General features: G+C 47.6%; 1 protein-coding gene and 6 long non-coding RNA genes across 8 annotated transcripts in view; 4 read left to right on the top strand and 3 right to left on the bottom strand.

Moving 5' to 3' along the window:
* The window catches only part of LOC127920072 (uncharacterized), a 6,730-nt gene extending 1,097 nt beyond the window's left edge, over nucleotides 1-5,633 (bottom strand). Inside the window, exons 1-5 of the long non-coding RNA XR_008105045.1 lie at nucleotides 4,830-5,633; nucleotides 3,234-3,562; nucleotides 2,028-2,284; nucleotides 1,257-1,844; nucleotides 671-818 (exon numbers count right to left, since the gene is read on the bottom strand). This is a non-coding gene — a long non-coding RNA (uncharacterized LOC127920072). The remainder of the gene's footprint in view (nucleotides 1-670; nucleotides 819-1,256; nucleotides 1,845-2,027; nucleotides 2,285-3,233; nucleotides 3,563-4,829) is intronic.
* A 2,018-nt stretch (nucleotides 5,634-7,651) lies between these two features.
* Nucleotides 7,652-8,379, bottom strand: LOC127920062 (uncharacterized). Its single transcript, XR_008104952.1, has 3 exons — nucleotides 8,310-8,379; nucleotides 7,828-8,261; nucleotides 7,652-7,777 (listed from the first exon to the last, which is right to left on the bottom strand). It is a non-coding gene; the product is annotated as an uncharacterized LOC127920062 (long non-coding RNA).
* A 17,543-nt stretch (nucleotides 8,380-25,922) lies between these two features.
* LOC127920075 (histone PARylation factor 1) lies at nucleotides 25,923-56,138 on the top strand. The gene is made up of 8 exons (XM_052503895.1): nucleotides 25,923-26,084; nucleotides 26,770-26,959; nucleotides 34,111-34,297; nucleotides 44,915-45,013; nucleotides 51,520-51,673; nucleotides 52,969-53,056; nucleotides 54,699-54,871; nucleotides 55,839-56,138. The coding sequence occupies exons 1-8, from the start codon at nucleotides 26,049-26,051 to the stop codon at nucleotides 55,971-55,973; spliced, it is 1,062 nt and encodes a 353-aa protein (XP_052359855.1). The 5' UTR covers nucleotides 25,923-26,048; the 3' UTR covers nucleotides 55,974-56,138.
* LOC127920076 (uncharacterized) lies at nucleotides 37,087-42,800 on the top strand. 2 transcript variants are annotated; one of them, XR_008105055.1, is made up of 4 exons: nucleotides 37,087-37,370; nucleotides 39,964-40,085; nucleotides 42,184-42,241; nucleotides 42,528-42,800. It is a non-coding gene; the product is annotated as an uncharacterized LOC127920076 (long non-coding RNA). The 2 variants fall into 2 exon arrangements; XR_008105054.1 differs by lacking the exon at nucleotides 37,087-37,370 and adding an exon at nucleotides 37,396-37,652.
* A 4,634-nt stretch (nucleotides 56,139-60,772) lies between the features above and the next one.
* Nucleotides 60,773-63,662, top strand: LOC127920077 (uncharacterized). The gene is made up of 13 exons (XR_008105056.1): nucleotides 60,773-60,853; nucleotides 60,934-61,010; nucleotides 61,048-61,198; nucleotides 61,236-61,466; nucleotides 61,702-61,933; nucleotides 61,971-62,007; nucleotides 62,045-62,207; nucleotides 62,319-62,395; nucleotides 62,436-62,555; nucleotides 62,596-62,712; nucleotides 62,790-63,054; nucleotides 63,132-63,399; nucleotides 63,514-63,662. It is a non-coding gene; the product is annotated as an uncharacterized LOC127920077 (long non-coding RNA).
* A 341-nt stretch (nucleotides 63,663-64,003) lies between these two features.
* On the top strand, nucleotides 64,004-64,335 carry LOC127920079 (uncharacterized). Its single transcript, XR_008105058.1, has 2 exons — nucleotides 64,004-64,155; nucleotides 64,296-64,335. It is a non-coding gene; the product is annotated as an uncharacterized LOC127920079 (long non-coding RNA).
* Nucleotides 64,171-64,844, bottom strand: LOC127920078 (uncharacterized). The gene is made up of 2 exons (XR_008105057.1): nucleotides 64,449-64,844; nucleotides 64,171-64,335 (listed from the first exon to the last, which is right to left on the bottom strand). It is a non-coding gene; the product is annotated as an uncharacterized LOC127920078 (long non-coding RNA).
* Between the last annotated feature and the right edge of the window lie 5,283 nt (nucleotides 64,845-70,127).

Below are 70,127 nucleotides of genomic sequence, written 5' to 3' on the forward strand. Positions count from 1 at the left end.
CACTCTCCACTATACCTGGTTTAACCTGGAACTCTGTCACTCCACTATACCTGGTTTAACCTGGAACTCTGTCACTCCACTATACCTGGTTTAACCTGGAACTCTGTCACTCTCCACTATACCTGGTTTAACCTGGAACTCTGTTACTCTCTACTATACCTGGTTTACCCTGGAACTCTGTCACTCTACTATACCTGGTTTAACCTGGAACTCTGTCACTCTCCACTATACCTGGTTTAACCTGGAACTCTGTCACTCTCTACTATACCTGGTTTACCCTGGAACTCTGTCACTCTCTACTATACCTGGTTTAACCTGGAACTCTGTCACTCTACTATACCTGGTTTAACCTGGAACTCTGTCACTCTCCACTATACCTGGTTTACCTGGAACTCTGTCACTCTCTACTATACCTGGTTTAACCTGGAACTCTGTCACTCTACTATACCTGGTTTAACCTGGAACTCTGTCACTCTCCACTATACCTGGTTTAACCTGGAACTCTGTCACTCTCCACTATACCTGGTTTACCCTGGAACTCTGTCACTCTCCACTATACCTGGTTTAACCTGGAACTCTGTCACTCTCCACTATACCTGGTTTAACCTGGAACTCTGTCACTCTCTACTATACCTGGTTTACCCTGGAACTCTGTCACTCTCCACTATACCTGGTTTAACCTGGAACTCTGTCACTCTCTACTATACCTGGTTTAACCTGGAACTCTGTCACTCTCCACTATACCTGGTTTAACCTGGAACTCTGTCACTCTCAACTATACCTGGTTTACCCTGGAACTCTGTCACTCTCTACTATACCTGGTTTAACCTGGAACTCTGTCACTCTCTACTATACCTGGTTTAACCTGGAACTCTGTCACTCTCACTATACCTGGTTTACCTGGAACTCTGTCACTCTCTACTATACCTGGTTTAACCTGGAACTCTGTCACTCTACTATACCTGGTTTAACCTGGAACTCTGTCACTCTCCACTATACCTGGTTTACCCTGGAACTCTGTCACTCTACTATACCTGGTTTAACCTGGAACACTGTCACTCTCCACTATACCTGGTTTAACCTGGAACTCTGTCACTCTCCACTATACCTGGTTTACCCTGGAACTCTGTCACTCTCCACTATACCTGGTTTAACCTGGAACTCTGTCACTCTCCACTATACCTGGTTTAACCTGGAACTCTGTCACTCTCTACTATACCTGGTTTACCCTGGAACTCTGTCACTCTCCACTATACCTGGTTTAACCTGGAACTCTGTCACTCTCTACTATACCTGGTTTAACCTGGAACTCTGTCACTCTCCACTATACCTGGTTTAACCTGGAACTCTGTCACTCTCAACTATACCTGGTTTACCCTGGAACTCTGTCACTCTCTACTATACCTGGTTTAACCTGGAACTCTGTCACTCTCTACTATACCTGGTTTAACCTGGAACTCTGTCACTCTCCACTATACCTGGTTTAACCTGGAACTCTGTCACTCTCTACTATACCTGGTTTAACCTGGAACTCTGTCACTCTCTACTATACCTGGTTTAACCTGGAACTCTGTCACTCTCCACTATACCTGGTTTAACCTGGAACTCTGTCACTCTCTACTATACCTGGTTTACCCTGGAACTCTGTCACTCTACTATACCTGGTTTAACCTGGAACTCTGTCACTCTCCACTATACCTGGTTTAACCTGGAACTCTGTCACTCTCTACTATACCTGGTTTACCCTGGAACTCTGTCACTCTACTATACCTGGTTTAACCTGGAACTCTGTCACTCTCCACTATACCTGGTTTAACCTGGAACTCTGTCACTCTCTACTATACCTGGTTTAACCTGGAACTCTGTCACTCTCTACTATACCTGGTTTAACCTGGAACTCTGTCACTCTCCACTATACCTGGTTTACCCTGGAACTCTGTCACTCTCTACTATACCTGGTTTAACCTGGAACTCTGTCACTCTACTATACCTGGTTTACCCTGGAACTCTGTCACTCTCTACTATACCTGGTTTACCCTGGAACTCTGTCACTCTACTATACCTGGTTTAACCTGGAACTCTGTCACTCTCCACTATACCTGGTTTAACCTGGAACTCTGTCACTCTCCACTATACCTGGTTTACCCTGGAACTCTGTCACTCTCCACTATACCTGGTTTAACCTGGAACTCTGTCACTCTCCACTATACCTGGTTTAACCTGGAACTCTGTCACTATCCACTATACCTGGTTTACCCTGGAACTCTGTCACTCTCTACTATACCTGGTTTAACCTGGAACTCTGTCACTCTACTATACCTGGTTTAACCTGGAACTCTGTCACTCTCCACTATACCTGGTTTACCCTGGAACTCTGTCACTCTACTATACCTGGTTTAACCTGGAACTCTGTCACTCTCCACTATACCTGGTTTAACCTGGAACTCTGTCACTCTCCACTATACCTGGTTTACCCTGGAACTCTGTCACTCTCCACTATACCTGGTTTAACCTGGAACTCTGTCACTCTCCACTATACCTGGTTATTATTATTATTATTATTAACCTGGAACTCTGTCACTCTCTACTATACCTGGTTTACCCTGGAACTCTGTCACTCTCCACTATACCTGGTTTACCCTGGAACTCTGTCACTCTCCACTATACCTGGTTTAACCTGGAACTCTGTCACTCTCCACTATACCTGGTTATTATTATTATTATTATTAACCTGGAACTCTGTCACTCTCTACTATACCTGGTTTACCCTGGAACTCTGTCACTCTCCACTATACCTGGTTTAACCTGGAACTCTGTCACTCTCTACTATACCTGGTTTAACCTGGAACTCTGTCACTCTCCACTATACCTGGTTTAACCTGGAACTCTGTCACTCTCCACTATACCTGGTTTAACCTGGAACTCTGTCACTCTCTACTATACCTGGTTTACCCTGGAACTCTGTCACTCTACTATACCTGGTTTAACCTGGAACTCTGTCACTCTCCACTATACCTGGTTTAACCTGGAACTCTGTCACTCTCTACTATACCTGGTTTACCCTGGAACTCTGTCACTCTACTATACCTGGTTTAACCTGGAACTCTGTCACTCTCTACTATACCTGGTTTAACCTGGAACTCTGTCACTCTCCACTATATCTGGTTTACCCTGGAACTCTGTCACTCTCTACTATACCTGGTTTAACCTGGAACTCTGTCACTCTACTATACCTGGTTTAACCTGGAACTCTGTCACTCTACTATACCTGGTTTAACCTGGAACTCTGTCACTCTCCACTATACCTGGTTTAACCTGGAACTCTGTCACTCTCCACTATACCTGGTTTACCCTGGAACTCTGTCACTCTCCACTATACCTGGTTTAACCTGGAACTCTGTCACTCTCCACTATACCTGGTTTAACCTGGAACTCTGTCACTATCCACTATACCTGGTTTACCCTGGAACTCTGTCACTCTCTACTATACCTGGTTTAACCTGGAACTCTGTCACTCTACTATACCTGGTTTAACCTGGAACTCTGTCACTCTCCACTATACCTGGTTTACCCTGGAACTCTGTAACTCTACTATACCTGGTTTAACCTGGAACTCTGTCACTCTCCACTATACCTGGTTTAACCTGGAACTCTGTCACTCTCCACTATACCTGGTTTACCCTGGAACTCTGTCACTCTCCACTATACCTGGTTTAACCTGGAACTCTGTCACTCTCCACTATACCTGGTTATTATTATTATTATTATTAACCTGGAACTCTGTCACTCTCTACTATACCTGGTTTACCCTGGAACTCTGTCACTCTCCACTATACCTGGTTTAACCTGGAACTCTGTCACTCTCTACTATACCTGGTTTAACCTGGAACTCTGTCACTCTCCACTATACCTGGTTTAACCTGGAACTCTGTCACTCTCAACTATACCTGGTTTACCCTGGAACTCTGTCACTCTCTACTATACCTGGTTTAACCTGGAACTCTGTCACTCTCTACTATACCTGGTTTAACCTGGAACTCTGTCACTCTCCACTATACCTGGTTTAACCTGGAACTCTGTCACTCTCTACTATACCTGGTTTAACCTGGAACTCTGTCACTCTCTACTATACCTGGTTTAACCTGGAACTTTGTCACTCTCCACTATACCTGGTTTAACCTGGAACTCTGTCACTCTCTACTATACCTGGTTTACCCTGGAACTCTGTCACTCTACTATACCTGGTTTAACCTGGAACTCTGTCACTCTCCACTATACCTGGTTTAACCTGGAACTCTGTCACTCTCTACTATACCTGGTTTACCCTGGAACTCTGTCACTCTACTATACCTGGTTTAACCTGGAACTCTGTCACTCTCTACGATACCTAATAATATAATAATAATAATAATAATAATAATATAATAATAATAATAATAATAATATAATATAATATAATATAATATATGGCATTTAGCAGACGCTTTTATCCAAAGCGACTTACAGTCATGTGTACATACATTCTACGTATGGGTGGTCCCGGGAATCGAACCCACTACCCTGGCGTTACAAGCGCCATGCTCTACCAACTGAGCTACAGAAGGACCACCTGGTTTAACCTGGAACTCTGTCACTCTCCACTATACCTGGTTTACCCTGGAACTCTGTCACTCTCCACTATACCTGGTTTAACCTGGAACTCTGTCACTCTCTACTATACCTGGTTTACCCTGGAACTCTGTCACTCCACTATACCTGGTTTAACCTGGAACTCTGTCACTCTCCACTATACCTGGTTTAACCTGGAACTCTGTTACTCTCTACTATACCTGGTTTACCCTGGAACTCTGTCACTCTACTATACCTGGTTTAACCTGGAACTCTGTCACTCTCCACTATACCTGGTTTAACCTGGAACTCTGTCACTCTCTACTATACCTGGTTTACCCTGGAACTCTGTCACTCTACTATACCTGGTTTAACCTGGAACTCTGTCACTCTCTACTATACCTGGTTTAACCTGGAACTCTGTCACTCTCCACTATACCTGGTTTACCCTGGAACTCTGTCACTCTCTACTATACCTGGTTTAACCTGGAACTCTGTCACTCTACTATACCTGGTTTAACCTGGAACTCTGTCACTCTCCACTATACCTGGTTTACCCTGGAACTCTGTCACTCTACTATACCTGGTTTAACCTGGAACTCTGTCACTCTCCACTATACCTGGTTTACCCTGGAACTCTGTCACTCTCCACTATACCTGGTTTAACCTGGAACTCTGTCACTCTCCACTATACCTGGTTTAACCTGGAACTCTGTCACTATCCACTATACCTGGTTTACCCTGGAACTCTGTCACTCTCTACTATACCTGGTTTACCCTGGAACTCTGTCACTCTCCACTATACCTGGTTTACCCTGGAACTCTGTCACTCTCTACTATACCTGGTTTACCCTGGAACTCTGTCACTCTCTACTATACCTGCTTTACCCTGGAACTCTGTCACTCTCCACTATACCTGGTTTACCCTGGAACTCTGTCACTCTCTACTATACCTGGTTTACCCTGGAACTCTGTCACTCTCTACTATACCTGGTTTACCCTGGAACTCTGTCACTCTCTACTATTCCTGGTTTAACCTGGAACTCTGTCACTCTCTACTATACCTGGTTTACCCTGGAACTCTGTCACTCTCTACTATACCTGGTTTACCCTGGAACTCTGTCACTCTCCACTATACCTGGTTTAACCTGGAACTCTGTCACTCTCTACTATACCTGGTTTAACCTGGAACTCTGTCACTCTCCACTATACCTGGTTTAACCTGGAACTCTGTCACTCTCCACTATACCTGGTTTACCCTGGAACTCTGTCACTCTCCACTATACCTGGTTTAACCTGGAACTCTGTCGCTGTGATATATTACAGATTGGACAATACATTGTAATGTAATATATTACAGAGTGGACAATACAGTATAATGTAATATATTGCAGATTGGACAATACAGTATAATGTAATATATTACAGAGTGGACAATACAGTATAATGTAATATATTACAGAGTGGACAATACAGTATAATGTAATATATTACAGAGTGGTCAATACAGTATAATGTAATATATTACAGAGTGGTCAATACAGTATAATGTAATATATTACAGATTAGACAATACATTGTAATGTAATATATTACAGAGTGGACAATACAGTATAATGTAATATATTACAGATTGGTCAATACAGTATAATGTAATATATTACAGATTGGCCAATACAGTATAATGTAATATATTACAGATTGGACAATACAGTATAATGTAATATATTACAGATTGGACAATACAGTATAATATCTATATTCACAATGTGATATATTACAGATTGGACAATACAGTATAATGTAATATATTACAGAGTGGACAATACAGTATAATGTAATATATTACAGAGTGGACAATACAGTATAATGTAATATATTACAGATTGGTCAATACAGTATAATGTAATATATTACAGATTAGACAATACATTGTAATGTAATATAATACAGAGTGGACAATACAGTATAATGTAATATATTACAGATTGGACAATACATTGTAATGTAATATATTACAGATTGGTCAATACAGTATAATGTAATATATTACAGATTGGACAATACAGTATAATGTAATATAATATCTATATTCACAATGTGATATATTACAGATTGGACAATACAGTATAATGTAATATATTACAGAGTGGACAATACAGTATAATGTAATATATTACAGAGTGGACAATACAGTATAATGTAATATATTACAGATTGGTCAATACAGTATAATGTAATATATTACAGAGTGGTCAATACAGTATAATGTAATATATTACAGATTGGACAATATAGTATAATGTAATATAGTACAGATTGGTCAATGCAGTATAATGTAATATATTACAGATTGGACAATACAGTATAATGTAATATAATATCTATATTCACAATGTATTAATATAATACAGATTGGACAATACAGTATAATGTAATATATTACAGATTGGACAATACAGTATAATGTAATATATTACAGATTAGACAATACAGTATAATGTAATATATTACAGAGTGGACAATACAGTATAATGTAATATATTACAGAGTGGACAATACAGTATAATGTAATATATTACAGATTAGACAATACAGTATAATGTAATATATTACAGATTAGACAATACAGTATAATGTAATATATTACAGATTGGACAATACAGTATAATGTAATATATTACAGATTAGACAATACAGTATAATGTAATATATTACAGATTGGACAATACAGTATAATGTAATATATTACAGATTGGACAATACAGTATAATGTAATATATTACAGATTAGACAATACATTGTAATGTAATATAATAAAGATTGAACAATACATTGTAATGTAATATATTACAGATTGGACAATATTACAGAGGGCCAAGATGGAAATACAGCAGATGAGCAAATGAAACAGAAATAGAATTGCAGGAAAGCGTCTTTTTAAAACAGCAAAATGGTTCTTTCCGCTGCGACATATTGGGGCCTCAGATGTGAATCGCCCAGTATAATGGTTCTGCTAGCAGGTGAAATAGATTGTCTAGAGTACTGCTCTGTGTGTTGTATTTCTACCTGCTCCTAGAGAGAGATGTAGAGTACTGCTCTGTGTGTTGTATTTCTACCTGCTCCTAGAGAGAGATGTAGAGTACTGCTCTGTGTGTTGTATTTCTACCTGCTCCTAAAGAGAGATGTAGAGTACTGCTCTGTGTGTTGTATTTCTACCTGCTCCTAGAGAGAGATGTAGAGTACTGCTCTGTGTGTTGTATTTCTACCTGCTCCTAGAGAGATGTAAAGTACTGCTCTGTGTGTTGTATTTCTACCTGCTCCTAGAGAGATGTAGAGTACTGCTCTGGGTGTTGTATTTCTACCTGCTCCTAGAGAGATGTAAAGTACTGCTCTGGGTGTTGTATTTCTACCTGCTCCTAGAGAGATGTAGAGTACTGCTCTGGGTGTTGTATTTCTACATGCTCCTAGAGAGATGTAGAGTACTGCTCTGGGTGTTGTATTTCTACCTGCTCCTACAGCGATGTAGAGTACTGCTCTGTGTGTTGTATTTCTACCTGCTCCTAGAGAGATGTAGAGTACTGCTCTGGGTGTTGTATTTCTACCTGCTCCTAGAGAGATGTAGAGTACTGCTCTGGGTGTTGTATTTCTACCTGCTCCTGGAGAGATGTAGAGTACTGCTCTGGGTGTTGTATTTCTACCTGCTCCTAGAGAGATGTAGAGTACTGCTCTGGGTGTTGTATTTCTACCTGCTCCTGGAGAGATGTAGAGTACTGCTCTGGGTGTTGTATTTCTACCTGCTCCTGATACCTGTCTGAGGACCTCTCTGGAACCCACAGGACCAGGACTGGTTTCACTGAGGCCTTAAAACAAATAAGTGCCCCTGTTCTGAGATAGAACACGCTGATTGACTGAACAGAATAAGACTCTATACTGCTGAATCAATATAATTAGACTCTGTACTGCTTGAATCAACAGGATAAGACTCTATACTGAGGCCTTGAATCAACAGAATAAGACTCTATACTGCTTGAATCAACAGGATAAGACTCTATACGCTGAATCAATAGAATAAGACTCTATACTGCTGAATCAATATAATTAGACTCTATACTGCTGAATCAACAGAATAAGACTCTATACTGCTGAATCAATATAATAAGACTCTATACTGCTGAATCAATATAATTAGACTCTATACTGCTGAATCAATAGAATAAGACTCTATACTGCTTGAATCAACAGAATAAGACTCTATACTGCTGAATCAACAGAATAAGACTCTATACTGCTGAATCAATATAATTACACTCTATACTGCTGAATCAATAGAATAAGACTCTATGCTGCTTGAATCAATATAATGTGTGAATTATAAGTGTTTCTATATATTACTGTAATAAACGTTTCTATATATTATACTGTAATAAACGTTTCTTGAATCAACAGAATATTACTGTAATAAACATTTATATTACTGTAATAAACACTCTTACTGCTGAATCAACGTTTATATTACTCTGTTTCTATATATTATAAACGTTTCTATATATTACTGTAATAAACGTTTCTTTATATTACTGTAATAAACGTTTATATTACTGTAATAAACGTTTCTATATATTACTGTAATAACGTTGTTTATATTACTGTAATAAACGTTTATTTTTATATTACTGTAATAAACGTTTCTTTATTTACTGTAATAAACATTTATATTACTGTAATAAGTGTTTTATATTACTGTAATAAACGTTTCTTTATATTACTGTAATAAACGTTTTTATATTACTGTAATAAACGTTTTTATATTACTGTAATAAAGCGTTTCTATATATTACGTTTGTTTATATTACTGTAATAAACGTTTATATTACTGTAATAAACGTTTCTTTATATTACTGTAATAAACGTTTCTTTATATTACTGTAATAAACGTTTCTTTATATTACTGTAATAAATGTTTCTTTATATTACTGTAATAAACGTTTATATTACTGTAATAAAAGTTTCTTTATATTACTGTAATAAACGTTTCTTTATATTACTGTAATAAACGTTTCTTTATATTACTGTAATACATGTTTATATTACTGTAATAAACGTTTCTTTATATTACTGTAATAAACGTTTCTTTATATTACTGTAATAAATGTTTATATTACTGTAATAAACGTTTCTTTATATTACTGTAATAAACGTTTATATTACTGTAATACATGTTTATATTACTGTAATAAACGTTTATATTACTGTAATACATGTTTATATTACTGTAATAAACGTTTTTATATATTACTGTAATAAACTCTTATATTTGTAATACTGTTTATATTACTGTGTGTTTATATACTAATAAACGTTTTTATATTTACTGTGGCTCAGGTTACAACAGGGTGAGTTTCTAAGCTCCTTGCCAACTTTGCAGTATTATGTTATTTAAGTGTTATTTCTTACCTGGAAGATTGAGTTAGAAGGATGCTTCTGGATGTCTTAGTGGATGTTCCTATTCTTGAATCTGCAAACCAGCCAACGCGAGGGAACGTCATAACTCCGGAGGAAATCGAAAGCAACAGGCTTTGGCAATATGGGCCCTCCTTGGTGATGGGAAGCCCGGATCGGCAATAAGGGCCTCCTTGGTGATGGGAAGCCCGGATCGGCAATAGGGCCCTCCTTGGGGCCCTCCTTGGTGATGGGAAGCCCGGATCGGCAATAAGGGCCCTCCTTGGTGATGGGAAGCCCCGGATCGGCAATAAGGGCCTCCTTGGTGATGGGAAGCCCGGATCGGCAATAAGGGCCCTCCTTGGTGATGGGAAGCCCGGATCGGCAATAAGGGCCCTCCTTGGTGATGGGAAGCCCCGGATCGGCAATAAGGGCCCTCCTTGGTGATGGGAAGCCCCGGATCGGCAATAAGGGCCCTCCTTGGTGATGGGAAGCCCTGGATCGGCAATAAGGGCCTCCTTGGTAATGGGGAGCCCCGGATCGGCTGAAACAGGACGACATTAGGAATGGTAGCTAGGATCGACTGAAACAGGACGACATTAGGAATGGTAGCTAGGATCGACTGAAACAGGACGACATTAGCAATGGTAGCTAGGATCGACTGAAACAGGACGACATTAGGAATGGTAGCTAGGATCGACTGAAACAGGACGACATTAGGAATGGTAGCTAGGATCGACTGAAACAGGTGGACATTAGCAATGGTAGCTAGGATCAACTGAAACAGGACATTAGGAATGGTAGCTCGGATCGACTGAAACAGGACGACATTAGGAATGGTAGCTAGGATCGACTGAAACAGGACGACATTAGGAATGGTAGCTAGGATGGACTGAAACAGGACGACATTAGGAATGGTAGCTAGGATCAACTGAAACAGACTGAAACAGGACGACATTAGGAATGGTAGCAGGATCGACTGAAACAGGACGACATTAGGAATGGTAGCTAGGATCGACTGAAACAGGACGACATTAGGAATGGTAGCTAGGATCGACTGAAACAGGATGACATTAGGAATGGTAGCTAGGATCGACTGAAACAGGACGACATTAGGAATGGTAGCTAGACTGAAACAGGACGATCAGGACTGAAACAGGACGACATTAGGAATGGTAGCTAGGATCGACTGAAACAGGACGACATTAGGAATGGTAGCTAGGATCGACTGAAACAGGACGACATTAGGAATGGTAGCTAGGAGGATCGACTGAAACAGGACGACATTAGGAATGGTAGCTAGGATCAGACTGAAACAGGACGACATTAGGAATGGTAGCTAGGATCGACTGAAACAGGACGACATTAGGAATGGTAGCTAGGATCGACTGAAACAGGACGACATTAGGAATGACTGAAACAGGAGACTAGGAATGGTAGCTAGGATCGACTGAAACAGGACGACATTAGGAATGGTAGCTAGGATCGACTGAAACAGGACGACATTAGGAATGGTAGCTAGGATCGACTGAAACAGGACGACATTAGGAATGGTAGCTAGGGATCGACTGAAACAGACTGAAACAGGACGACATTAGGAATGGTAGCTAGGATCGACTGAAACAGACTGAAACAGGACGACTGAACTGACATTAGGAATGGTAGCTAGGATCGACTGAAACAGGACGACATTAGGAATGGTAGCTAGGATCGACTGAAACAGGACGACATTAGGAATGGTAGCTAGGATCGACTGAAACAGGACGACATTAGGAATGGTAGCTGGATCGACTGAAACAGGACGACATTAGGAATGGTAGCTAGGATCGACTGAAACAGGACGACATTAGGAATGGTAGCTAGGATCGACTGAAACAGGACGACATTAGGAATGGTAGCTAGGATCGACTGAAACAGGACGACATTAGGAATGGTAGCTAGGATCGACTGAAACAGGACGACATTAGGAATGGTAGCTAGGATCGACTGAAACAGGACGACATTAGGAATGGTAGCTAGGATCGACTGAAACAGGACGACATTAGGAATGGTAGCTAGGATCGACTGAAACAGGACGACATTAGGAATGGTAGCTAGAATCGACTGGACTGAAACAGGACGACATTAGGAATGGTAGCTAGGATCGACTGAAACAGGACGACATTAGGAATGGTAGCTAGGATCGACTGAAACAGGACGACATTAGGAATGGTAGCTAGGATCGACTGAAACAGGTGACATTAGGAATGGTAGCTAGGATCGACTGAAACAGGTGGACATTAGGAATGGTAGCTAGGATCGACTGAAACAGGACGACATTAGGAATGGTAGCTAGGATCGACTGAAACAGGACGACATTAGGAATGGTAGCTAGGATCGACTGAAACAGGACGACATTAGGAATGGTAGCTGGGATCGACTGAAACAGGACGACATTAGGAATGGTAGCTTGGATCGACTGAAACAGGGCGACATTAGGAATGGTAGCTAGGATCGACTGAAACAGGACGACATTAGGAATGGTAGCTAGGATCGACTGAAACAGGACGACATTAGGAATGGTAGCTAGGATCGACTGAAACAGGACGACATTAGGAATGGTAGCTAGGATCGACTGAAACAGGACGACATTAGGAATGGTAGCTAGGATCGACTGAAACAGGACGACATTAGGAATGGAATGGTAGCTAGGAGGACTGAAACAGGTGGACATTAGGAATGGTAGCTAGGATCGACTGAAACAGGGCGACATTAGGAATGGTAGCTAGGATCGACTGAAACAGGACGACATTAGGAATGGTAGCTAGGATCGACTGAAACAGGACGACATTAGGAATGGTAGCTAGGATCGACTGAAACAGGACGACATTAGGAATGGTAGCTAGGATCGACTGAAACAGGACGACATTAGGAATGGTAGCTAGGATCGACTGAAACAGGACGACATTAGGAATGGTAGCTTGGATCGACTGAAACAGGACGACATTAGGAATGGTAGCTAGGATCGACTGAAACAGGTGGACATTAGGAATGGTAGCTGGATCGACTGAAATTAGGAAGGGACGACATTAGGAATGGTAGCTAGGATCGACTGAAACAGGACGACATTAGGAATGGTAGCTAGGATCGACTGAAACAGGACGACATTAGGAATGGTAGCTAGGATCGACTGAAACAGGACGACATTAGGAATGGTAGCTAGGATCGACTGAAACAGGACGACATTAGGAATGGTAGCTAGGATCGACTGAAACAGGACGACATTAGGAATGGTAGCTTGGATCGACTGAAACAGGACGACATTAGGAATGGTAGCTAGGATCGACTGAAACAGGACGACATTAGGAATGGTAGCTAGGATCGACTGAAACAGGTGGACATTAGGAATGGTAGCTAGGATCGACTGAAACAGGACGACATTAGGAATGGTAGCTAGGATCGACTGAAACAGGACGACATTAGGAATGGTAGCTAGGATCGACTGAAACAGGACGACATTAGGAATGGTAGCTAGGATCGACTGAAACAGGACGACATTAGGAATGGTAGCTAGGATCGACTGAAACAGGACGACATTAGGAATGGTAGCTAGGATCGACTGAAACAGGACGACATTAGGAATGGTAGCTAGGATCGACTGAAACAGGACGACATTAGGAATGGTAGCTAGGATCGACTGAAACAGGACGACATTAGGAATGGTAGCTAGGATCGACTGAAACAGGACGACATTAGGAATGGTAGCTAGGATCGACTGAAACAGGACGACATTAGGAATGGTAGCTAGGATCGACTGAAACAGGACGACATTAGGAATGGTAGCTAGGATCGACTGAAACAGGACGACATTAGGAATGGTAGCTAGGATCGACTGAAACAGGACGACATTAGGAATGGTAGCTAGGATAGGAACTGAAACAGGACGACATTAGGAATGGTAGCTAGGATCGACTGAAACAGGACGACATTAGGAATGGTAGCTAGGATCGACTGAAACAGGATGACATTAGGAATGGTAGCTAGGATCGACTGAAACAGGACGACATTAGGAATGGTAGCTAGGATCGACTGAAACAGGACGACATTAGGAATGGTAGCTAGGATCGACTGAAACAGACTGAAACAGGACGACATTAGGAATGGTAGCTAGGATCGACTGAAACAGACTGAAACAGGACGACATTAGGAATGGTAGCTAGGATCGACTGAAACAGGACGACATTAGGAATGGTAGCTAGGATCGACTGAAACAGGACGACATTAGGAATGGTAGCTAGGATCGACTGAAACAGGACGACATTAGGAATGGTAGCTAGGATCGACTGAAACAGGACGACATTAGGAATGGTAGCTAGGATCGACTGAAACAGGACGACATTAGGAATGGTAGCTAGGATCGACTGAAACAGACTGGACGACATTAGGAATGGTAGCTAGGATCGACTGAAACAGGACGACATTAGGAATGGTAGCTAGGATCGACTGAAACAGGACGACATTAGGAATGGTAGCTAGGATCGACTGAAACAGGTGGACATTAGGAATGGTAGCTAGGATCGACTGAAACAGGACGACATTAGGAATGGTAGCTAGGATCGACTGAAACAGGACGACATTAGGAATGGTAGCTAGGATCGACTGAAACAGGACGACATTAGGAATGGTAGCTAGGATCGACTGAAACAGGACGACATTAGGAATGGTAGCTAGGATCGACTGAAACAGGACAGGGACATTAGGAATGGTAGCTAGGATCGACTGAAACAGGACGACATTAGGAATGGTAGCTAGGATCGACTGAAACAGGACGACATTAGGAATGGTAGCTAGGATCGACTGAAACAGGACGACATTAGGAATGGTAGCTAGGATCGACTGAAACAGGACGACATTAGGAATGGTAGCTAGGATCGACTGAAACAGGACGACATTAGGAATGGTAGCTAGGATCAGGGCGACTGAAACAGGACGACATTAGGAATGGTAGCTAGGATCGACTGAAACAGGACGACATTAGGAATGGTAGCTAGGATCGACTGAAACAGGACGACATTAGGAATGGTAGCTAGGATCGACTGAAACAGGACGACATTAGGAATGGTAGCTAGGATCGACTGAAACAGGACGACATTAGGAATGGTAGCTAGGATCGACTGAAACAGGACGACATTAGGAATGGTAGCTAGGATCGACTGAAACAGGTGGACATTAGGAATGGTAGCTAGGATCGACTGAAACAGGACGACATTAGGAATGGTAGCTAGGATCGACTGAAACAGGATGACATTAGGAATGGTAGCTAGGATCGACTGAAACAGGACGACATTAGGAATGGTAGCTAGGATCGACTGAAACAGGACGACATTAGGAATGGTAGCTAGGATCGACTGAAACAGGACGACATTAGGAATGGTAGCTAGGATCGACTGAAACAGGGCGACATTAGGAATGGTAGCTAGGATCGACTGAAACAGGACGACATTAGGAATGGTAGCTAGGATCGACTGAAACAGGACGACATTAGGAATGGTAGCTAGGATCGACTGAAACAGGTGGACATTAGGAATGGTAGCTAGGATCGACTGAAACAGGACGACATTAGGAATGGTAGCTAGGATCGACTGAAACAGGACGACATTAGGAATGGTAGCTAGGATCGACTGAAACAGGTGGACATTAGGAATGGTAGCTAGGATCGACTGAAACAGGAATGGTAGCTAGGAATGGACTAGGAAACAGACTGAAACAGGTGGACATTAGGAATGGTAGCTAGGATCGACTGAAACAGGACGACATTAGGAATGGTAGCTAGGATTGACTGAAACAGGGACGACATTAGGAATGGTAGCTAGGATCGACTGAAACAGGTGGACATTAGGAATGGTAGCTAGGATCGACTGAAACAGGTGGACATTAGGAATGGTAGCTAGGATCGACTGAAACAGGACGACATTAGGAATGGTAGCTAGGATCGACTGAAACAAGACAACATTAGGAATGGTAGCTAGGATCGACTGAAACAAGACGACATTAGGAATGGTAGCTAGGATCGACTGAAACAGGGCGACATTAGGAATGGTAGCTAGGATCGACTGAAACAGGACGACATTAGGAATGGTAGCTAGGATCGACTGAAACAAGACGACATTAGGAATGGTAGCTAGGATCGACTGAAACAGGACGACATTAGGAATGGTAGCTAGGATCGACTGAAACAGGGCGACATTAGGAATGGTAGCTTGGATCGACTGAAACAGACTGAAAACAGGACGACATTAGGAATGGTAGCTAGGATCGACTGAAACAGGACGACATTAGGAATGGTAGCTTGGATCGACTGAAACAGGATGACATTAGGAATGGTAGCTAGGATGGACTGAAACAGGACGACATTAGGAATGGTAGCTAGGATCGACTGAAACAGGACGACATTAGGAATGGTAGCTAGGATCGACTGAAACAGGACGACATTAGGAATGGTAGCTAGGATCGACTGAAACAGGACGACATTAGGAATGGTAGCTAGGATCGACTGAAACAGGACGACATTAGGAATGGTAGCTAGGATCGACTGAAACAGGTGGACATTAGGAATGGTAGCTAGGATCGACTGAAACAGGACGACATTAGGAATGGTAGCTAGGATCGACTGAAACAGGACGACATTAGGAATGGTAGCTAGGATCGACTGAAACAGGTGGACATTAGGAATGGTAGCTAGGATCGACTGAAACAGGACGACATTAGGAATGGTAGCTAGGATCGACTGAAACAGGACGACATTAGGAATGGTAGCTAGGATCGACTGAAACAAGACGACATTAGGAATGGTAGCTGGATCGACTGAAACAGGACGACATTAGGAATGGTAGCTAGGATCGACTGAAACAGGTGGACATTAGGAATGGTAGCTAGGATCGACTGAAACAAGACGACATTAGGAATGGTAGCTTAGGATGGACTGAAACAGGACGACATTAGGAATGGTAGCTAGGATCCCCTCCTGAAACAGGGACAGATTTATGCTGCAGAGTTTATATGTCAGGGGATGGTCAGTTTGTTATAACAGGAGTACTTCTCCTGATTAGGAATGGACTGAATACGACATTAGGATCGCTAATTGGCTCTCCTTCTAGGAATGGTCTTTCTTAGGAATGGTAACTAGGATCTGAAACAGGGCGACATTAGGAATGGAGCTCGGATCGACCAACAGGACTACCTGGACATTAGGAATGGTAGCTAGGATCGACTGAAACTAGGTGCCCCAGGACTATTAGGAATGGTAGCCAGTCCACCTGGATCGCTGCTCCAGTTTCAACTGTTCTGCGACTTATTAGCTATTCGACATGACATTAGGAATGGTAGCAGGATACTGAGGGCGACATTAGGAATGGTAATCTTGGATCATGTTCTGTTATAAAACATTAGGAAGGCTAGGACAGCCATTAGGAATGGTAGCTAGGATCTTCCTAGGTTTTGGAGGGAGTTTTTCCTAGCCACCGACATTAGGAATGGTAGCTAGGACTGAAACAGGTGGACATTGTTTGGAATGGTAGCTGGGATCTGCTGAAACAGCACTGAGATACAGCTGATGCGACTGAGTAATTAGGAATGGTAGCTAGGATAGCTTGGATCGACTGAAACAGACTGAAACAGGATGACATTAGGAATGGTAGCTAGGATCGACTGAAACAGGGCGACATTAGGAATGGTAGCTAGGATCGACTGAAACAGGACGACATTAGGAATGGTAGCTAGGATCGACTGAAACAGGTGGACATTAGGAATGGTAGCTAGGATCGACTGAAACAGGACGACATTAGGAATGGTAGCTAGGATCGACTGAAACAGGACGACATTAGGAATGGTAGCTAGGATCGACTGAAACAGGTGGACATTAGGAATGGTAGCTAGGATCGACTGAAACAGGACGACATTAGGAATGGTAGCTAGGATCGACTGAAACAGGACGACATTAGGAATGGTAGCTAGGATCGACTGAAACAGGACGACATTAGGAATGGTAGCTAGGATCGACTGAAACAACATGGTAGCTAGGATCACTGAAACAGGATGACATTAGGAATGGTAGCTAGGATCGACTGAAACAGGACGACATTAGGAATGGTAGCTAGGATCGACTGAAACAGGACGACATTAGGAATGGTAGCTAGGATCGACTGAAACAGGTGGACATTAGGAATGGTAGCTAGGATCGACTGAAACAGGACGACATTAGGAATGGTAGCTAGGATCGACTGAAACAGGGCGACATTAGGAATGGTAGCTAGGATCGACTGAAACAGGACGACATTAGGAATGGTAGCTAGGATCGACTGAAACAGGACGACATTAGGAATGGTAGCTTGGATCGACTGAAACAGGACGACATTAGGAATGGTAGCTAGGATCGACTGAAACAGGACGACATTAGGAATGGTAGCTAGGATCGACTGAAACAGGACGACATTAGGAATGGTAGCGACTGGAACAGACTGAAACAGGACGACATTAGGAATGGTAGCTAGGATCGACTGAAACAGGACGACATTAGGAATGGTAGCTAGGATCGACTGAAACAGGGCGACATTAGGAATGGTAGCTAGGATCGACTGAAACAGGTGGACATTAGGAATGGTAGCTAGGATCGACTGAAACAGGACGACATTAGGAATGGTAGCTAGGATCGACTGAAACAGGACGACATTAGGAATGGTAGCTAGGATCGACTGAAACAGGACGACATTAGGAATGGTAGCTAGGATCGACTGAAACAGGACGACATTAGGAATGGTAGCTAGGATCGACTGAAACAGGACGACATTAGGAATGGTAGCTAGGATCGACTGAAACAGGACGACATTAGGAATGGTAGCTAGGATCGACTGAAACAGGTGGACGTAGGAATGGTAGCTAGGATCGACTGAAACAGGGCGACATTAGGAATGGTAGCTAGGATCGACTGAAACAGGACGACATTAGGAATGGTAGCTAGGATCGACTGAAACAGGTGGACATTAGGAATGGTAGCTAGGATCGACTGAAACAGGACGACATTAGGAATGGTAGCTAGGATCGACTGAAACAGGACGACATTAGGAATGGTAGCTAGGATCGACTGAAACAAGACGACATTAGGAATGGTAGCTAGGATCGACTGAAACAGGCGACATTAGGAATGGTAGCTAGGATCGACTGAAACAGGACGACATTAGGAATGGTAGCTAGGATCGACTGAAACAGGACGACATTAGGAATGGTAGCTAGGATCGACTGAAACAGGGCGACATTAGGAATGGTAGCTTGGATCGACTGAAACAGACTGAAACAGGACGACATTAGGAATGGTAGCTAGGATCGACTGAAACAGGACGACATTAGGAATGGTAGCTGGGATCGACTGAAACAGGACGACATTAGGAATGGTAGCTAGGATCGACTGAAACAGGACGACATTAGGAATGGTAGCTAGGATCGACTGAAACAGGACGACATTAGGAATGGTAGCTAGGATCGACTGAAACAGGACGACATTAGGAATGGTAGCTAGGATCGACTGAAACAGGACGACATTAGGAATGGTAGCTAGGATCGACTGAAACAGGACGACATTAGGAATGGTAGCTAGGATCGACTGAAACAGGGACGACATTAGGAATGGTAGCTAGGATCGACTGAAACAGGGCGACATTAGGAATGGTAGCTAGGATCGACTGAAACAGGACGACATTAGGAATGGTAGCTAGGATCGACTGAAACAGGTGGACATTAGGAATGGTAGCTAGGATCGACTGAAACAGGACGACATTAGGAATGGTAACTAGGATCGACTGAAACAGGACGACATTAGGAATGGTAGCTAGGATCGACTGAAACAGGTGGACATTAGGAATGGTAGCTAGGATCGACTGAAACAGGACGACATTAGGAATGGTAGCTAGGATCGACTGAAACAGGACGACATTAGGAATGGTAGCTAGGATCGACTGAAACAAGGCGACATTAGGAATGGTAGCTAGGATCGACTGAAACAGGACGACATTAGGAATGGTAGCTAGGATCGACTGAAACAGGACGACATTAGGAATGGTAGCTAGGATCGACTGAAACAAGACGACATTAGGAATGGTAGCTAGGATCGACTGAAACAGGACGACATTAGGAATGGTAGCTAGGATCGACTGAAACAGGAAACGACATTAGGAATGGTAGCTAGGATCAAGTGACTGAAACAGGACGACATTAGGAATGGTAGCTAGGATCGACTGAAACAGGACGCGACATTAGGAATGGTAGCTAGGATCGACAGGGACATTAGGACGACATTAGGAATGGTAGCTAGGATCGACTGAAACAGGGCGACATTAGGAATGGTAGCTAGGATCGACTGAAACAGGCGACATTAGGAATGGTAGCTAGGATCGACTGAAACAGGACGACATTAGGAATGGTAGCTAGGATCGACTGAAACAGGTGGACATTAGGAATGGTAGCTAGGATCGACTGAAACAGGACGACATTAGGAATGGTAGCTAGGATCGACTGAAACAGGACGACATTAGGAATGGTAGCTAGGATCGACTGAAACAGGTGGACATTAGGAATGGTAGCTAGGATCGACTGAAACAGGACGACATTAGGAATGGTAGCTAGGATCGACTGAAACAGGACGACATTAGGAATGGTAGCTAGGATCGACTGAAACAGGACGACATTAGGAATGGTAGCTAGGATCGACTGAAACAGGACGACATTAGGAATGGTAGCTAGGATCGACTGAAACAGGACGACATTAGGAATGGTAACTAGGATCGACTGAAACAGGACGACATTAGGAATGGTAGCTAGGATCGACTGAAACAGGTGGACATTAGGAATGGTAGCTAGGATCGACTGAAACAGGGCGACATTAGGAATGGTAGCTAGGATCGACTGAAACAGGGACATTAGGAATGGTAGCTAGGATCGACTGAAACAGGACGACATTAGGAATGGTAGCTAGGATTGACTGAAACAGGTGGACATTAGGAATGGTAGCTAGGATCGACTGAAACAGGACGACATTAGGAATGGTAGCTAGGATCGACTGAAACAGGACGACATTAGGAATGGTAGCTAGGATCGACTGAAACAGGTGGACATTAGGAATGGTAGCTAGGATCGACTGAAACAGGGCGACATTAGGAATGGTAGCTAGGATCGACTGAAACAGGACGACATTAGGAATGGTAGCTAGGATCAGACTGAAACAAGACGACATTAGGAATGGTAGCTAGGATCGACTGAAACAGGACGACATTAGGAATGGTAGCTAGGATCGACTGAAACAAGACGAAATTAGGAATGGTAGCTAGGATCGACTGAAACAAGACGACATTAGGAATGGTAGCTTGGATGAGGATGACTGAAACAGGACGACATTAGGAATGGTAGCTTGGATCGACTGAAACAGACTGAAACAGGGCGACATTAGGAATGGTAGCTAGGATCGACTGAAACAGGACGACATTAGGAATGGTAGCTAGGATCGACTGAAACAGGACGACATTAGGAATGGTAGCTAGGATCGACTGAAACAGGTGGACATTAGGAATGGTAGCTAGGATCGACTGAAACAGGACGACATTAGGAATGGTAACTAGGATCGACTGAAACAGGACGACATTAGGAATGGTAGCTAGGATCGACTGAAACAGGTGGACATTAGGAATGGTAGCTAGGATCGACTGAAACAGGTGGACATTAGGAATGGTAGCTAGGATCGACTGAAACAGGACGACATTAGGAATGGTAGCTAGGATCGACTGAAACAGGTGCGACATTAGGAATGGTAGCTAGGATTGACTGTAACAGGTGGACATTAGGTATGGTAGCTGGGATCGACTGAAACAGGACGACATTAGGAATGGTAGCTAGGATCGACTGAAACAGGACGACATTAGGAATGGTAGCTAGGATCGACTGAAACAGGTGGACATTAGGAATGGTAGCTAGGATCGACTGAAACAGGACGACATTAGGAATGGTAGCTAGGATCGACTGAAACAGGACGACATTAGGAATGGTAGCTAGGATCGACTGAAACAAAGACGACATTAGGAATGGTAGCTAGGATCGACTGAAACAGGACGACATTAGGAATGGTAGCTAGGATCGACTGAAACAGGGCGACATTAGGAATGGTAGCTAGGATCGACTGAAACAAGGACGACATTAGGAATGGTAGCTTGGATCGACTGAAACAGGCGACATTAGGAATGGTAGCTAGGATCGATTTATGCTGAAACAGACTGAAACAGGGCGACTGACATTAGGAATGGTAGCTTGGATCGACTGAAACAGGACGACATTAGGAATGGTAGCTGGGATCGACTGAAACAGGACGACATTAGGAATGGTAGCTAGGATCGACTGAAACAGGACGACATTAGGAATGGTAGCTAGGATCGACTGAAACAGGACGACATTAGGAATGGTAGCTAGGATCAGACTGAAACAGGACGACATTAGGAATGGTAGCTAGGATCGACTGAAACAGGTGGACATTAGGAATGGTAGCTAGGATCGACTGAAACAGGACGACATTAGGAATGGTAGCTAGGATCGACTGAAACAGGACGACATTAGGAATGGTAGCTAGGATCGACTGAAACAGGTGGACATTAGGAATGGTAGCTAGGATCGACTGAAACAGGACGACATTAGGAATGGTAGCTAGGATCGACTGAAACAGGTGGACATTAGGAATGGTAGCTAGGATCGACTGAAACAGGACGACATTAGGAATGGTAACTAGGATCGACTAAAACAGGACGACATTAGGAATGGTAGCTAGGATCGACTGAAACAGGTGGACATTAGGAATGGTAGCTAGGATCGACTGAAACAGGACGACATTAGGAATGGTAGCTAGGATCGACTGAAACAGGACGACATTAGGAATGGTAGCTAGGATCGACTGAAACAAGAATGACATTAGGAATGGTAGCTAGGATCGACTGAAACAGGGCGACATTAGGAATGGTAGCTAGGATCGACTGAAACAGGACGACATTAGGAATGGTAGCTAGGATCGACTGAAACAAGGCGACATTAGGAATGGTAGCTAGGATCGACTGAAACAGGACGACATTAGGAATGGTAGCTCGGATCGACTGAAACAGGACGACATTAGGAATGGTAGCTAGGATCGAGTGAAACAGACTGAAACAGGACGACATTAGGAATGGTAGCTTGGATCGACTAGGAAATAGGACGACATTAGGAATGGTAGCTAGGATCGACTGAAACAGGACGACATTAGGAATGGTAGCTAGGATCGACTGAAACAGGGCGACATTAGGAATGGTAGCTAGGATCGACTGAAACAGGACGACATTAGGAATGGTAGCTAGGATCGACTGAAACAGGGCGACGTGGAATGGTAGGAATGGCGAGCTAGAATGATCGATCGACTGAAACAGGTGGACATTAGGAATGGTAGCTAGGATCGACTGAAACAGGGCGACATTAGGAATGGTAACTAGGATCGACTGAAACAGGACGACATTAGGAATGGTAGCTAGGATCGACTGAAACAGGTGGACATTAGGAATGGTAGCTAGGATCGACTGAAACAGGGCGACATTAGGAATGGTAGCTAGGATCGACTGAAACAGGACGACATTAGGAATGGTAGCTAGGATCGACTGAAATGGTAGGACGACATTAGGAATGGTAGCTAGGATCGACTGAAACAGGACGACATTAGGAATGGTAGCTAGGATCGACTGAAACAGGTGGACATTAGGAATGGTAGCTTGGATTGACTGAAACAGGGCGACATTAGGAATGGTAGCTAGGATCGACTGAAACAGGGCGACATTAGGAATGGTAGCTAGGATCGACTGAAACAGGACGACATTAGGAATGGTAGCTAGGATCGACTGAAACAGGTGGACATTAGGAATGGTAGCTAGGATCGACTGAAACAGGACAGAGTAGCTAGGACAGCCCGGTTTAGGAATGGTAGCTAGGATCGTTTTTACTGAAACAGGACGACATTAGGAATGGTAGCTAGGATCGACTGAAACAGGACGACATTAGGAATGGTAGCTAGGATCGACTGAAACAGGACGACATTAGGAATGGTAGCTAGGATCGACTGAAACAGGACGACATTAGGAATGGTAGCTAGGATCGACTGAAACAGGTGGACATTAGGAATGGTAGCCAGGATCGACTGAAACAGGACGACATTAGGAAATGGTAGCTAGGATCGACTGAAACAGGACATTAGGAATGGTAGCAGGACTGAAACAGGGCGACATTAGGAATGGTAGCTAGGATCGACTGAAACAGGTGGACATTAGGAATGGTAGCTAGGATCGACTGAAACAGGACGACATTAGGAATGGTAGCTGGATCGACTGAAACAGGACGACATTAGGAATGGTAGCTAGGATCGACTGAAACAGGTGGACATTAGGAATGGTAGCTAGGATCGACTGAAACAGGACGACATTAGGAATGGTAGCTAGGATCGACTGAAACAGGACGACATTAGGAATGGTAGCTAGGATCAGTGGATCGACTGAAACAGGACGACATTAGGAATGGTAGCTGGATCGACTGAAACAGGACGACATTAGGAATGGTAGCTAGGATCGACTGAAACAGGTGGACATTAGGAATGGTAGCTAGGATCGACTGAAACAGGACGACATTAGGAATGGTAGCTAGGATCGACTGAAACAGGACGACATTAGGAATGGTAGCTAGGATCGACTGAAACAGGTGGACATTAGGAATGGTAGCTAGGATCGACTGAAACAGGACGACATTAGGAATGGTAGCTAGGATCGACTGAAACAGGACGACATTAGGAATGGTAGCTGGAGGATGGACTGAAACAGGATGACATTAGGAATGGTAGCTAGGATCGACTGAAACAGGACGACATTAGGAATGGTAGCTAGGATCGACTGAAACAGGACGACATTAGGAATGGTAGCTAGGATCGACTGAAACAGGACGACATTAGGAATGGTAGCTAGGATCAGGATGAAAAAGGAGACTGAAACAGGACGACATTAGGAATGGTAGCTAGGATCGACTGAAACAGGACGACATTAGGAATGGTAGCTAGGATCGACTGAAACAGGACGACATTAGGAATGGTAGCTAGGATCGACTGAAACAGGACGACATTAGGAATGGTAGCTAGGATCGACTGAAACAGGACGACATTAGGAATGGAATGGTAGCTTAGGGACTGGAAACAGACTGAAACAGGACGACATTAGGAATGGTAGCTAGGATCGACTGAAACAGGACGACATTAGGAATGGTAGCTAGGATCGACTGAAACAGGACGACATTAGGAATGGTAGCTAGGATCGACTGAAACAGGAAACGACATTAGGAATGGTAGCTAGGATCGACTGAAACAGACTGAAACAGGACGACATTAGGAATGGTAGCTAGGATCGACTGAAACAGACTGAAACAGGACGACATTAGGAATGGTAGCTAGGGATCGACTAGGAAACAGGACGACATTAGGAATGGTAGCTCGGATCGACTGAAACAGACTGAAACAGGACGACATTAGGAATGGTAGCTCGGATCGACTGAAACAGACTGAAACCCTGTCTATCCGTGCATTAAAACAAAACAAGAAAATTGTGCAATCTGGTTTGCTTAATATAAGACATTTTACATTATTCATATTTTTTTACTTTTGATACTTAAGTATATTTAAAACCAAATACTTTTAGACTTACTCAAGTAGTTGACTTGAGTCATTTTCTATTAAGGTATCTTTACTTTTACTCAAGTATGACTATTGGGTATTTTTCTCACCACTTGGCTCTGCTATGTATCTCTGGGACGCAATGCGCACTCCTCTCCCCTAGATGGCGCTGTACATTACTTCCCAATGGCAGAAGTCCTAAGGTGTTGTCGTTTGCTCCACCGCTGTGTGCTTGTTTGCTGTCGAACGGAGAGGAGGAAAAAATATGACAGGGAAACGAAAAACTAAATCTACTCCTCAGGTATTGTCAGACCCTTAAAGATGTTTTTATTGGAGCAATGATATGATGGTTTTAGCCAGCGAGTTATGTAGCAAGGGGGAATTTTTGTCTTGCGTTACAAAACACGGATGGGCCACTATGGCATCCACATGAATGTCTTAACGAGCTAACAAACTAAACGTGTCTCCAAATAGTTTCATTTATTTTTTAAATTTTTTTTAGCAGTTAGCTTCGGTTATATTACTGTTTTCCCAAGATAGTGTAGCCAGATCATTATATTAGTATAAACTAGCTAACAAGCTGATAACCAAGTTACCGTCCATTGACAGTATTACCATGAGCTTTTGCAGAGCGAGCTGCTCAGGGTAACGTTCATTAGCGCACACCGTAAGCAGAACGATTTGCAACGGGAAACCAGCGTTGCTTTTTTGTAATCCAGTGAAACAGGCGCGTTCAGCAGGACTCAACGTTTTGGAACAGTCAGATAGAAATAGGCAACGTAGAACAAACATGCCTCTGACATGAAGGAATAAGTAATCACATCTTCTTTATTCAAGGTCGTTTTATATCTGCACCTAAACATCCCCCCTCCCCCTTTCTCAGTCTGTTTATTCAGTTTGGTTTCTAATGAATACACCCAGTTATCAAACCACACATCTGTTTACACGAGCTAGTGAATTAAATTTCACCAACAGTTCTTCTTTAGGAGTCAGATTCTGCCGACGGGCAGTTGAAGAAGAAATGCCGCCCGGAGGAGCCGACAGCGAGACCGATTACTGCTGAGGTGCCGACCAGACTGAGGGAGGAGGTGGAGAGACTCTATAAACTGAGGATGCCTGAAGACTTCTACCTCTTCTGGGACTTCTGCTCCCTGCTCAGCCCTGACAACCCCCGGGGTAGGTTACCCACTCACCCAGCCCTGACAACCCCCGGGGTAGGTTACCCACTCACCCAGCCCCCGGGGTAGGTTACACACTCACCCAGCCCTGATAACCCCGGGGTAGGTTAGCCACTCAGGCCCTTAGGTTACACTCACCCAGCCCTGATAACCCCTGGGGTAGGTTACCCACTCACCCAGCCCTGATAACCCTAGGAATGGTAGCTAGGTTACCCACTCACCCAGCCCTGATAACCCCTGGGGTAGGTTACCCACTCACCCAGCTGACATTAGGAATGGGGTAGGTTACCCACTCACCCAGCCCTGATAACCCCAGGGGTAGGAATTACCCACTCACCCAGCTGGGATCCTGATAACCCCTGGGGTAGGTTACCCACTCACCCAGCCCTGATAACCCCTGGGTAGGTTACCCACTCACCCAGCCCTGATAACCCCTGGGGTAGGTTACCCACTCACCCAGCCCCCTGGGAATAGCCCCTGATAACCCCTGGGGTAGGTTACACACTCACCCAGCCCTGATAACCCCGGGGTAGGTTACCCACTCACCCAGTCCTGATAGCCCCTGGGGTAGGTTGCCCACTCACCCAGCCCTGATAACCCCTGGGGTGGGTTACCCACTCACCCAGCCCTGACAACCCCTGGGGTAGGTTACCCACTCACCCAGCCCTGATAACCCCTGGGGTAGGTTACCCACTCACCCAGCCCTGATAACCCCTGGGGTAGGCTACCCACTCACCCAGCCCTGATAACCCCTGGGGTAGGTTACCCACTCACCCAGCCCTGAGTAGCCCTGGGGTAGGTTACCCACTCACCCAGCTGATAACCCCGGGGTAGGTTACCCACTCACCCAGCCCTGATAACCCCTGGGGTATCTCTGGTTACCCACTCACCCAGCCCTGATAACCCCTGGGGTAGGTTACCCACTCACCCAGCCCTGATAGCCCCGGGGTAGGTTACCCACTCACCCAGCCCTGATAACCCCTGGGGTAGGTTACCCACTCACCCAGCCCTGATAACCCCATGGGTAGGTTACCCACTCACCCAGCCCTGATAACCCCTGGGGCCAGGTTACCCACTCACCCAGCCCTGATAACCCCTAGGGTAGGTTACCCACTCACCCAGCCCTGATAGCCCCCGGGTAGGTTACCCACTCACCCAGCCCTGATAACCCTGGGGTAGGTTACCCACTCACCCAGCCCTGATAACCCCTGGGGTAGGTTACCCACTCACCCAGCCCTGATAACCCCTGGGGTAGGTTACCCACTCACCCAGCCCTGATAACCCCTGGGGACAGGTTACCCACTCACCCAGCCCTGATAACCCCTGGGGTAGGTTACCCACTCACCCAGCCCTGATAACCCCTGGGGTAGGTTACCCACTCACCCAGCCCTGATAACCCCTGGGGTAGGTTACCCACTCACCCAGCCCTGATAACCCTGGGGTAGGTTACCCACTCACCCAGCCCTGATAACCCTGGGGTAGGTTACCCACTCACCCAGCCCTGATAACCCCTGGGGTAGGTTACCCACTCACCCAGCCCTGATAACCCTGGGGGTAGGTTACCCACTCACCCAGCCCTGATAACCCCTGGGGTAGGTTACCCACTCACCCAGCCCTGATAACCCCTGGGGTAGGTTACCCACTCACCCAGCCCTGATAACCCCTGGGGTAGGTTACCCACTCACCCAGCCCCCCCGGGGTAGGTTACCCACTCACCCAGCCCTGATAACCCCTGGGGTAGGTTACCCACTCACCCAGCCCTGATAACCCCTGGGGTAGGTTACCCACTCACCCAGCCCTGATAACCCCTGGGGTAGGTTACACACTCACCCAGCCCTGATAACCCCTGGGGGGTAGGTTACCCACTCACCCAGCCCTGATAACCCCTGGGGTAGGTTACCCACTCACCCAGCCCTGATAACCCCTGGGGTAGGTTACCCACTCACCCAGCCCTGATAACCCCTGGGGTAGGTTACCCACTCACCCAGCCCTGATAACCCCTGGGGTAGGTTACCCACTCACCCAGCCCTGATAACCCCTGGGGTAGGTTACCCACTCACCCAGCCCCCGGGGTAGGTTACCCACTCACCCAGCCCTGATAACCCCCGGGGTAGGTTACCCACTCACCCAGCCCTGATAACCCCTGGGGTAGGTTACCCACTCACCCAGCCCTGATAACCCCTGGGGTAGGTTACCCACTCACCCAGCCCTGATAACCCCTGGGGTAGGTTACCCACTCACCCAGCCCCCGGGGTAGGTTACCCACTCACCCAGCCCCCGGGGTAGGTTACCCACTCACCCAGCCCCCGGGGTAGGTTACCCACTCACCCAGCCCCCGGGGTAGGTTACCCACTCACCCAGCCCCCGGGGTAGGTTACCCACTCACCCAGCCCTGATAACCCCTGGGGTAGGTTACCCACTCACCCAGCCCTGATAACCCCTGGGGTAGGTTACCCACTCACCCAGCCCGGGGTAGGTTACCCCTCACCCAGGGGGCAGGTTACCCACTCACCCAGCCCTGATAACCCTGGGGTAGGTTACCCACTCACCCAGCCCTGATAAGCCCTGGGGTAGGTTACCCACTCACCCAGCCCTGATAACCCCTGGGGTAGGTTACCCACTCACCCAGCCCTGATAACCCCTGGGGTAGGTTACCCACTCACCCAGCCCTGATAACCCCTGGGGTAGGTTACCCACTCACCCAGCCCTGATAACCCCTGGGGTAGGTTACCCACTCACCCAGCCCTGATAACCCCTGCATTCAACAGGGTAGGTTACCCACTCACCCAGCCCTGATAACCCCTGAAACAGGTTACCCACTCACCCAGCCCTGATAACCCCTGGGGTAGGTTACCCACTCACCCAGCCCTGATAACCCCTGGGGTAGGTTACCCACTCACCCAGCCCTGATAACCCCTGGGGTAGGTTACCCACTCACCCAGCCCTGATAACCCCTGGGGTAGGTTACCCACTCACCCAGCCCTGATAACCCCTGGGGTAGGTTCACCCCTGATCTTGGTGCCTGAACACGCTATCCTATTAGCTCACCCAGCCTGATAACGCCCTAGGGTAGGTTACCCACTCACCCAGCCTGATAACCCCTGGGGTAGGTTGAAACACTATCCACTCACCCAGCCTGATAACCCCTGGGGTAGGTTACCCACTCACCCAGCCCTAGCATCAACCCTGAAACAGGTTACCCACTAGCCCAGCCCACGATAACCCCAGGGTAGGTTACCCACTCACCCAGCCCTGATAACCCGGGGTGGGTTACCTTACTCACCCAGCCTGATAACCCCGCTATCCTATTAGCATTACCCACTCACCCAGCCTATTAGCATTCAACAGCCTGAAACAGGTTATCCTACTCACCCAGCCCTGATAACCCCCGGGGTAGGTTCAACAGCCCACTCAGCATTCCAGCCCTGATAACCCCTGGGGTAGGTTACCCACTCACCCAGCCCTGATAACCTCCTATTAGGCCGGAAACCCATCCTATTCACCCAGCCCTGATAACCCCTATTAGGTTACCCACTCACCCACCCTGATAATTCAACCCTGAAACAGGTTACCCATTATCACCCAGCCTGATAACCCTATTAGGTTACCCAATCACCCAGCCCTGATAATTCAACCCTGGGGTAGGTTACCCAATCACCCAGCCCTGATAACCCCTGGGGTAGGTTACCCACTCACCCAGCCTGATAACCCCTGGGGTAGGTTACCCACTCACCCAGCCCTGATAACCCCTGGGTAGGTTCAACAGCCACTCACCCAGCCCTGATAACCCCTGGGCTATCCTATTAGGTTACCCACTCACCCAGCCCTGATAACCCTAGGGAAACAGGTTATCCTAATCACCCAGCCTGATAACCCCTATTAGCATTACCCAATCACCCAGCCCTGATAACCCCTGGGGTAGCATTACCCACTTTATTAGCCCAGCCTGGCTATAGGTTAGCATTACCCAGCCTGAAACACCCTATTAGCCCAACGGGGTGAAACACTATCCTCACCCAGCCTGAAACCGGGGTTAGGTTCAACAGCCTGAAACACTCTTATTAGCCCCGGGGTAGGTTACCCACTCACCCAGCCCCGGGGTAGGTTACAGCCTGAAACACTATCTTATTAGCATTCACCCAGCCTGAAACCCCTTAGCATTACAGCCCACTATCCAGCATTCCAGCCTGATAACACCCTATTAGTGGGTTAGCCCACTCACCCAGCCCTGATAACCCCTGGGGTATTAGGTTACCCACTCACCCAGCCCTGATAACCCCTGGGCATTCAACAGGTTACCCACTACCCAGCCCTGATAACCCCTATCTTATTAGCAGGTTACCCACTTATTCACAGCCAGCCCTGATAACCCCACGGCATTCAACAGGTTACCCACTCACCCAGCCCTGATAACCCTGAAACACGCTATCTTAGGTTACCCACTCACCCAGCCCTGATAACCCCACGCTATCCTATTAGCATTAGCCCCACTATCACCCAGCCCTGATAGCATTCCCCTGGCTATCTTATTAGCATTCAACAGCCCACTCACCCAGGCCTGATAACCCCTGGGGTAGGTTACCTGGAAACACTCAGCCCAGCCCTGATAAGCATTCAACCCTGGGGACAAGGTTCAACAGCCTGAAACACGCTATCCTATTAGCCCAGCCCTGATAACCCCTGGGGTAGGTTGCCCACTCACCCAGCCCTGATAACCTATCTATTAGCATTAGCCCACTCACCCAGCCTGATAACCCCTGGGGTAGGTTACCCACTCACCCAGCCCTGATAACCACTGGGGTAGGTTACCCACTCACCCAGCCCCACTATCCTATTACTCACCCAGCCCACTATCTTATTAGGTTACCCACTCAGCCCAGCCCCGCTATCCTATTAGGTTAGCCCCCATCCTATCAGCATTCAACAGCCCTGATAACCCCTGGGGTATTAGCATTCAACCCCTCACCCAGCATTCCCTGAAACACCCCTATTAGCATTCAACAGCCTGAAACACTATCCTATTAGCATTCAACAGCCTGAAACACTATCCTATTAGCATTCAACAGCCTGAAACACTATCCTATTAGCATTCAACAGCCTGAAAACACTATCCTATTAGCATTCAACAGCCTGAAACACGCTATCCTATTAGCATTCAACAGCCTGAAACACGCTATCCTATTAGCATTCAACAGCCTGAAACACGCTATCCTATTAGCATTCAACAGCCTGAAGCATTCACGCTATCCTATTAGCATTCAACAGCCTGAAACACTATCCTATTAGCATTCAACAGCCTGAAACACTATCGCATTCAACAGCCTGAAACACCTATTAGCATTCAACAGCCTGAAACACTATCCTATTAGCATTCAACAGCCTGAAACACGCTATCCTATTAGCATTCAACAGCCTGAAACACGCTATCCTATTAGCATTCAACAGCCTGAAACACTATCCTATTAGCATTCAACAGCCTGAAACACGCTATCCTATTAGCATTCAACAGCCTGAAACACGCTATCCTATTAGCATTCAACAGCCTGAAACACTATCCTATTAGCATTCAACAGCCTGAAACACTATCCTATTAGCATTCAACAGCCTGAAACACTATCCTATTAGCATTCAACAGCCTGAAACACTATCTTATTAGCATTCAACAGCCTGAAACACTATCTTATTAGCATTCAACAGCCTGAAACACTATCCTATTAGCATTCAACAGCCTGAAACACGCTATCCTATTAGCATTCAACAGCCTGAAACACTATCTTATTAGCATTCAACAGCCTGAAACACTATCTTATTAGCATTCAACAGCCTGAAACAAGCTATCTTATTAGCATTCAACAGCCTGAAACACTCTATCTTATTAGCATTCAACATCCTGAAACACGCTATCTTATTAGCATTCAACAGCCTGAAACACGCTATCTTATTAGCATTCAACAGCCTGAAACACGCTATCTTATTAGCATTCAACAGCCTGAAACACGCTATCCTATTAGCATTCAACAGCCTGAAACACGCTATCTTATTAGCATTCAACAGCCTGAAACACGCTATCTTATTAGCATTCAACAGCCTGAAACACGCTATCTATTAGCATTCAACAGCCTGAAACACGCTATCTTATTAGCATTCAACAGCCTGAAACACGCTATCCTATTAGCATTCAACAGCCTGAAACACGCTATCCTATTAGCATTCAACAGCCTGAAACACGCTATCCTATTAGCATTCAACAGCCTGAAACACGCTATCCTATTAGCATTCAACAGCCTGAAACACGCTATCCTATTAGCATTCAACAGCCTGAAACACGCTATCCTATTAGCATTCAACAGCCTGAAACACTATCCTATTAGCATTCAACAGCCTGAAACACTATCCTATTAGCATTCAACAGCCTGAAACACTATACTATTAGCATTCAACAGCCTGAAACACTATCCTATTAGCATTCAACAGCCTGAAACACTATCCTATTAGCATTCAACAGCCTGAAACACTATCTTATTAGCATTCAACAGCCTGAAACACTATCTTATTAGCATTCAACAGCCTGAAACACTATCCTATTAGCATTCAACAGCCTGAAACACTATCCTATTAGCATTCAACAGCCTGAAACACTATCCTATTACCATTCAACAGCCTGAAACACTATCCTATTAGCATTCAACAGCTTGAAACACTATCCTATTAGCATTCAACAGCCTGAAACACTATCCTATTAGCATTCAACAGCCTGAAACACTATCTTATTAGCATTCAACAGCCTGAAACACTATCCTATTAACATTCAACAGCCTGAAACACTATCCTATTAGCATTCAACAGCCTGAAACACTATCCTATTAACATTCAACAGCCTGAAACACTATCTTATTAGCATTCAACAGCCTGAAACACTATCCTATTAGCATTCAACAGCCTGAAACACTGTCTTATTAGCATTCAACAGCCTGAAACACTGTCTTATTAGCATTCAACAGCCTGAAACACTATCCTATTAGCATTCAACAGCCTGAAACACTATCCTATTAGCATTCAACAGCCTGAAACACTATCCTATTAGCATTCAACAGCCTGAAACACGCTATTTTTAGGATCATATTGACCACATATCATTCCCCTCTCTAGACGCGCTGAAGGAAACCCTGGGTTTGAGGTTGGTTGGCCCGTTTGACATTCTGGCGGAGGCCCACCGTAGCTCAGCCAACCCCCAGCCCAACTACCACCTACACTGGAGGCACTTCTACGACCCTCCGGAGTACCAGACCGTACTGCAAGGGAATGGAGACAACCTGCTACACCTGGGTTACTACAGGTAGGGGTTACTACAGGTAATGACCCTCCTACACCTGGGTTACTACAGGTAGGGGTTACTACAGGTAGGGGTTACTACAGGTAGGGGTTACTACAGGTAGGGGTTACTACAGGTTACTACAGGTAGGGGTTACTACAGGTAATGACCCTCCTAGACATGGGTTACTACAGGTAGGGGTTACTACAGGTAGGGGTTACTACAGGTAATGACCCTCCTAGACCTGGGTTACTACAGGTAGGGGTTACTACAGGTAATGACCCTCCTACACATGGGGTACTACAGGTAATGACCCTCCTACACCTGGGTTACTACAGGTAGGGGTTACTACAGGTTACTACAGGTAGGGGTTACTACAGGTTACTACAGGTAATGACCCTCCTACACATGGGTTACTACAGGTAGGGGTTACTACAGGTAATGACCCTCCTACACATGGGTTACTACAGGTAATGACCCTCCTACACATGGGTTACTACAGGTAGGGGTTACTACAGGTTACTACAGGTAATGACCCTCCTACACCTGGGTTACTATAGGTAATGACCCTCCTACACATGGGTTACTACAGGTAGGGGTTACTACAGGTAATGACCCTCCTACACATGGGTTACTACAGGTTACTACAGGTAATGACCCTCCTACACATGGGTTACTACAGGTAGGGGTTACTACAGGTTACTACAGGTAGGGGTTACTGCAGGTAATGACCCTCCTACACCTGGGTTACTACAGGTTACTACAGGCAATGACCCTCCTGCACATGGGTTACTACAGGTAATGACCCTCCTACACATGGGTTACTACAGGTAGGGGTTACTACAGGTAATGACCCTCCTACACATGGGGTACTACAGGTAATGACCCTCCTACACATGGGTTACTACAGGTAGGGGTTACTACAGGTAGGGGGGTAATACTACAGGTAATGGGTTACACATGGGTTACTACAGGTAATGACCCTCCTACACATGGGTTACTACAGGTAGGGGGTTACTACAGGTTACTACAGGTAGGGGGGTTACTACAGGTAATGACCCTCCTGCACATGGGTTACTACAGGTAATGACCCTCCTACACATGGGTTACTACAGGTAGGGGTTACTACAGGTTACTACAGGTAGGGGTTACTACAGGTTACTACAGGTAGGGGTTACTACAGGTAGGGGTTTCTACAGGTTACTACAGGTAATGACCCTCCTGCACATGGGTTACTACAGGTAGGGGTTACTACAGCAAATGACCCTCCTACACTTGGGTTACTACAGGTAGGGGTTACTACAGGTTACTACAGGTAGGGGTTACTACAGGTAATGACCCTCCTACACCTGGGTTACTACAGGTAGGGGTTACTACAGGTAATGACCCTCCTACACATGGGTTACTACAGGTAGGGGTTACTACAGGTAGGGGTTACTACAGGTAGGGGTTACTACAGGTAGGGGTTACTACAGGTAATGACCCTCCTACACATGGGTTACTACAGGTAGGGGTTACTACAGGTAATGACCCTCCTACACATGGGGTACTACAGGTAGGGGTTACTACAGGTTACTACAGGTAGGGGTTACTACAGGTAATGACCCTCCTACACCTGGGTTACTACAGGTAATGACCCTCCTACACATGGGTTACTACAGGTAGGGGTTACTACAGGTTACTACAGGTAGGGGTTACTACAGGTTACTACAGGTAGGGGTTACTACAGGTAGGGGTTTCTACAGGTTACTACAGGTAGGGATTACTACAGGTTATTACAGGTAGGGGTTACTACAGGTTACTACAGGTAATGACCCTCCTACACATGGGTTACTACAGGTAGGGGTTACTACAGGTAATGACCCTCCTACACATGGGGTACTACAGGTAGGGGTTACTACAGGTTACTACAGGTAGGGGTTACTACAGGTAATGACCCTCCTACACCTGGGTTACTACAGGTAGGGGTTACTACAGGTTACTACAGGTAGAGGTTACTACAGGTAGGGGTTACTACAGGTTACTACAGGTAGGGGTTACTACAGGTAGGGGTTTCTACAGGTTACTACAGGTAGGGGTTACTACAGGTAGGGGTTTCTACAGGTTACTACAGGTAGGGGTTACTACAGGTTATTACAGGTAGGGGTTACTACAGGTTACTACAGGTAATGACCCTCCTACACATGGGTTACTACAGGTAGGGGTTACTACAGGTAATGACCCTCCTACACATGGGTTACTACAGGTAGGGGTTTCTACAGGTTACTACAGGTAGGGGTTACTACAGGTAATGACCCTCCTACACATGGGTTACTACAAGTAGGGGTTTCTACAGGTTACTACAGGTAGGGGTTACTACAGGTTACTACAGGTAGGGGTTACTACAGGTTACTACAGGTAGGGGTAACTACATGTAGGGGTTACTACAGGTTACTACAGGTAGGGGTTACTACAGGTAGGGGTTACTACAGGTTACTACAGGTAGGGGTTACTACAGGTAGGGGTTACTACAGGTTACTACAGGTAGGGGTTACTACAGGCAGGGGTTACTACAGGTTACTACAGGTAGGGGTTACTACAGGTTATTACAGGTAGGGGTTACTACAGGGGTTACTACAGGTAGGGGTTACTACAGGTTACTTACAGGTAGGGGTTACTACAGGTAGGGGTTACTACAGTAAGGGGTTACTCCTACATGGGAACAGGAAGGCGTTGCTACATGACCCTCCTACACATGGGTTACTACAGCTACAGGTTACTATAGGAAGGCGTTACTACAGCTACAGGTTACTACAGGAAAGGGTTACAGGAAGGGGTTACTGAAGGAAGGGGTTACTACAGCTACAGGTTACTACAGGAAAGGGTTACTACAGCTACAGGTTACTACAGGAAGGCGTTACTACAGGAAGGCGTTGCTACAGCTACAGGTTACTACAGGAAGGCGTTGCTACAGCTACAGGTTACTACAGGAAGGGGTTACTACAGCTTCAGGTTACTACAGGAAAGGGTTACTACAGGAAGGGGTTACTACAGGTTACCACAGGAAGGCGTTACTACAGGAAGGCGTTACTACAGGAAGGCGTTACTACAGGAAGGCGTTACTACAGGAAGGCGTTACTACAGCTACAGGTTACTACAGGAAGGGGTTACTACAGGAAGGGGTTACTACAGCTACAGGTTACTACAGGAAGGCGTTACTACAGGAAGGGGTTACTACAGCTTCAGGTTACTACAGGAAAGGGTTACTACAGGAAGGGGTTACTACAGGTTACCACAGGAAGGCGTTACTACAGGAAGGCGTTACTACAGGAAGGCGTTACTACAGGAAGGGGTTACTACAGCTACAGGTTACTACAGGAAGGCGTTACTACAGCTACAGGTTACTACAGGAAGGGGTTACTACAGGAGGGCGTTACTACAGGAAGGGGTTACTACAGGAAGGGGTTACTACAGCTACAGGTTACTACAGGAAGGCGTTACTACAGGAAGGCGTTACTACAGGAAGGCGTTACTACAGGAAGGCGTTACTACAGGAAGGCGTTACTACAGCTACAGGTTACTACAGGAAGGGGTTACTACAGGAAGGGTTACTACAGGAAGGGGTTACTACAGCTTACTACAGGTTACTACAGGAAGGGTTACTACAGGACAGGTTACTACAGGAAGGCGTTACTACAGGAAGGGTTACTACAGGAAACAGGGTTACTACAGGAAGGGGTTACTACAGGTTACCACAGGAAGGGGTTACTACAGGAAGGGTTACTACAGGAAGGGGTTACTACAGGAAGCTACAGGTTACTACAGGAAGGCGTTACTACAGGAAGGGGTTACTACAGGAAGGGGTTACTACAGGAAGGGGTTACTACAGCTACAGGTTACTACAGGAAGGCGTTACTACAGGAAGGGGTTACTACAGGTTACCACAGGAAGGCGTTACTACAGGAAGGCGTTACTACAGGTTACTACAGGAAGGGGTTACTACAGGAAGGCGTTACTACAGGAAGGCGTTACTACAGGAAGGCGTTACTACAGGAAGCGTTACTACAGCTACAGGTTACTACAGGAAGGCGTTACTACAGGTTACTACAGGAAGGGGTTACTACAGGTTACCACAGGTTACTACAGGAAGGCGTTACTACAGGTTACTACAGGAAGGGGTTACTACAGGAAGGCGTTACTACAGGAAGTTACTACAGGTTACTACAGGAAGGCGTTACTACAGGAAGGCGTTACTACAGGAAGGGTTACTACAGGAAGGCGTTACTACAGGAAGGGGTTACTACAGGAAGGGGTTACTACAGGCGTTACTACAGGTTACTACAGGAAGGGTTACTACAGGAAGGTGTTACTACAGGAAGGGTTACTACAGGAAGGCGTTACTACAGGAAGGGGTTACTACAGGAAGGTGTTACTACAGGAAGGCGTTACTACAGGAAGGCGTTACTACAGGAAGGCGTTACTACAGCTACAGGTTACTACAGGAAGGCGTTACTACAGGTTACTACAGGAAGGCGTTACTACAGGAAGGGGTTACTACAGGAAGGGGTTACTACAGGTTACTACAGGAAGGCGTTACTACAGGAAGGTTACTACAGGAAGGGGTTACTACAGGAAGGGTTTACTACAGGTTACTACAGGAAGGCGTTACTACAGGAAGGCGTTACTACAGGAAGGCGTTACTACAGGAAGGCGTTACTACAGCTACAGGTTACTACAGGAAGGGGTTACTACAGGAAGGGGTTACTACAGGAAGGGGTTACTACAGCTACAGGTTACTACAGGAAGGGGTTACTACAGGAAGGGGTAACTACAGCTACAGGTTACTACAGGAAGGGGTTACTACAGGAAGGCGTTACTACAGGAAGGGGTTACTACAGGAAGGGGTTACTACAGGAAGGGGTTACTACAGGAAGGGGTTACTACAGGAAGGGGTTACTACAGGAAGGCGTTACTACAGCTACAGGTTACTACAGGAAGGCGTTACTACAGGAAGGCGTTACTACAGGAAGGCGTTACTACAGCTACAGGTTACTACACTAGGTTACTACAGGAAGGTTACTACAGCTACAGGTTACTACAGGAAGGCGTTACTACAGGAAGGCGTTACTACAGGAAGGCGTTACTACAGGAAGGCGTTACTACAGGAAGGGGTTACTACAGGAAGGCGTTACTACAGGAAGGCGTTACTACAGGAAGGGGTTACTACAGGAAGGGGTTACTACAGCTACAGGTTACTACAGGAAGGCGTTACTACAGCTACAGGTTACTACAGGAAGGGGTTACTACAGGAAGGGGTTACTACAGCTACAGGGTACTGCAGGAAGGGGTTACTACAGGAAGTGGTTACTAAAGGAAGTGGTTACTAAAGGAAGTGGTTACTAAAGGAAGTGGAAGGAAGTGGTTACTACAGGAAGGGGTTACTACAGGAAGGGGTTACTACAGCTACAGGGTACTGCAGGAAGGGGTTACTACAGGAAGGGGTTACTACAGGAAGGGTTACTACAGGAAGGGGTTACTACAGGAAGGCATTACTACAGGTTGCTACAGGAAGGGGTTACTACAGGAAGGGGTTACTACAGGTAGGGTTACTACAGGTTACTACAGGAAGGGGTTACTACAGGAAGGCGTTACTACAGCTACAGGTTACTACAGCTACAGGTTACTACAGGAAGGTGTTACTACAGCTACAGGTTACTACAGGAAGGCGTTACTACAGGAAGGCGTTACTACAGCTACAGGTTACTACAGGAAGGGGTTACTACAGGAAGGCGTTACTACAGCTACAGGTTACTACAGGAAGGGGTTACTACAGGTTGCTACAGGAAGGGGTTACTACAGGTAGGGGTTACTACAGGTTACTACAGGAAGGGGTTACTACAGGAAGGCGTTACTACAGCTACAGGTTACTACAGCTACAGGTTACTACAGGAAGGCGTTACTACAGCTACAGGTTACTACAGGAAGGCGTTACTACAGGAAGGCGTTACTACAGCTACAGGTTACTACAGGAAGGGGTTACTACAGGAAGGCGTTACTACAGCTACAGGTTACTACAGGAAGGGGTTACTACAGGAAGGGGTTACTACAGCTACAGGTTACTACAGGAAGGGGTTACTACAGGAAGGGGTTACTACAGGTAGGGGTTACTACAGGAAGGGGTTACTACAGGAAGGGGTTACTACAGGAAGGGGTTACTACAGGAAGGCGTTACTACAGGAAGGCGTTACTACAGCTACAGGTTATTACAGCTACAGGTTACTACAGGAAGGCGTTACTACAGCTACAGGTTACTACAGCTACAGGTTACTACAGGAAGGCGTTACTACAGCTACAGGTTACTACAGGAAGGCGTTACTACAGGAAGGCGTTACTACAGCTACAGATTACTACAGGAAGGGGTTACTACAGGAAGGGGTTACTACAGCTACAGGTTACTACAGGAAGGGGTTACTACAGGTTGCTACAGGTTACTACAGGAAGGTGTTACTACAGGAAGGTGTTACTAAAGGAAGGGGTTACTACAGGAAGGGGTTACTACAGGAAGGGGTTACTACAGGAAGGGGTTACTACAGGAAGGGGTTACTACAGGAAGGTTACTACAGGAAGGGTTACTACAGGTAGGGGTTACTACAGGTTACTACAGGAAGGGTTACTACAGGAAGTGGTTACTAAAGGAAGGGGTTACTACAGGAAGGGGTTACTACAGGAAGGGGTTACTACAGGTAGGGGTTACTACAGGAAGGTTTACAGGTAGGGGTTACAGGAAGGGGTTACTACAGGTAGGGGTTACTACAGGTTACTACAGGAAGGGGTTACTACAGGTAGGGGTTACTACAGGTTACTACAGGAAGGGGTTACTACAGGTAGGGGTTACTACAGGTTACTACAGGAAGGCATTACTACAGGTTACTACAGGTAGGGGTTACTACAGGAAGGGGTTACTACAGGAAGGGGTTACTACAGGTAGGGGTTACTACAGGTTGCTACAGGAAGGTGTTACTACAGGTAGGGATTACTACAGGAAGGGGTTACTACAGGAAGGGGTTACTACAGGAAGGGGTTACTACAGGAAGGGGTTACTACAGGAAGGGGTTACTACAGGAAGGGGTTACTACAGGAAGGGGTTACTACAGGAAGGGGTTACTACAGGAAGGTGTTACTACAGGAAGGTGTTACGACAGGAAGGTGTTACTACAGGAAGGGGTTACTACAGGAAGGGGTTACTACAGGAAGGGGTTACTACAGCTACAGGTTACTACAGGAAGGGGTTACTACAGGAAGGGGTTACTACAGGTAGGGGTTACTACAGGTTGCTACAGGAAGGGGTTACTACAGGAAGGGGTTACTACAGGAAGGGATTACTACAGGAAGGGGTTACTACAGGAAGGGGTTACTACAGGAAGGGGTTACTACAGGAAGGTGTTACTACAGGAAGGTGTTACTACAGGAAGGTGTTACGACAGGAAGGTGTTACTACAGGAAGGGGTTACTACAGGAAGGTGTTACTACAGGAAGGGTTACTACAGGAAGGCGTTACTACAGGAAGGGGTTACTACAGGAAGGCGTTACTACAGGAAAGGCGTTACTACAGGAAGGGTTACTACAGGAAGGGGTTACTACAGCTACAGGTTACTACAGGAAGGGGTTACTACAGCTACAGGTTACTACAGGAAGGGGTTACTACAGGAAGGGGTTACTACAGCTACAGGGTACTACAGGAAGGGGTTACTACAGGAAGGGGTTACTACAGGAAGTGGTTACTAAAGGAAGTGGTTACTAAAGGAAGTGGTTACTACAGGAAGGGGTTACTACAGCTACAGGGTACTGCAGGAAGGGGTTACTACAGGAAGTGGTTACTACAGGAAGGGGTTACTACAGGAAGGGGTTACTACAGGAAGGCATTACTACAGGTTGCTACAGGAAGGGGTTACTACAGGAAGGGGTTACTACAGGTAGGGGTTACTACAGGTTACTACAGGAAGGGGTTACTACAGGAAGGCGTTACTACAGCTACAGGTTACTACAGCTACAGGTTACTACAGGAAGGTGTTACTACAGCTACAGGTTACTACAGGAAGGCGTTACTACAGGAAGGCGTTACTACAGCTACAGGTTACTACAGGAAGGGGTTACTACAGGAAGGCGTTACTACAGCTACAGGTTACTACAGGAAGGGGTTACTACAGGTTGCTACAGGAAGGGGTTACTACAGGTAGGGGTTACTACAGGTTACTACAGGAAGGGGTTACTACAGGTTACTACAGGAAGGGGTTACTACAGGAAGGCGTTACTACAGCTACAGGTTACTACAGCTACAGGTTACTACAGGAAGGCGTTACTACAGCTACAGGTTACTACAGGAAGGCGTTACTACAGGAAGGCGTTACTACAGCTACAGGTTACTACAGGAAGGGGTTACTACAGGAAGGCGTTACTACAGCTACAGGTTACTACAGGAAGGGGTTACTACAGGAAGGCGTTACTACAGCTACAGGTTACTACAGGAAGGGGTTACTACAGGAAGGCGTTACTACAGCTACAGGTTACTACAGGAAGGGGTTACTACAGGAAGGGGTTACTACAGGAAGGGGTTACTACAGGAAGGGGTTACTACAGGAAGGGTTACTACAGGAAGGCGTTACTACAGCTACAGGTTATTACAGGACAGGTTACTACAGGAAGGCGTTACTACAGCTACAGGTTACTACAGCTACAGGTTACTACAGGAAGGCGTTACTACAGCTACAGGTTACTACAGGAAGGCGTTACTACAGCTACAGTTACTACAGGAAGGGTTACTACAGGAAGGGGTTACTACAGCTACAGGTTACTACAGGAAGGGGTTACTACAGGTTTGCTACAGGTTACTACAGGAAGGTGTTACTACAGGAAGGTGTTACTACAGGAAGGTGTTACTACAGGAAGGGGTTACTACAGGAAGGGGTTACTACAGGAAGGGGTTACTACAGGAAGGGGTTACTACAGGAAGGGGTTACTACAGGAAGGGTTACTACAGGAAGTGGTTACTACAGGAAGGGGTTACTACAGGAAGGGGTTACTACAGGAAGGGGTTACTACAGGAAGGGGTTACTACAGGAAGGGGTTACTACAGGTTAGGAAGGGGTTACTACAGGGTTACTACAGGTTACTACAGGAAGGGGTTACTACAGGAGGGGTTACTACAGGTTACTACAGGAAGGGGTTACTACAGGTAGGGGTTACTACAGGTTACTACAGGAAGGGGTTACTACAGGTAGGGGTTACTACAGGTTACTACAGGAAGGGGTTACTACAGGTAGGGGTTACTACAGGAAGGTTACTACAGGAAGGGGTTACTACAGGTAGGGGTTACTACAGGTTGCTACAGGAAGGTGTTACTACAGGAAGGGTTACTACAGGAAGGTTACTACAGGAAGGGGTTACTACAGGAAGGGGTTACTACAGGAAGGGGTTACTACAGGAAGGGGTTACTACAGGAAGGGTTACTACAGGAAGGGGTTACTACAGGAAGGGTTACTACAGGAAGGGGTTACTACAGGAAGGGGTTACTACAGGAAGGGTTACTACAGGAAGGGGTTACTACAGGAAGGGGTTACTACAGGAAGGGTTACTACAGGAAGGGGTTACTACAGGAAGGGGTTACTACAGGAAGGGGTTACTACAGGTTGTTACTACAGGAAGGGTTACTACAGGAAGGGGTTACTACAGGAAGGGGTTACTACAGGAAGGGGTTACTACAGGAAGGTGTTACTACAGGAAGGTGTTACTACAGGGAAGGGTTACTACAGGAAGGTGTTACTACAGGAAGGTGTTACTACAGGAAGGGGTTACTACAGGAAGGTTACTACAGGAAGGGGTTACTACAGGAAGGTTACTACAGGAAGGTGTTACGACAGGAAGGTGTTACGACAGGAATGGGTGTTACAGGGATGGGACAGGAAGGTGTGGTTACGACAGGAAGGTGTTACTACAGGAAGGTGTTACTACAGGAAGTGTTACGACAGGAAGGTGTTACTACAGGAAGGGGTTACGACAGGAAGGGGTTACGACAGGAAGGTGTTACATGGGACAGGAAGGGTACTTCAGGAAGGGGTTACTACAGAGAGAGAACAGCATCCCTTTAGAGAGAGGAACAGCATCCCTTTAGAGAGAGGAACAGCATCCTGTTACAGAGAGGACCAGCATCCCTTTAGAGAGAGGACCAGCATCCCTTTAGAGAGAGGAACAGCATCCCTTTAGAGAGAGGAACAGCATCCCTTTAGAGAGAGGACCAGCATCCCTTTAGAGAGAGGACCAGCATCCCTTTAGAGAGAGGACCAGCATCCCTTTAGAGAGAGGACCAGCATCCCTTTAGAGAGAGGACCAGCATCCCTTTAGAGAGAGGACCAGCATCCCTTTAGAGAGAGGACCAGCATCCCTTTAGAGAGAGGACCCGCATCCCTTTAGAGAGAGGACCAGCATCCCTTTAGAGAGAGGACCAGCATCCCTTTAGAGAGAGGACCAGCATCCCTTTAGAGAGAGGACCAGCATCCCTTTAGAGAGAGGACCAGCATCCCTTTAGAGAGAGGACCCGCATCCCTTTAGAGAGAGGACCAGCATCCCGTTACAACATGGTCATATTAATCTCCACCTGTTTTTCAGAGATAGTCCGGACTCCCTGCCTGTGTTCCTTGGGGAGAATGAAGCCAAGAAGGGCTGTACCATTACGCAGATGGGGGACAACATGTTTGCTGCTGTCCAGTGAGTGTCCTCCACTAACTAACACAGAGAGATGGTGTGGTCATGGGACAGGATGGTGGGTGGTCATGGGATGTGACAGAGATGGTGTGGTCATGGGATGGGACAGAGATGGTGTGGTCATGGGATGTGACAGAGATGGTGTGGTCATGGGATGTGGACAGAGATGGTGTGGTCATGGGATGGGACAGAGATGGTGTGGTCATGGGATGGTGTGGTCATGGGATGTGGTAGAGATGGTGTGGTCATGGGATGGGACAGAGATGGTGTGGTCATGGGATGGGAGAGATGGTGTGGTCATGGGACAGAGATGGTGTGGTCATGGGATGGGTGGTCAGGATGTGACAGAGATGGTGTGGTCATGGGATGTGACAGAGATGGTGTGGTCATGGGATGTGGAGAGATGGTGTGGTCATGGGATGGGACAGAGATGGTGTGGTCATGGGATGTGGTAGAGATGGTGTGGTCATGGGATGGGACAGGATGGTGTGGTCATGGGATGTGACAGAGATGGTGTGGTCATGGGATGATGGACAGAGATGGGTGTCATGGGTCATGGGATGGTGTGGTCATGGGATGGGACAGAGATGGTGTGGTCATGGGATGTGACAGAGATGGTGTGGTCATGGGATGGGACAGAGATGGTGTGGTCATGGGATGTGGTAGAGATGTGGTCATGGGATGTGGTCATAGAGATGGTGTGGTCATGGGATGGACAGAGATGGTGTGGTCATGGGATGGTGTGGTCATGGGATGGGACAGAGATGGTGTGGTCATGGGATGGTCAGATGGTGTGGTCATGGGATGTGGTAGAGATGGTGTGGTCATGGGATGGGATGTGGTAGAGATGGTGTGGTCATGGGATGTGACAGAGATGGGTGGTCATGGGATCATGGGATGGACAGAGATGGTGTGGTCATGGGATGGTGTGGTCATGGGATGGACAGAGATGGTGTGGTCATGGGATGGTGTGGTCATGGGATGGTGTGGTCATGGGATGTGACAGAGATGGTGTGGTCATGGGATGTGACAGAGATGGTGTGGTCATGGGATGGTGTGGTCATGGGATGGGACAGAGATGGTGTGGTCATGGGATGGTGTGGTCATGGGATGGTGTGGTCATGGGATGTGACAGAGATGGTGTGGTCATGGGATGTGACAGAGATGGTGTGGTCATGATGGATGTGGTCAGGATGGTGTGGTCATGGGATGTGACAGAGATGGTGTGGTCATGGGATGTGGACAGAGATGGTGTGGTCATGGGATGGTGACAGAGATGGTGTGGTCATGGGATGTGGTAGAGATGGTGTGGTCATGGGATGTGACAGAGATGGTGTGGTCATGGGATGTGGACAGAGATGGTGTGGTCATGGGATGGTGTGGTCAGAGATGGTGTGGTCATGGGATGTGGTCAGGGATGGTGTGGTCATGGGATGGGACAGAGATGGTGTGGTCATGGGATGTGGACAGAGATGGTGTGGTCATGGGATGGGACAGATGGATGGTCATGGTCATGGGTGGACAGAGATGGTGTGGTCATGGGATGTGACAGATGGTGTGGTCATGGTGGTGGTCATGGGATGGGACAGAGATGGTGTGGTCATGGGATGTGGGTCAGAGATGGTGTGGTCATGGGATGTGACAGAGATGGTGTGGTCATGGGATGTGACAGAGATGGTGTGGTCATGGGATGGTGGTGGATGGGATGTGGTCAGAGATGGTGTGGTCATGGGATGGTGTGGATGTGGTAGAGATGGTGTGGTCATGGGATGGGACAGAGATGGTGTGGTCATGGGATGGGACAGAGATGGTGTGGTCATGGGATGTGGTCATGGGATGTGACAGAGATGGTGTGGTCATGGGATGACAGAGATGTGGTCATGGGATGGTGTGGTCATGGGTCATGGGGACAGAGATGGTGTGGTCATGGGATGTGACAGAGATGGTGTGGTCATGGGATGTGACAGAGATGGTGTGGTCATGGGATGGTGTGGTCATGGGATGGTCATGGTGGTCATGGATGGTGTGGTCATGGGATGGGACAGAGATGGTGTGGTCATGGGATGTGGACAGAGATGGTGTGGTCATGGGATGGGACAGAGATGGTGTGGTCATGGGATGTGACAGAGATGGTGTGGTCATGGGATGTGACAGAGATGGTGTGGTCATGGGATGTGACAGAGATGGTGTGGTCATGGGATGTGGACAGAGATGGTGTGGTCATGGGATGGTGTGGTCATGGGATGTGACAGAGATGGTGTGGTCATGGGATGTGGTAGAGATGGTGTGGTCATGGGATGGGACAGAGATGGTGTGGTCATGGGATGGTGTGGTCATGGGATGTGACAGAGATGGTGTGGTCATGGGATGTGACAGAGATGGTGTGGTCATGGGATGTGACAGAGATGGTGTGGTCATGGGATGTGACAGAGATGGTGTGGTCATGGGATGGTGTGGTCATGGGATGGGACAGAGATGGTGTGGTCATGGGATGACAGAGATGGTGGTCATGGGATGGGACAGAGATGGTGTGGTCATGGGATGGGACAGAGATGGTGTGGTCATGGGATGGGACAGAGATGGTGTGGTCATGGGATGTGACAGAGATGGTGTGGTCATGGGATGGACAGAGATGGTGTGGTCATGGGATGGGACAGAGATGGTGTGGTCATGGGATGGGACAGAGATGGTGGTGGGGTCAGGATGGTGTGGTCATGGGATGTGACAGAGATGGTGTGGTCATGGGATGGGACAGAGATGGTGTGGTCATGGGATGTGGACAGAGATGGTGTGGTCATGGGATGGTGACATGGATGGTGTGGTCATGGGATGACAGGATGTGGTCATGGGAGAGATGGTGTGGTCATGGGATGTGGTAGAGATGGTGTGGTCATGGGATGGGTAGAGATGGTGTGGTCATGGGATGGTGTGGTCAGGATGGTGTGGTCATGGGATGTGGACAGAGATGGTGTGGTCATGGGATGGTGACAGGATGGTGTGGTCATGGGATGTGACAGAGATGGTGTGGTCATGGGATGTGACAGAGATGGTGTGGTCATGGGATGGGACAGAGATGGTGTGGTCATGGGATGGGACAGAGATGGTGTGGTCATGGGATGGGACAGAGATGGTGTGGTCATGGGATGTGACAGAGATGGTGTGGTCATGGGATGGTGTGGTCATGGGATGTGGTAGAGATGGTGTGGTCATGGGATGGGACAGAGATGGTGTGGTCATGGGATGTGGTAGAGATGGTGTGGTCATGGGATGGTGTGGTCATGGGATGGGACAGAGATGGTGTGGTCATGGGATGTGGTAGAGATGGTGTGGTCATGGGATGGTGTGGTCATGGGATGGGACAGAGATGGTGTGGTCATGGGATGGGACAGAGATGGTGTGGTCATGGGATGGGACAGAGATGGTGTGGTCATGGGATGGGACAGAGATGGTGTGGTCATGGGATGTGACAGGATGTGGACAGAGATGGTGTGGTCATGGGATGGGACAGAGATGGTGTGGTCATGGGATGGGACAGAGATGGTGTGGTCATGGGATGTGACAGAGATGGTGTGGTCATGGGATGGGACAGAGATGGTGTGGTCATGGGATGTGGTAGAGATGGTGTGGTCATGGTAATGGTGTGGTCATGGGATGGGACAGAGATGGTGTGGTCATGGGATGGGACAGAGATGGTGTGGTCATGGGATGGTGTGGTCATGGGATGGGACAGAGATGGTGTGGTCATGGGATGGGACAGAGATGGTGTGGTCATGGGATGTGACAGAGATGGTGTGGTCATGGGATGTGACAGAGATGGTGTGGTCATGGGATGGGACAGAGATGGTGTGGTCATGGTAATGGTGTGGTCATGGGATGGGACAGAGATGGTGTGGTCATGGGATGGGACAGAGATGGTGTGGTCATGGGATGTGACAGAGATGGTGTGGTCATGGGATGGTGTGGTCATGGGATGTGACAGAGATGGTGTGGTCATGGGATGGTGTGGTCATGGGATGGGACAGAGATGGTGTGGTCATGGGATGGTGTGGTCATGGGATGTGGCAGAGATGGTGTGGTCATGGGATGGTGTGGTCATGGGATGGGACAGAGATGGTGTGGTCATGGGATGGGTAGAGATGGTGTGGTCATGGGATGGGACAGAGATGGTGTGGTCATGGGATGGTGTGGTCATGGGATGGGACAGAGATGGTGTGGTCATGGATGGTGTGGTCATGGGATGGGACAGAGATGGTGTGGTCATGGGATGGGACAGAGATGGTGTGGTCATGGGATGTGGTAGAGATGGTGTGGTCATGGGATGTGGTAGAGATGGTGTGGTCATGGGATGTGACAGAGATGGTGTGGTCATGGGATGTGGTAGAGATGGTGTGGTCATGGGATGGGACAGAGATGGTGTGGTCATGGGATGGTGTGGTCATGGGATGGGATGGTGTGGTCATGGGATGGTGTGGTCATGGGATGTGGTCAGGGATGGTGTGGTCATGGGATGGGAAAGAGATGGTGTGGTCATGGGATGGTGTGGTCATGGGATGGTGTGGTCATGGGATGGTGTGGTCATGGGATGTGACAGAGATGGTGTGGTCATGGGATGGTGTGGTCATGGGATGTGACAGAGATGGTGTGGTCATGGGATGTGACAGAGATGGTGTGGTCATGGGATGGTGTGGTCATGGGGTGGTGTGGTCATGGGATGGGACAGAGATGGTGTGGTCATGGGGTGGTGTGGTCATGGGGGTGGTGTGGTCATGGGATGGTGTGGTCATGGGATGGTGTGGTCATGGGATGGGACAGAGATGGTGTGGTCATGGGGTGGTGTGGTCATGGGATGGTGTGGTCATGGGATGGTGTGGTCATGGGATGGTGTGGTCATGGGATGGTGTGGTCATGGGATGTGGTCATGGGATGGTGTGGTCATGGGGTGGTGTGGTCATGGGGTGGTGTGGTCAGGGATGGTGTGGTCATGGGATGGGACAGAGATGGTGTGGTCATGGGATGGTGTGGTCATGGGATGGGACAGAGATGGTGTGGTCATGGGATGTGGTAGAGATGGTGTGGTCATGGGATGGTGTGGTCATGGGATGTGGTAGAGATGGTGTGGTCATGGGATGTGGTAGAGATGGTGTGGTCATGGGATGGGACAGAGATGGTGTGGTCATGGGATGTGGTAGAGATGGTGTGGTCATGGGATGGTGTGGTCATGGGATGGGACAGAGATGGTGTGGTCATGGGATGTGACAGAGATGGTGTGGTCATGGGATGGGACAGAGATGGTGTGGTCATGGGATGGGACAGAGATGGTGTGGTCATGGGATGGGACAGAGATGGTGTGGTCATGGGATGTGGTAGAGATGGTGTGGTCATGGGATGTGGGACAGAGATGGTGTGGTCATGGGATGTGGTAGAGATGGTGTGGTCATGGGATGGTGTGGTCATGGGATGGGACAGAGATGGTGTGGTCATGGGATGGGACAGAGATGGTGTGGTCATGGGATGTGGACAGAGATGGTGTGGTCATGGGATGGTGTGGTCATGGGATGTGACAGAGATGGTGTGGTCATGGGATGGGACAGAGATGGTGTGGTCATGGGATGGTGTGGTCATGGGATGGGACAGAGATGGTGTGGTCATGGGATGGTGTGGTAGAGATGGTGTGGTCATGGGATGGGACAGAGATGGTGTGGTCATGGGATGTGACAGAGATGGTGTGGTCATGGGATGGGACAGAGATGGTGTGGTCATGGGATGGGACAGAGATGGTGTGGTCATGTGGATGGGATGGGACAGAGATGGTGTGGTCATGGGATGGTGTGGTCATGGGATGGTGTGGTCATGGGATGGTGTGGTCATGGGATGTGGTAGAGATGGTGTGGTCATGGATGTGGTAGAGATGGTGTGGTCATGGGATGTGGCAGAGATGGTGTGGTCATGGGATGGGACAGAGATGGTGTGGTCATGGGATGTGACAGAGATGGTGTGGTCATGGGATGGTGTGGTCATGGGATGTGGTAGAGATGGTGTGGTCATGGGATGTGACAGAGATGGTGTGGTCATGGGATGTGGCAGAGATGGTGTGGTCATGGGATGTGACAGAGATGGTGTGTCCCTCACCCCCCCTGCTCTCTCCTCCCTCACCCCCCCTGCTCTCTCCTTCCTCACCCCCCCCTGCTCTCTCCTCCCTCACCCCCCCTGCTCTCTCCTCCCTCACCCCCCCTTCTCTCTCCTCCCTCACCCCCCCCTCTCCCTCCCTCACCCCCCTGCTCCTCCTCCCTCACCCCCTGCTCTCTCCTCCCCACCCCCCCCCCTGCTCTCTCCTCCCTCACCCCCTGCCTCCCACCCCTTCTCTCTCCTCCCTCACCCACCCTGCTCTCTCCTTCCTCACTGTCCGCCTCCCCCCTCGCTCTCTCCTCCCTCACTGTCCCGTCTCTCTCCCATCTCTGCCTGAACTCTCCCTCCTTCTCTATCTCTCCCTCCTCTTCTCTCTCCTTCAGTCTATTTCTGGGGAGGAAGAGGAAGGAGAGGGGCGGGCGTAAGGAAGGGGGCAAGGCTCTGGATAACCTGGAGGAGGAGTTAAGAGAGAGGGCGGAGTCTCTGGGCTTTTCCCTGGAGCAGAAGACCAAAGGCATGAAGCAGAGAGACAAGAAGGTAACACCCCGTACTGAGACGGTAACACCCCGTACTGAGGCGGTACTAGAAGGTAACACCCCGTACTGAGACGGTACTAGAAGGTAACACCCCGTACTGAGACGGTACTAGAAGGTAACACCCCGTACTGAGAAGGTAACACCCCGTACTGAGACGGTACTAGAAGGTAACACCCCGTACTGAGACGGTACTAGAAGGTAACACCCCGTACTGAGACGGTACTAGAAGGTAACACCCCGTACTGAGAAGGTACTAGAAGGTAACACCCCGTACTGAGACGGTACTAGAAGGTAACACCCCGTACTGAGACGGTACTAGAAGGTAACACCCCGTACTGAGACGGTACTAGAAGGTAACACCCCGTACTGAGACGGTACTAGAAGGTAACACCCCGTACTGAGACGGTACTAGAAGGTAACACCCCGTACTGAGACGGTACTAGAAGGTAACACCCCGTACTGAGACGGTACTAGAAGGTAACACCCCGTACTGAGACGGTACTAGAAGGTAACACCCCGTACTGAGACTGTACTAGAAGGTAACACCCCGTACTGAGACGGTACTAGAAGGTGACACCCCGTACTGAGACGGTACTAGAAGGTGACACCCCGTACTGAGACTGTACTAGAAGGTAACACCCCGTACTGAGACTGTACTAGAAGGTAACACCCCGTACTGAGACGGTACTAGAAGGTAACACCCCGTACTGAGACGGTACTAGAAGGTAACACCCCGTACTGAGACGGTACTAGAAGGTAACACCCCGTACTGAGACGGTACTAGAAGGTATCACCCCGTACTGAGACTGTACTAGAAGGTAACACCCCGTACTGAGACGGTACTAGAAGGTGACACCCCGTACTGAGACGGTACTAGAAGGTGACACCCCGTACTGAGACTGTACTAGAAGGTGACACCCCGTACTGAGACGGTACTAGAAGGTATCACCCCGTACTGAGACGGTACTAGAAGGTAACACCCCGTACTGAGACGGTACTAGAAGGTAACACCCCGTACTGAGACGGTAACACCCCGTACTGAGACGGTACTAAAAGGTAACACCCCGTACTGAGACGGTACTAGAAGGTAACACCCCGTACTGAGACGGTACTAGAAGGTAACACCCCGTACTGAGACGGTACTAGAAGGTAACACCCCGTACTGAGACGGTACTAGAAGGTAACACCCCGTACTGAGACGGTACTAGAAGGTAACACCCCGTACTGAGACTGTAACACCCCGTACTGAGACCGTACTAGAAGGTGACAGTCTAACCGCCCCCTGTCCATGTCCAGGTTGTCACCAAGACGTTCCATGGAGCCGGCCTGGTGGTTCCTGTTGATCAGAATGATGTTGGTTACCGGGAGCTGCCGGAGACAGACGGTAAGACTCTGCAACACTCTAGAACAGTGGCAACTAGGTTTGGTCTCGGGCCAATATTTTTGGTATCTCAGTGGGCCAGAACACAATTAGTTTATAAAATAAACCCAATGCAAAGGCTACAAGTAGAGAACACCGTAGAACACTCTAGAACCACTCAGATACTCCAGAACACTGTAGAACACTCTAGAACCACTCAGATACTCCAGAACACTGTAGAACACTCTAGAACCACTCAGATACTCCAGAACACTGTAGAACACTCTAGAACCACTCAGATACTCCAGAACACTGTAGAATACTCTAGAACCACTCAGATACTCCATACCACTGTAGAATACTCTAGTACCACTCAGATACTCCATACCACTGTAGAATACTCTAGAACCACTCAGATACTCCAGAACACTGTAGAACACTCTAGAACCACTCAGATACTCCAGAACACTGTAGAACACTCTAGAACCACTCAGATACTCCAGAACACTGTAGAACACTCTAGAACCACTAGAATACTCCAGAACACTGTAGAATACTCTAGAACCACTAGAATACTCCATACCACTGTAGAATACTCTAGAACCACTCAGATACTCCATACCACTGTAGAATACTCTAGAACCACTCAGATACTCCATACCACTGTAGAATACTCTAGAACCACTCAGATACTCCATACCACTGTAGAATACTCTAGAACCACTCAGATACTCCATACCACTGTAGAACACTCTAGAACCACTCAGATACTCTATACCACTGTAGAACACTCTAGAACCACTCAGTTCCTCCATACCACTGTAGAACACTCTAGAACCACTCAGATACTCCATACCACTGCAGAACACTCTAGAACCACTCAGATACTCCATACCACTGTAGAATACTCTAGAACCACTCAGATACTCCATACCACTGTAGAACACTCTAGAACCACTCAGTTCCTCCATACCACTGTAGAACACTCTAGAACCACTCAGATACTCAATACCACTGTAGAACACTCTAGAACCACTCAGATACTCCATACCACTGCAGAACACTCTAGAACCACTCAGATACTCCATACCACTGTAGAACACTCTAGAACCACTCAGATACTCCATACCACTGTAGAACACTCCAGAACCACTCAGTTCCTCCATACCACTGTAGAACACTCTAGAACCACTCAGTTCCTCCATACCACTGTAGAACACTCTAGAACCACTCAGATACTCAATACCACTGTAGAACACTCTAGAACCACTCAGATACTCCATACCACTGCAGAACACTCTAGAACCACTCAGATACTCCATACCACTGTAGAATACTCTAGAACCACTCAGATACTCCATACCACTCCATACCAGTGTAGAATACTCTAGAACCACTAGAATACTCCATAACACTGTAGAATACTCTAGAACCACTCAGATACTCCATACCAGTGTAGAATACTCAAGAACCACTAGAATACTCCATAACACTGTAGAATACTCTAGAACCACTCAGATACTCCATACCAGTGTAGAATACCCAAGAACCACTAGAATACTGTAGAATACTCAAATAGATGTTATTCACACTATGAAATCTCCCCCCCAACCTCCCCTCCCCCCGATTTACATGTGTGTGTGTGTGTGTGTGTGTGTGTGTGTAGCGAGTATGAAGAAGCTGTGTAAGGCTATAGCGGAGGCCAGGGGTGATGAAGACAGGATGAAGGCTTTCGGTCCGCTGCAGGAGATGATCACCTTTGTCCAGTTCGCTAACGACGAGTGTGACTACGGCATGGGGCTGGAGCTGGGCATAGACCTCTTCTGTTACGGGTCACAGGTACACACACACACACACACACACACACACACACACACACACACACACACACACACACACACACACACCTCAACACACGGGGCTGGAGCTGGGCATAGACCTCTTCTGTTACGGGTCACAGGTACACACACACACACACACACACACACACACACACACACACACACACACACACACACACACACACACACACACACACACACACCTCAACACACGGGGCTGGAGCTGGGCATAGACCTCTTCTGTTACGGGTCACAGGTACACACACACACACACACACACACACACACGGGGCTGGAGCTGGGCACACACCTCACACACACACACACAGGTACACACCTCACACACACACACACACCTCAACACACGGGGCTGGAGCTGGGCATAGACCTCTTCTGTTACGGGTCACAGGTACACACACCTCAACACACGGGGCTGGAGCTGGGCATAGACCTTCTCTTCTGTTACGGGTCACAGGTACACACACACACACACCTCAACACACGGGGCTGGAGCTGGGCATAGACCTCTTCTGTTACGGGTCACAGGTACACACACACACACACACACACACACACACACACACACACACACACACACACACACACACCTCAACACACGGGGCTGGAGCTGGGCATAGACCTCTTCTGTTACGGGTCACAGGTACACACACACACACACACACACACACACACACACACACACCTCAACACACGGGGCTGGAGCTGGGCATAGACCTCTTCTGTTACGGGTCACAGGTACACACACACACACACACACACACACACACATTACCACTATGGTGTAGATCTCAGTGTAGAGCCACCAACAGGCATTAACACTGTGGTGTAGATCTCAGTGTAGAGCCTTCCATTGTGTGTCTCTCAGTTTCCTGTCTTCCATTGTGTCTCTGATTCAGTTTCCTGTCTTCCACTGTGTGTCTGACTCAGTTTCCTATGTCGCCCAGTACTTCTATAAGGTGATCAGACAACTGCTGCCCATGGCCTACAGCCTGCTGAAGAGGGGCCTGTTTGGAGAGATCCTGGAGGCTCACCTCTCCAGTCGTTCCCACGACAACCTGGACCAACTCACCTCAGCCTGAAGAATACCACGGGAGAGGAAGACGAGAGAGAGAGAGGAAGAGGGATGGATTGTTGTCAGCTCTGACCACTGTGTGTTTATGAGTCTTGTGCTGCTGTCGTTTGAATGGTACCAGTGGCGTCTCTCTCTGTGTGCATATGTTGAATAAAGGATTATATTTCTAAGAGATTGTCTTTTACCACGTCCTGCTGTCTGTCTGTTACTAGGTACTGACTATGTCTGTCTGTTACTAGGTACTGACTATGTCTGTCTGTTACTAGGTACTGACTATGTCTGTCTGTTACTAGGTACTGACTATGTCTGTCTGTTACTAGGTACTGACTATGTCTGTCTGTTACTAGGTACTGACTATGTCTGTCTGTTACTAGGTACTGACTATGTCTGTCTGTTACTAGGTACTGACTATGTCTGTCTGTTACTAGGTACTGACTATGTCTGTCTGTTACTAGGTACTGACTATGTCTGTCTGTTACTAGGTACTGACTATGTCTGTCTGTTACTAGGTACTGACTATGTCTGTCTGTTACTAGGTACTGACTATGTCTGTCTGTTACTAGGTACTGACTATGTCTGTCTGTTACTAGGTACTGACTATGTCTGTCTGTTACTAGGTACTGACTATGTCTGTCTGTTACTAGGTACTGACTATGTCTGTCTGTTACTAGGTACTGACTATGTCTGTCTGTTACTAGGTACTGACTATGTCTGTCTGTTACTAGGTACTGATGTCTGTCTGTTACTGTACTCTGTCTGTTACTAGGTACTGTCTGTAATTAGGTCCTGTCCTGTCTGTCTGTCTGTTATTAGGTCCTGTCTGTCCTGTCTGTCTGTAATTAGGTCCTGTCTGTCCTGTCTGTCTGTAATTAGGTCCTGTCTGTCTGTTATTAGGTCCTGTCTGTCTGTTATTAGGTCTGTCTGTCTGTCTGTCTGTCTGTCTGTAATTAGGTCCTGTCTGTCTGTCTGTTACTAGCTCCTGTCTGTCTGTTACTAGGTCCTGTCTGTCCTGTCTGTCTGTTACTAGGTCCTGTCTGTCCTGTCTGTCTGTTACTAGGTCCTGTCTGTCCTGTCTGTCTGTAATTAGGTCCTGTTGTCTGTCTGTCTGTTACTAGGTCCTGTCTGTCTGTTACTAGGTCCTGTCTGTCTGTAATTAGGTCCTGTCTGTCTGTCTGTACTAGGTCCTGTCTGTCTGTCTGTTACTAGGTCCTGTCTGTCTGTCTGTTACTAGGTCCTGTCTGTCTGTTACTAGGTCCTGTCTGTCTGTTACTAGGTCCTGTCTGTCTGTAATTAGGTCCTGTCTGTCTGTCTGTTTGTTACTAGGTCCTGTCTGTCTGTCTGTTTGTTATTAGGTCCTGTCTGTCTGTCTGTTATTAGGTCCTGTCTGTCTGTTACTAGGTCCTGTCTGTCTGTCTGTTTGTTATTAGGTCCTGTCTGTCTGTCTGTTACTAGGTCCTGTCTGTCCTGTCTGTCTGTTACTAGGTCCTGTCTGTCTGTCTGTTACTAGGTCCTGTCTGTCTAGGGTTGAGTCCCAATAGTCTAGTGTGGTCTAGGGGTGAGTCCCAATAGTCTAGTGTAGTCTAGGGGTGAGTCTCAATAGTCTAGGGGTGAGTCTCAATAGTCTAGTGTAGTCTAGGGGTGAGTCTCAATAGTCTAGTGTAGTCTAGGGGTGAGTCTCAATAGTCTAGTCTAGGGGTGAGTCTCAATAGTCTAGTGGAGTCTAGGGGTGAGTCTCAATAGTCTAGTGTAGTCTAGGGGTGAGTCTCAATAGTCTAGTGTAGTCTAGGGGTGAGTCTCATTAGTCTAGTGTAGTCTAGGGTTGAGTCTCAGTCTAGTGTAGTCTAGGGGTGAGTCTCAGTCTAGTGTAGTCTAGGGGTGAGTCTCATTAGTCTAGTGTAGTCTAGGGGTGAGTCTCAATAGTCTAGTCTAGGGGTGAGTCTCAATAGTCTAGTGTAGTCTAGGGGTGAGTCTCAGTTAGTCTAGTGTAGTCTAGTCTAGGGGTGAGTCCCAATAGTCTAGTCTAGGGGTGTAGTCTAGTGTAGGGTGAGTCTCAATAGTCTCTAGTGTAGCCTAGGAGTGAGTCTCAATAGTCTAGTGTAGTCTATGGGTGAGTATCAATAGTCTCTAGTGTAGCCTAGGGGTGAGTCTCAAAAGTCCAGTGTAGTCTAGGGGTGGGTCTCGATAGTCTAGTGTAGTCTAGGGGTGGGTCTCGATAGTCTAGTGTAGTCTAGGGGTGAGTCTCAATAGTCTAGTGTAGTCTAGGGGTGAGTCTCGATAGTCTAGTGTAGTCTAGGGGTGAGTCTCTTTAGTCTAGTGTAGTCTAGGGGTGAGTCTCGATAGTCTCTGGTGTAGTCTAGAGGTGAGTCTCTTTCGTCTAGTGTAGTCTAGGGGTGAGTCTCAATAGTCTAGTGTAGTCTAGGGGTGAGTCTCAATAGTCTAGTGTAGTCTAGGGGTGAGTCTCAATAGTCTAGTGTAGTCTAGGGGTGAGTCTCAATAGTCTAGTGTAGTCTAGGGGTGAGTCTCATTAGTCTAGTGTAGTCTAGGGGTGAGTCTCAATAGTCTAGTCTAGGGGTGAGTCTCAATAGTCTAGTGGAGTCTAGGGGTGAGTCCCAATAGTCTAGTGTAGTCTAGGGGTGAGTCTCAATAGTCTAGTGTAGTCTAGGGGTGAGTCTCATTAGTCTAGTGTAGTCTAGGGGTGAGTCTCAATAGTCTAGTGTAGTCTAGGGGTGAGTCTCAATAGTCTAGTGTAGTCTAGGGGTGAGTCTCAATAGTCTAGTGTAGTCTAGGGGTGAGTCTCATTAGTCTAGTGTAGTCTAGGGGTGAGTCTCAATAGTCTAGTCTAGGGGTGAGTCTCAATAGTCTAGTGTAGTCTAGGGTTGAGTCTCAGTCTAGTGTAGTCTAGGGGTGAGTCTCATTAGTCTAGTGTAGTCTAGGGGTGAGTCTCAATAGTCTAGTCTAGGGGTGAGTCTCAATAGTCTAGTGTAGTCTAGGGGTGAGTCTCATTAGTCTAGTGTAGTCTAGGGGTGAGTCTCAATAGTCTAGTGTAGTCTAGGGGTGAGTCTCATTAGTCTAGTGTAGTCTAGGGGTGAGTCTCAATAGTCTAGTGTAGTCTAGGGGTGAGTCTCATTAGTCTAGTGTAGTCTAGGGGTGAGTCTCATTAGTCTAGTGTAGTCTAGGGGTGAGTCTCAATAGTCTAGTGTAGTCTAGGGGTGAGTCTCATTAGTCTAGTGTAGTCTAGGGGTGAGTCTCAATAGTCTAGTGTAGTCTAGGGGTGAGTCTCATTAGTCTAGTGTAGTCTAGGGGTGAGTCTCAATAGTCTAGTGTAGTCTAGGGGTGAGTCTCAATAGTCTAGTGTAGTCTAGGGGTGAGTCTCAATAGTCTAGTGTAGTCTAGGGGTGAGTCTCAATAGTCTAGTGTAGTCTAGGGGTGAGTCTCATTAGTCTAGTGTAGTCTAGGGGTGAGTCTCAATAGTCTAGTCTAGGGGTGAGTCTCAATAGTCTCTAGTGTAGTCTAAGGGTGAGTCTCAATAGTCTAGTATAGTCTAGGGGTGAGTCCCAATAGTTTCTAGTGTAGTCTAGGTGTGAGTCCCAATAGTTTCTAGTGTAGTCTAGAGGTGAGTCTCATTAGTCTCTAGTGTAGTCTAGGTGTGAGTCTCATTAGTCTCTTGTGTAGTCTAGAGGTGAGTCTCATTAGTCTCTTGTGTAGTCCAGGGGTTGAGTCTCAATAGTCTCTAGTGTAGTCTAGAGGTGAGTCTCAATAGTCTAGTATAGTCTAGGGGTTAGTCCCAATAGTTTCTAGTGTAGTCTAGGGGTGAGTCCCAATAGTCTAGTGTAGTCTAGGGTTGAGTCCCAATAGTCTAGTGTAGTCTAGGGTTGAGTCCCAATAGTCTCTAGTGTAGTCTAGGGGTGAGTCCCAATAGTTTCTAGTGTAGTCTAGGGGTGAGTCCCAATAGTCTAGTGTAGTCTAGGGTTGAGTCCCAATAGTCTCTAGTGTAGTCTAGGGTTGAGTCCCAATAGTTTCTAGTGTAGTCTAGGGTTGAGTCCCAATAGTTTCTAGTGTAGTCTAGGGTTGAGTCGCAGTAGTCTCTAGTGTAGTCTAGGGGTGAGTCCCAATAGTCTCTAGTGTAGTCTAGGGTTGAGTCCCAATAGTCTCTAGTGTAGTCTAGGGTTGAGTCCCAATAGTTTCTAGTGTAGTCTAGGGTTGAGTCCCAATAGTTTCTAGTGTAGTCTAGGGGTGAGTCTCAATAGTTTCTAGTGGAGTCTAGGGGTGAGTCTCAATAGTCTAGTGTAGTCTAGGGTTGAGTCCCAATAGTCTATTGTAGTCTAGGAGTGAGTCCCAATAGTCTCTAGTGTAGTCTAAGGTTGAGTCCCAATAGTTTCTAGTGTAGTCTAGGGTTGAGTCCCAATAGGTTCTAGCGTAGTCTAGGGTTGAGTCCCAATAGTCTCGTGTAGTCTAGTGTAGTCCAGGGGTAAACATTTGGTAAAGAAAGTAACATGCTGAGTCTGGAGGTAAATATTGTTGTTTAATAAACAGTCTCGGGGGAGGGGGGATAAAGCACAACGCACAGAGGAAGAGGGGGGGGGGGGACATATTTATCTGCTACACAAGGAGGAAGTCCCTACTGAGGGACAGGAAGTACTACGATCCATCCAGATCAGGATCCAAGTCTACGGTACAAAACCTTAGCAGCAACACGTTAAACATCGTCATAGTAACATCGGGTGGCTAACAAAGTAGTTTCATTTAGAAAAAAGTCACAGTTTTATTTTTAAGCAGAAATTGGTTAAAAAGTTATAAACGGTTCTAGGATCAGGTGGTGTAATCTACACTATCAACATGTCTAGGATCAGGTGTTGTAATCTACACCATCAACATGTCTAGGATCAGGTGGTGATGTAATCTACACTATCAACATGTCTAGGATCAGGTGGTGGTGTAATCTACACTATCAACATGTCTAGGATCAGGTGTTGTAATCTACACCATCAACATGTCTAGGATCAGGTGGTGATGTAATCTACACTATCAACATGTCTAGGATCAGGTGGTGTAATCTACACTATCAACATGTCTAGGATCAGGTGGTGATGTAATCTACACTATCAACATGTCTAGGATCAGGTGGTGTAATCTACACTATCAACATGTCTAGGATCAGGTGGTGTAATCTACACCATCAACATGTCTAGGATCAGGTGGTGTAATCTACACTATCAACATGTCTAGGATCAGGTGGTGTAATCTACACCATCGACATGTCTAGGATCAGGTGGTGATGTAATCTACACCATCAACATGTCTAGGATCAGGTGGTGTAATCTACACTATCAACATGTCTAGGATCAGGTGGTGTAATCTAAACCATCAACATGTCTAGGATCAGGTGGTGTAATCTACACTATCAACATGTCTAGGATCAGGTGGTGATGTAATCTAAACCATCAACATGTCTAGGATCAGGTGGTGGTGTAATCTAAACCATCAACATGTCTAGGATCAGGTGGTGGTGTAATCTAAACCATCAACATGTCTAGGATCAGGTGGTGTAATCTAAACCATCAACATGTCTAGGATCAGTGGTGTGTAATCTACACTATCAACATGTCTAGGATCAGGTGGTGATGTAATCTAAACCATCAACATGTCTAGGATCAGGTGGTGGTGTAATCTAAACCATCAACATGTCTAGGATCAGGTGGTGGTGTAATCTACACTATCAACATGTCTAGGATCAGGTGATGTAATCTACACTATCAACATGTCTAGGATCAGGTGGTGATGTAATCTACACCATCAACATGTCTAGGATCAGGTGGTGGTGTAATCTACACCTATCAACATGTCTAGGATCAGGTGGTGATGTAATCTACACTATCAACATGTCTAGGATCAGGTGTTGTAATCTAAACCATCAACATGTCTAGGATCAGGTGGTGTAATCTACACCATCAACATGTCTAGGATCAGGTGATGTAATCTAAACCATCAACATGTCTAGGATCAGGTGGTGTAATCTACACTATCAACATGTCTAGGATCAGGTGGTGTAATCTACACCATCAACATGTCTAGGATCAGGTGGTGGTGTAATCTACACTATCAACATGTCTAGGATCAGGTGGTGATGTAATCTACACTATCAACATGTCTAGGATCAGGTGGTGATGTAATCTACACTATCAACATGTCTAGGATCAGGTGGTGGTGTAATCTACACTATCAACATGTCTAGGATCAGGTGGTGTAATCTACACTATCAACATGTCTAGGATCAGGTGGTGTAATCTACACTATCAACATGTCTAGGATCAGGTGGTGTTGTAATCTACACTATCAACATGTCTAGGATCAGGTGGTGTAATCTACACTATCAACATGTCTAGGATCAGGTGGTGATGTAATCTACACTATCAACATGTCTAGGATCAGGTGGTGGTGTAATCTACACTATCAACATGTCTAGGATCAGGTGGTGGTGTAATCTACACTATCAACATGTCTAGGATCAGGTGGTGATGTAATCTACACCATCAACATGTCTAGGATCAGGTGGTGTTGTAATCTACACTATCAACATGTCTAGGATCAGGTGGTGTAGTAATCTACACTATCAACATGTCTAGGATCAGGTGTTGTAATCTACACTATCAACATGTCTAGGATCAGGTGGTGTAGTAATCTACACTATCAACATGTCTAGGATCAGGTGGTGATGTAATCTACACCATCAACATGTCTAGGATCAGGTGGTGTTGTAATCTACACCATCAACATGTCTAGGATCAGGTGGTGTAATCTACACCATCAACATGTCTAGGATCAGGTGTTGTAATCTACACCATCAACATGTCTAGGATCAGGTGGTGATGTAATCTACACTATCAACATGTCTAGGATCAGGTGTTGTAATCTACACTATCAACATGTCTAGGATCAGGTGATGTAATCTACACCATCAACATGTCTAGGATCAGGTGGTGTTGTAATCTACACTATCAACATGTCTAGGATCAGGTGGTGTAATCTACACCATCAACATGTCTAGGATCAGGTGATGTAATCTACACTATCAACATGTCTAGGATCAGGTGGTGATGTAATCTACACCATCAACATGTCTAGGATCAGGTGTTGTAATCTACACCATCAACATGTCTAGGATCAGGTGGTGATGTAATCTACACTATCAACATGTCTAGGATCAGGTGTTGTAATCTACACTATCAACATGTCTAGGATCAGGTGATGTAATCTACACCATCAACATGTCTAGGATCAGGTGGTGTTGTAATCTACACTATCAACATGTCTAGGATCAGGTGGTGTAATCTACACCATCAACATGTCTAGGATCAGGTGATGTAATCTACACTATCAACATGTCTAGGATCAGGTGGTGATGTAATCTACACTATCAACATGTCTAGGATCAGGTGGTGTTGTAATCTACACCATCAACATGTCTAGGATCAGGTGATGTAATCTACACCATCAACATGTCTAGGATCAGGTGATGTAATCTACACCATCAACATGTCTAGGATCAGGTGGTGATGTAATCTACACTATCAACATGTCTAGGATCAGGTGGTGGTGTAATCTACACTATCAACATGTCTAGGATCAGGTGGTGTAATCTACACTATCAACATGTCTAGGATCAGGTGGTGTAATCTACACTATCAACATGTCTAGGATCAGGTGGTGGTGTAATCTACACTATCAACATGTCTAGGATCAGGTGGTGTAATCTACACCATCAACATGTCTAGGATCAGGTGATGATGTAATCTACTATCTAATGAACGCCAGATAAAGGAACTATACACTTCTTATTACTCTTCATCATCATCATCATGGCACAATACAAAGTCTGAGAAAACATGGCCACAGAAATACACAACAATGTCCTCAATCACAATGTCACATTTGTTTTGAAGATTGTAACTAAGTCTTCTGGCCAAACAAAACAAATAATTAAAACACGATAGTTTTACCCAGTGGTCAAAACAACATCAAAGACTTCTCCAACCCCCCAAAACAAAACAAAAATTAGGACACGATATGTTGTTAGTCTCGTCAATCATTCACTGCCTTTTAAGACAAAAATAAGAGAGTGAAATATAAATTAATATATATTAAAAGGGTCAGACAGGTACATGGGTCAGACAGGTACATGGGTCAGACAGGTACATGGGTCAGACAGGTTGTCACAGGAGAGGAGGCACTGAGGGGCTTAACCTAATTACTACCTTAACTAAACTATACCATCTACGTGTGTGTGTGTGTGTGTGTGTGTGTGTGTGTGTGTGTGTTTTGGGTCAGACAGGTTGTCACAGGAGAGGAGAGGAGGCACTGAGGGGTTTAACCTAATTACTACCTTAACTAAACTATACCATCTACGTGTGTGTGTGTGTGTCTGTGTCTGTGTCTGTGTTTTGGGTGGAGGTTGTCACAGGAGAGGAGGCACTGAGGGTTTAACCTAATTACTACCTTAACTAAACTATACCATCTACGTGTGTGTGTGTGTGTGTGTGTGTGTGTGCTGTGTGGATGAAAGGGTTCCCTCCGTCTCCCCCCTGACCTGAGACCAGAACACCTCCACCTAGTGGTGAGTGTGTCGTACTACGGTTAATAGAGGGACTCATACGAAACATGGGAAAACAGGAAGTACACAACAGGAAGTGGTCGTCCGTCAGTGGGAAACACCGCTCGTCATCATGAGTCATCGTGCCAAAACGGAAAAGAAGGAACAGAAGTCTTGTTGAGTTTTTAAGTCTTTTTTTCTCCGCTTGATAATAAAAATAAGTCCCTTTTTGTTGTTGTATTTTTACAATATAATTCAACATCTCCTCTGAGGCAGTGAGCCCACAGTCCAGCGCTGGTTGAGATTTTTTTCTTTGTTTCGTCTTGACTTTTGGGGGGTTTACAAAAAGAAGAGGGATGAGGTCGGAGGAGGAGAAGAGAGGGGATGAGGTCGGAGGAGGAGAGGGGAGGGGATAAGGTCGGAGGAGGGAGAGGGGGGGATAAGGTCGGAGGAGGAGAGGGGAGGGGATAAGGTCGGAGGAGGAGAGGGGGAGGGAGGGGGATAAGGTCAGAGGAGGAGAGGGGGGAGGTCAGGAGAGGAGAGAGGGGATGAGGTCGGAGGAGGAGGAAGGAGAGGGGCATGAGGAGGAGAGGAGGAGAGGGGGATAAGGTCGGAGGAGGAGAGGGGGATGAGGTCAGAGGGAGGGAGGGGATAAGGTCGGAGGAGGAGAGGGGGATGAGGTCAGAAAGGAGGAGAGGGGGATGAGGCGGAGGAGGAGAGGGATGAGGTCGGAGGATGAGAGGGGGATGAGGTCAGAAAAGGAGAGGGGGTTGAGGTCGGAGGAGAGGATGAGGTGAGAGGGGAGGGGGATGAGGTCAGAGGAGGAGAGGGAGGGAGGGGGATGAGGGGAGGAGGATCAGAGAGGGGGGGATGAGGTCAGAGGAGGAGAGGGGATGGGAGGAGGAGAGGGGGATCGGAGGATGAGAGGGGATGAGGGGGGGTCGGAGGAGGAGAGGGGGATGAGGTCAGAGGAGGAGAGGTGGATGAGGTCAGAGGAGGAGAGGGGATGAGGTCGGAGGAGGAGAGGGGGATGAGGTCAGAAAAGAGAGAGGGGGTTGAAACGGAGGATGAGGTGGGAGGGAGGAGAGGGGATGAGGTTGGAGGAGGAGAGAGAAAAAGGGATGAGGTCGGAGGAGGAGAGGGGGATGAGGTCAGAGGTCGGAGAAAGAGGTGGATGAGGTGGGAGGTGGGAGGAGGAGGGGGATGATGATGAGGTTGGAGGAGAGAGAGGTCGGAGGAGGAGAGGGGGATGAGGTCGAGGAGGTGGGAGGAGAGGGTGATGAGGTCAGATGAAAAGGGGGAGGTGGGAGGGAGGGGGATAAGGTTGGAGAAGGAGAAGGGGAGGGTGAGGTCGGAGGAGGATAAGGTTGGATAAGAGGGGGATGAGGTCGGAGGAGGTCAGAGAAAAGATCGGAGGAGGAGGATGAGGTTGGAGGAGGAGAGGGGGATGAGGATGAGGTCGGAGGAGAGGATGAGAGGGAGAAGGATGAGGTCGGAGGAGGGAGGGGGTGAGGTCGGAGGAGAAGAGGGGGATGAGGAGGAGGAGGTTGGAGGAGGAGAGGGGGATGAGGTCAGAGGAGGAGAGGGGGATGAGGTCAGAGGAGGAGAGGGGGATGAGGTTGGAAGAGAAGAAGGGGATGAGGTCAGAGCAGGAGAGAGGGATGAGGTCAGAGGAGGAGAGAGGGATGAGGTCAGAGCAGGAGAGAGGGATGGGTTTCCTTCCAGAGAGAGACAGGAGCAGGAACAGGAAGCGGAACCTTTCATCCCAGGGTAAAGGAGGTGACGTTTACGAGGGAGGACACTTTGTACAATCCGACTTCACCACCTCTCCACTTCCTGTACGAAGGAGGAGCCGTCGGTGCAGTGGAAGGTGTATTTCCTATGTTTGGAACGTAAAGGGGAGCAGCAGTCGCTCCCGCCCCCTTCAGCCCTCCAGACAGGAGCCACGGCACTCTAGACGGGAGACCTTCTCCTGGGTTTCACACGCCGAATAGCCCCTCTGGAGCTGGTAGACAGCTCGGAGCCGTTCCGACAGACCACCTCTACAGGGAAAGAGAGAAGAAGGGTTTAGGAGGGAGAGAGAGAGAGAGAGAGAGAGAGAGAGACAGGGAGAGAGAAAAAAGAGAGAGAGAGAGAGAGAGAGAGAGAGAGAGAGAGAGAGAGAGAGAGAGGAAGGGCTGAGAGAGAGAGAGGAGAGGGCTGAGAGAGAGAGAGAGAGGAAGGGCTAAATAGAGAGAGAGAGAGAGAAAGAGAGGGAGAGAAGAGAGGAAGGCTGAGAGAGAGAGAGGAAGGGCTAAGAGAGAGGAGAGGATGGACGGATGGAGAGAGAGGGAGAGAGAGGGAGAGAGAGAGAGAGAGGATGAGGAAGGGCTAATAGGAGAGAGTGGAGTGATGGAAGAGGGAAGAAGAAGGAAGGATGGAGGATGGAGGGAAGGAAGGGAAGGAAGGAAGGGGATGGAGGAAGGAAGGAAGGAAGGAGGGAGATAACGAAGGAACAAGGAAGGAAGAGTGTGAAAGGAGAGAGCAGAGGGGTGGCTGAGGTTGAAACAAGCTCATGTGGAACGGAAGGTCTCCAATGTGATTGGCTGTGGAGGAGGATGGGTTAAGGAGGGGGTGGCGGGCAGAGAGGGCTGACCTCTGACCTCTGACCCTGAGAATCTCACCTGGGTGATCCTCTGCCGGGGGCGGATCAGAGGAGGCTGGGGGCAGACAGACAGCATAAAGTTAGAGCAGACAGACAGTTAAAACACTAACAGACAGACAGCAGAGAGTTAGAGCACAGACAGCATAAAGTTAGAGCAGACAGACAGGGTTAAACACTAACAGACAGACAGCAGAGAGTTAGAGACAGACAAATGAACAGACAGACAGTGAGACCGATGTGGGAGACCCTCCCCCTCTCTCCCTGCCTCCCTCCCTCCCTCCCCCTCTCCTGCCTCCTCCCCCTCCCCTCTCCCCCTCCCTCCCCTCCCTGCCTCCCTCCCTCCCTCCCTCCCTCCTCCCTCCCTCCCTCCCCCTCCCCCCTGCCTCCCCTCCTCCCCCTCCCTCTCTCCCTGCCTCCCTCCCTCCCCCCCCTCTCCCTGCCTCCCTCCCCCCTCCTCTCTCCCGCCTCCTCCTCCCTCCCCTCCCTCTCACCTCCTCCCTCCCCTCACCTCTGTCGCAGGTGTCCCCGTGTATCCTGGGTTACATTGACAGTAGGCCCCGCCCAGGTCAGACAGCCCACATTTCCCCATGTTTAAGACTCCGGTCAGCTGACAGGGGTCCAGCACTTCTGGTCTGCCTCGTCACACAGCACCCCGAGGAATCCTTGGCTGGCAGCGACAGGAGTAGGGAGTAGGAATTGACAGGAAGACATGAACCATGGATACACCTGCAGGAAGGAGGACGGAGAGAGAGAGAGGGGAGAGGGGGAGGGAGAGTGACGGAGAGAGAGAGAGATGGGGGAGAGGGATGGGGAGGGAGAGGACAGAGAGAGAGAGAGATGGGGGAGGGAGGAGAGAGAGGGGAGGGAGAGAGAGGAGGGGGAGGGAGAGGATGGAGACAGAGAGAGATGGGGGAGGGAGGAGAATTCTGAGAGAGAGAGAGAGAGGATGTGAGGGAGAGGACGGAGAGAGAGAGAGACAGGGGAGGGAGAGAGAGGAGGGGGAGAGAGAGGACGGAGAGAGAGAGAGAGAGAGGAGGGAGGGAGAGAGAGAGGAGGGGGAGGGGAGAGATGGGGAGGGAGAGGGGGAGGGAGGAGGGGGAGAGAGAGGACCTGAGAGAGAGAGAGAGGAGGGGAGGGAGAGGGAGAGGATGGAGAGAGAGAGAGATGGGGGGGAGGGAGAGAGAGGAGGAGGGATAGGACTTGAGAGAGAGAGAGAGAGAGAGATGGGGGAGGGAGAGAGAGGAGGGGAGGGGAGAGGACTGAGAGAGAGAGAGAGGAGGGGGAGGGAGAGAGAGAGGGGGAGGGAGAGATGGGGGAGGGAGAGGGGGAGGAGGAGGGGGAGGGAGAGGACGAGAGACAGAGAGAGAGGAGGGAGAGGGAGAGGACGGGAGAGAGAGAAGATGGGAAGGGAGAGATTGGAGGAGGGATAGGAGAGGGATGGGGAGGGAGAGATGGGGGAGGGAGAGAGAGAGATGGGGAGGGAGAGGACGGAGAGAGAGAGAGATGGGGTGGAGGGAGAGGAGAGAGTGGAGGGAGAGAGGAGGGGGAGGGGAGAGGAGAGAGATGGGGGGAGGGAGAGGAGGGGGGGGGAGGGAGAGAGAGAGAGATGGGGAGGGGAGACAGATGGAGAGAGAGATGGGGAGGGAGGGGAGGGAGAGGAGAGGGAGAGGAGGGGGAGGGAGAGAGAGAGGGGGAGGGAGAGGACAGAGAGAGAGAGATGGGGAGGGAGAGACATGGGGAGGGAGAGGACGGAGAGAGAGAGAGAGAGAGAGATGGGGAGGGAGAGATTGGGGGAGGGAGAGAGAGAAGGGGAGGGAGAGGATGGGGAGGGAGAGGACGGAGAGATGGGGAGGGAGAGAGAGGAGGGGGAGGGAGAGAGAGAAGGGGAGGGAGAGAGAGGAGGGGGAGGGAGAGAGAGAAGGGGAGGGAGAGAGAGAGGAGGGGAGGGAGAGAGAGGAGGGGGAGGGAGAGGACAAAGAGAGAGAGAGAGAGGAGGGAGAGGGAGAGGACGGGGAGAGAGAGAGAGAGAGAGGAGGGGGAGGGAGAGGACGGAGAGAGACAGAAGGGGGAGAGAGAGGAGGGGGAGGGAGAGGACGGAGAGAGAGAGAGAGATGGGGGAGGGAGAGGAGAGGAAGGAGAGAGAGAAGGGAGAGGGGGGGAGAAATACAATTTAAATGGTCATCCCTCTCCATTCTTCATCCTCCCCTCACCCCTCACCCCTCACCCCCATCCCTCTCCATCCTCCCCCCCATCCCTCTCCATTCTTCATCCTCCCCCTCACCCCTCACCCCCATCCTCTCCATCCTTCCCCCATCCCTCTCCATTCTTCATCCTCCCCTCACCCCTCACCCCCATCCCTCTCCATCCTTCCCCATCCCTCTCCATTCTTCATCCTCCCCTCACCCTCACCCCATCCTCTCCATCCTTCCCCCATCCCTCTCCATTCTTCATCCTCCCCTCACCCCTCACCCCCATCCCTCTCCATCCTCCCCCATCCCTCTCCATTCTTCATCCTCCACCTCACCCCTCACCCCCATTCCTCTCCATCCTCCCCCATCCCTCTCCATTCTTCATCCTCCACCTCACCCTCACCCCTCACCCCCATCCCCAGTCCACTGACTTGTTCCCATCACAGGGGTTGTTGACCTGGTCCTGACAACGGTCTCCGGTCCACCCAGGGTGGCAGGTACAGGAGAAGCCTCTCTGACCGGTTGGGTGGCACTCACCCTGGCCACACACCCCTGCCTGGCATGGCTGGCATCCAGCTTCAACCCCAGTCTGGAAAACACAACAGGGTTCAGTTTAGAGGTGGAACAGCGTGTCTGAGTGTTTCAACACACCTGACCCAATACAACTGACCCCCAGGTCCTGTACCTGTCCCTGCTCCAGTCTGACCCCCAGGTCCCTGCTCCAGTCTGACCCCAGGTCCC

Source organism: Oncorhynchus keta, unplaced genomic scaffold (assembly GCF_023373465.1).
Source record: "Oncorhynchus keta strain PuntledgeMale-10-30-2019 unplaced genomic scaffold, Oket_V2 Un_contig_18252_pilon_pilon, whole genome shotgun sequence".
Taxonomy (NCBI): domain Eukaryota; kingdom Metazoa; phylum Chordata; class Actinopteri; order Salmoniformes; family Salmonidae; genus Oncorhynchus; species Oncorhynchus keta.

Bases quoted from the DNA above. Each gene is read 5' to 3' on its own strand.
- LOC127920075 (XM_052503895.1), top strand. From the start codon at position 26,049: ATGACAGGGAAACGAAAAACTAAATCTACTCCTCAG. The intron at 26,960-34,110 runs GTAGGTTACCCA...TCCCCTCTCTAG, and splicing joins CAGCCCTGACAACCCCCGGG to ACGCGCTGAAGGAAACCCTG. The intron at 53,057-54,698 runs GTAAGACTCTGC...GTGTGTGTGTAG, and splicing joins GGAGCTGCCGGAGACAGACG to CGAGTATGAAGAAGCTGTGT.